The sequence below is a fragment of the Argentina silus genome, assembly GCF_951799395.1.
Source record: "Argentina silus genome assembly, chromosome: 16".
Lineage (NCBI taxonomy): Eukaryota > Metazoa > Chordata > Actinopteri > Argentiniformes > Argentinidae > Argentina > Argentina silus.
In genome coordinates this window covers 12,066,069-12,127,016 of record NC_139670.1, presented here as the reverse complement: position 1 = coordinate 12,127,016, position 60,948 = coordinate 12,066,069, and the positions used below count along the sequence as shown (strand labels likewise).

Sequence of the window (60,948 nt, the reverse complement as noted above, 5' to 3'; positions counted from 1 at the left end):
AATATATAAAATCGAAATCTTTTTGCTGTTTGGACAACACAATTGCTGAGCAGGGATGGCATATGCAAGGGATTGGTTAAAGAACATTTTTTATATATTAAAACCAAGTAAAATAGAAATTGTCAGCACTCTGATCTGATGTGCAGAGCAACTCGATTGTGTGCGTAGACTCCTTCCAATGCACAATACACACATCTTCAACACTGATTACTCATCCTTGAGGTTGCAGTTATGTTACAATTGCTAAATCTGCCACCTATTTGCACATTGGTAATTGAAACAGTTACTGCTGTATTAGCTGTTGATGGACCACCAAGGGCAGTCATCAACACATCATTTGTCCACATTAGTTTATTTTGATAAGGGCTTGTCTACCTGAAGCAGAGACAGAGAAACACTCCAAGCTTAGCTACACATACAGTACAGACACTGCCTGTAACATTGAAAATGTACCAACAGTTCCAATTTCCACAAGCAAAAAAGTCAGCCATCTTAACCAAAATATTTCTAACAGACACAATGAGACATAATCAGTGGGAGTTTGAATACTGCAACTAGTGTTTGCATTATTTGCAATTCATTTCCGAACTAAAACTTTGGTTGAATAATCATCCTTTACTCAAAAACATTGTTCACGACAAGGTACAATAAAAATCATTCTGTAGAGTTTTTATGTATTTTTTGCTCTGTTCAGTACTTACTGCTCATGCTAATTTGAGCCAGGTTAAGGATATGGATGGGGGGAAAATAATAGTGATGAAACTAGTTAAGACGAAAATACATAACTTGGTGACATTACGGTAATGCTCTGTCAAAGAGATGACAATGATATGTGACCGTAATGCCAGTAGTGTGAAACACTCATGCCCTGAGTATCATAATTTCATATCTCATCACTAAAACCCATGTGCATTGAGATTTTCCACATAATATGATTATCTGACCTCTCTCCTTTAATGATATTCTTAGTATCATACTGCACTGTATGAGTCATAGTGGCTCAGGGATTCTACAATCAACTGTCCCCACTAACTTCAGCCCTGTCCCTCAACCCCCCCCCCCCCCCCCCACCCCACTTTTCTCTCCCCTGTCTGGCCTTGTTATCTACTGCGTGATCATCATTAATTGATAAGCAGATGTAATTGACTCCTGAATGCAAGTAATGACTGCCCAGGAGCCTCTGGGCATGCTCAGTCCAGACTTGGTGTGTCTGACCCTGTCTAAAGCAAAAACACAAACAGTGGTATCAGCCCTAGTGTACCAATGGGAGGGGATCTGCAGATGTTATCCATTTAGTACTAAATAGGCATGCTGTGTCCCCATTAACTACAGCCACTTCCAAGACCAGACAAGGCGAGGTCAACTGCACTGCTTCTGGCATTACAGAGAGATGGAGAGAGCGAGAGAAATAGAAGAGAGGGGAGAGACAGGTAGACAGAGACACAAAGAGAGCAAGGAGAGGGTCAGATGGGCAAGGTTGAAATTCCAGCTGTATGCTGATGACCCCCTGCTGCGGTCACCCACAGAGTAGACGATACAGCAACATCTGCATCTGTTGGAGGAATACGACCAGAACTGGGGTTTGGCAGATAACTCTGAGAAAATATAGAGCTTGAAAAAAGCCAGATGTTAGAGAAACAGACACCAACCTACTTTCGTCTGAAAATAACTGCATCTACTCAGTCAATAAAGAGTCAGTCAAGAAAAAGCTCATAAACAGACCAAAGAAGATTCCTTTTGCCAAATAAAGGAATAAGAGCTGCACACAGTAGCCCTAGCTGCCCAAAATTCAACAGGGGTAGTGAATTATATATTTCACATTTACTGTTTTTGTTACATCGTTTTCATTGTTTTAAAATGTGGTGTCCCTGAAAGAATGAAAACAAGAGTTCAAGGTAAATTCTGTACCTTGTTTTTGATAGTGCTTCCATGACAGAAGGTTATTGTACTGTAGATGACCACTAGGCCTATCATGGCAGGCTGAAACCCCAACTGCCACATTAGGCTGCCCAGAAGTACAAGACCTCTGTCTGCTGTGTTCATCTTGACCCTTGGGTCCTAATCAGGTTTGAGACTTTTTTGTTGTTGTCTGTTGCCAACCATACCCCTGAGTTTCCATCACCGTTACAAAGCTTTGAGAGGGTGTATATTAAACCTGTTCTCACCGAGAACAAATCTACTCCAAAATAATTTGTATAATCCTCATTTTGAAAATAGTGGCTAAAAGGTGAAAAAATGGGAAAAGAATGAATGCTAGGTTGAAGAATGACAATAAAATGAGCCGTTCCCCAACTCCAGGGACCTAGTTTATGAAAGAGACCCGTTCCCCCTCCTCGCCTCCTCTTCCCCCCTCCCCAGAGTTAATCGCTGATGATAATTACGTTTAATGAGATTTCGCGGTCGTCTAAGGAGTGCACTTCTGCAAATTAGTCCCAGCGTGGGGTATGATGTGGAGGGGGTTGGGGACCGGGGGTGGGGGACGACGACGACTAGAGAGTTTGTCCAGCAAGAGGGCCAGGGTCAACAGCGCTGGCCTGTGGCTGCCACTCAATGGCCTGGGACACAACATGTGTTAGGTCTGCTTTTGTCCCCACCTTGTTTGTCTAAGGGAGATAAGCCTCCGAGGTGCCTGTTAATGCCCCATTGTGTGGACCTGTTGTCAACCCATCAAGCCCATTGCCCCCTCCTACCTCTCTCCCCATCTCCCCCTTTTTCCTCTCTCCTTTCACCATCTCCATGGCTGATGATTTTGCCACAATTTTCTGGTGGTAGGGGGTGGCTCAGGCAAATGAGTTAATGCATTAACTACTAATTGTCTCCTCCTACCCTGTGGCTTTTACAAACAGCATAGCAGGAGGGAATGAGACCCAGTGGGCTATAAAAGCTGTGGGCAAAAGAGATGCTCACCACTGCTGCATCAAGACAGGAGAGCTACACTGACTTGGACCTTTAGTTTGGAAACTCTCTTTGCTCTCTCTGTCTCTACACCCTTCAAATATTTTCTTGCCTGAGACCTTAGCTAATACAATCTATTCCTTGTCATTTGACAATCTTCCTCTTTCTCGCTTCCTCTATCCCTCTGTTTCTCTCTATTTGGCCTGACATGGAGATTTCCAGGACTCTGTGGCTCCTCTGCCTGTGTCTGTGTGTATCCTGGGCTGAAGGGCGCATCTGGGCCTGGATGCTCAACATGCCGCACAGTCATCCCAAGGATGAGCACCTGGCTCTCCGAGACAGCACTCCGCCAGCCAACGCCAAAGGATCCATGGTAAGACCCTCTCCGACATACTGTAGACTTGTTTGATTGTTGCTGTATTGTAACCTTGTACCAAGACTATTACTGTAGCCTGGTAAAACAATGACTCAAATCTGGCCTAGGGGAGTGGACCCGTCAGCTATTTTTCTATGGGAATTTGTAAACTGTGTACCTGCAATGGAGCTGACTCAAACAAATCTTCAGAAATCTGTTGCATTTATCACAGTAACTTGACTTGGTAGAAAGATGAACTGCCCAAATACAGCTAATTGACAGGAAGTTGGAAATAAAATAATTTAAATTCGGGGTGAGGTTCTCCCACTGTTGCTGTAGTAATTTATGAGTAAAAAAAGCATATATTATAATATGTATTTGATATTCAGGTTTGTTTAATGTCAAATTAAAGTGTAGTAGCTGAACCATTGATGAATATACCAATTCTAATGAAGTGTTAATGGTTTGTTAGCATTATGCTAACAGTTTATCAATTTACATGACGAGGGTAAGGTGTTACCCTGTTACAGTAGCTTTCTCTGTTTGTATTGCATTGTGAGTGATAAAGGAAATTGGGGTTGTAGAGTACCAATCATGAAAAGCTCTGAAAAACAATGGAGAGCTATTAGAATACTGCATAAGAATCAACATTGTAGATTAATTTGTTTAAGATGCTTTCAGTGTATCATCCTTGGCCTTTCCTTGATTTTGCTGTTGCCAACATTTGAATCAGGGGAAGAATATCAACCTTTCCTCACAAGATGATGAATAACATATAAAATAAATACATAGATATCCAGCAATACAAAATAAGATAACCTCTTTTTGCGTAATTTACCAAAAACCTTGTGACAACAACTATTCTTAAAGTCCTGTTTAAATTAATGAGAGTTGATAATGATGATCTACCTAATGCAATGAGTTAAGCATTAGTTTAAGACTTGTTTAATTTACCTCAGTTATATCTAACTAATATTTTCTTTCACAGGGGGTGTGCGACCATGACCGGACCTGCGGCCGAGGGTTCTCCTGCGACCGCCACTTTGGGCTGTGTGTCCCCCTCAGAGGAGAAGGCCAGTACTGCAGGAGGGATGCCCAGTGTGTTAGAGGACTCAGCTGCATGTTTGGGAAGTGCCACCGGAGCATCCCCGAAGGACAGGAGGGTAAAGTAGCCACCCCAAAGATCTGCTCAGAATTGACAAAAAGTTTACAAAATAATTACTGCTAGCTATGTCTGTTGATATGTATTCAACAGGTTTAGATATTGTGATCAGAATTTGCAGAGCCACTTGTTGAGGTTAGCTTGGAGGTTCTTTATTCACATATAATGTTCATTCAATGTCACCTTTCCAAGTTGGTCTCATGAGGATCAATCTTTTTTTAAGAAAGAGACCTGGTCCAAGATGGCAGCAAGGTCACAGTCTTTATTAGATAATCTATAGTGTTTATTCATCATGCTGTTTCTCTGTCTTGCCCAGGTGCCAGGTGTAAAGTGGACAGGGACTGTGGGGAGTCCATGTGCTGTGCCCGCCACCACGGAGAGCAGGTGTGTAAGCGGAGACTTACGCGTGGCGAGAGCTGCTTCGTGCCCGTTGGTGGCCTAGCATTCAGCATCAACCAGATCTGCCCCTGTGACCAAGGACTGCTGTGCCGTGGCAACGCCAATCTACCCCAGAGGGAGTGAGTACATGGGCTGGCATGACCCTAAGCCCTTTGTTAGCACTTTTAGATTGTTACTGTTATATGAATGGCGGTATTCAAATAAAGTACTATATATCATACCAATAGAACGGTTACAAATCCATTATGTCCTGTTAGGTTAGTCAAATACTGACCATACTTTGTTTTGTTTCTCTTTCCAGGAGGGAGTTTGTGTACCAACCTGACTCTACATGTTGGACCTGTCAAGTGCCAAAGCCTTGATGATAGCTGCAATCAAATCCACTCTATTTATGTTGTAAATATTATGTGTAAACAAACGTGATTGTATTTATTATAATGTATGTATCCACAAATAGGCTATATTTTTACGTTTGTTTTCACCATAGGCCTACAGTGAGGCTTTCTAAAGCTATTGTATATTTCAACAAATGCACTATTTAGCTAGGCTAATATGTTTCTTGTAAAACCTAAAGAGTGCTCTGGTTTTGACAACCCTTTATGGAATGGAGCCCTGGGATTAGTGATTTAGTCATTTTGATTACTTGTTGCTAGCATCTACAAAGCTCCTACTCCACAATGTACTGTAGGTCTTTGGTAATCTGCTACTGTATAATGGCAATAACCATTTTGCAAGCTAGAGCTACATAATATGGGCATCCTGGAAAAACCACACATCTTTTTACATCAATTGATAGCTCCTATTGTCATCCATGTGCTGAGAAACTCATGTAATGTAATGTGAAATTCCAAAATTAAAGGGACGGTTCACTATTTTTACACTAGTTTTTTTCCTTAATTTTCACTGTGTTGAGCATTCAAGACAATGCATGCATATATGCTTTATGGCCACTGGCCATGCTTGGCTTAGGTGGATGGATCAGATGGATCAGATGGGGCAAATAAGCTGTCCTCTCTAGAAAGCTTGCTTCACTTTCCAATTTAGGCTACCCCTAAATTCATTGAGTTGCTGCCATGTGATTGGCTGATTAGATATTTGCGTTAACAAGCAGTTGAACAGGTGTACCTAATAAAGTGGCCGGTGAGTGTATCATTCAGGCCATTCTGGTCGTTCCAGAGTCTAGACTGAAGACAAAAGGTGACCATGACTTTGCCATTAGGGCCCCTAGACTCTGGAACGACCTGCCTGAGGATATTAGGCTAGCAAGATCAGTATTTTCTTGTAAATCTCCTTAAAACTCGTTTTTATAGACTATATTGTTTGTTCCAACCTTCAGATGCCCACAGATGAACCCATCTTGAAAATGAGGCATTCTTCTGAGTTTATGTACATTACTGTAATATTGAGCTGAAAATGAAGCATTGAGTGTAGGCTGATTATAGGCTACTGTAATATTGAATATTACAGCAGTGGACATTCATTTAGTTTTACTAACAAATGTATTATTTTTTCCAGCCTGCATGAGGTTGCATTTGTTCCAATGTGGCCCGCGACTAACCGAGTTTGACACCCCTGACATTGGGTGAAAGAGACTTTGCTGCTCTCTACTGGCAAACACAGAGGCAATCTAAGATTCAAACAACAGTGGGCAAGTTTTTTGTAATGTATCATTAGTATATCATAAATGTATAATTCAGGCAGGTCCCTTCTGGCTCTTCCAGAGTCTAGACGAGCACACATCACTCTCAGGGGTCTCAAACTCAATTTACCTGGGGGCCGCTGGAGGTAGAGTCTGGGTGAGGCTGGGCCGCATCAAGTATTCCACAAAAACCTGCCGTGAAGAGAAAGGTTGGCGACGAGCACAGACAATTTCAGGAAAAATTCGCTAATTCGCTTTGGCTAACTTGAGCTATGGTAGCCCATAAGTGATAACAAAAACAAAAAAAAACGTTGCCCAGGGCAACGACTCGGCAAAAAGGTGCGTGTGAGAAAAACGCCGCACTAACACTAAACTTTGATGTCAAGTAGGGGGCCTCAAAATATCGTCCCGCGAGCCGCGAGTTTGAGACCCCTGGTAAGGCCTGACTTACACACATTTTGACATATTTCCCTTCCACATTAATACTGCATTCACACAGTCAGGTTGTGAATACAACAAAGCTATGATAGTTTTAGGGCTGACAAAAGGCTGGTAACAGGAACATGTACTGTAAGGGTGTGAAGTCCCAAGCCCAAATGTAGGGGATGTTTTAGCATGAGCAACCATCCATGCACGCATGCACGCACCACACGCACATATATACACACCATCACTAGCAGAATATGAAGCACGTTTCTGGGACAGGAGCACCAACGTTACGTAACATGATGGAATCTGGTGGCTCCTCATTGTAAGCACTGTAACGTTACCTGTCCCCTGACCCCTCCTCTGATTGGTATCTCACATGGATCCCCCCCAACAATTCCCCTGGCGGTCCATTCTAATGCTAATGCTTTATGCAGTCATGCCCCTTCAATAGCATTGTTATGACTCCTCTAGTTGTTGCATGAAGGGCATCAGTGTCTCACCTCTCCGCTAGCATTTTACACCTGTTGCATACCATTAACTCTGAAATTGCAGTTTATTCGTCAGTGAGATTCAAGCCAGTAATTGCTGATTCTGTCATAACAAAGAGTTTTTAGAATGGTTTTATTATGTTGACATATCTCTAACCAGGTTGTTTGTGTGTTAAAAGTTGGAACAAAGTAAGTGTAGTGTAGTGAAATACACCCCTGTCATTATAAGGTACTGTGTAGTATGGCCCATCATCATGGCTAAAGAAATTTGGATGGAGAGGGGTCACCGAGGACACAGGCCTCCAGTCCTCAAACATAAAAGGAAGGGACACACCAGACAAGGGACAAAGGCTACCCCTATCTAATTGTCTAAGACTTTGCTGTGTGGAACCTTATATCTCTGAGTGCTGTGAAACACAGTATTCAATCTCATCTCTCATCTCTACTTTGGAACACTCGTTTTTAGTGTGCATCTACTTTTATCAGATCCATCTATCGTAGTCCTGGGGTATCCATACATGTCTATTTGCACTATTTAGCTTCTTAAACGGTGTTCTATTTCGGATACCTTGAAAGATTGACCAAGCGAAGAGGACTGATTGGTTTTGTCATTGTATGCTCTCTCCCCTTCTCTAGTTTTGTAAGGGTCTCATGTGGATGCTGATTATTATCAGTCTGTCTGGGTCCATGACAAGAATGCTGAAAAGTCTACAGTACACTGTGACATCACATATGTAGGCATATATACAATGAAACATATCTGTTTTAAAGGTGATTACGGTTCTTGTAAGAGAGAGCTGTATAAAGCGTTACATTTTACTGAATGTAAAATCCCATTGTGATTGTCAGGCAGTAGACTAAAGGAGACTATTCCTGTTAAACATGGAATTGGAATAAGTCATAAAAAATTAAAGTAAGAAGTAAAAATTCTCCTCAACATCAATCAAAATGTAACTTATCAACACATTCTGGGTGACAAGCAACTGTTATCTCTTGCATTATGAATTAAATAGGGGCATCAAAGTAAAGTAAAAAAGCACCCTCTGATTTCTATGTTTAACTGCGTATTGGATGAAGAAAATGGGCTGTTTCCCCTCAACACCTAGCTGCCGACGTAATTAGCTTAGACTGACTGTTGAATATTACGCAACCTCACGTGTGTGTGTGTGTGTGTGTGTGTGTGTGCGCAGTATGTGTGTGAAAGGAAACCTCTTCTATTCAAAGTTCAGATCTGACACATGATCTTTGATCTGGTACCATGCTAATACTAATTATATTGCATATCGCCAACGCTACAGTACCCAACCCAGCCATGTCAGGTTTGTAATTGTTTGGAATATATTTTTTAGTAAAAAAACTAAATGAGAGATTAAAGTGATGCCAGAGAGGAGTCATATGCTGAGTGTGCTGTGGCCATCCCATGAGACAGAAGTCATTTGAAAGTCAATGTCTTGCGCTCACAGAGAGCTTTTGTGAGCAGCTCCACAATGCCGCTACCAAATCGCCACTGTCGGAAAGGGGGCTGGGGGGTGTAACAGGGGGGTTGCCATTACCTGTACAAGTATAAAAAGCCCCTTCTGTACTGTTGTAATTGTGGCTAGAACTCACCATCAGCCCATTGCTATGAAGACCATCTGACTGACAACAAGCCAGACTAGCCATCTTCCCTAAATGAATTTTCTATGGTAAGATTATACTGAGTACAACTATGGTAGATTAATGATGTTTGCTTGTCTGCTATGGTTGGAAAAGAGTGGAATGTTATTCTCTGAAACCTCAAACCATGCTTATAATGAGATTTAGGGTACAAAGTTTGTAGAAACAGGCTGGAAATGTCTTACAAACTTAGCAATGTGATTGGTTGCAGTTAAATTCTGAATTATATTGGGAATACATACAAAATGTCTATGTATGTATTCATAATACAAAAAAACTTGAACTGTCTTTGCAGCATTAGACAATGGCTACTATTGCTGCTCTACTAATCCTACTGCCTGTAGCATGGACATGTGCTCCCCAGAAAGCAGGTGAGTTTCCCAGAGATGACACAGTAATATTTAATGTCTCAGGAGACCATTGGTAGTTTATCGCTCACAAAAACAACCTTAACATTTGGAGGGACTTGGACAGCATCCACTAAGATTGGCTTCCCTCTGTGCTCTTTCTCAGACTATGTGATGGTGTCATGTTTCCCCAACGCCATCATTGCTAATGTCCCTGAGTGTCCGTATGGCTGGGATATTGGGCAGCTGTCTCTGGGTGGGGTGTGTTACACTGGGGTGAACAGCCCGGGGTACTACCGCTTCACCATCCCTGACCTGACTCCCAAAAACCACTCGTACTGTGGCACCCAAGCAGAGGTGAGACACTGAACATTCGAGCATGTACCAATAAATGTGGTGAATTAGTATCTAAAGAAGATAAATATATAAAGCAAACACTTCCACCGTTCGTAAACGTACATTTTTGTGGATAATGAGTTAGTGAATGAGGTTATTACTGCATTAAAGTATAATCATATTGAGAATGATGAAGAATTAAAGTTGTAGTCCTTCATCTTTGGTGTGGCTATTGCTTTCCTCAGTATATGGGCGGTAAAGACCCCAAGTACGTGTTCTACAACTCCATTGTGTCCAACGACACCTCGCTCACGGTCAGAAACCAGCCGGTCAACTACACATTCAGCTGCACGTACCGGGCTGCCTACCTGGTCAACAACGCAGTTTTCAGCCAGAGGTAAGCACCGGGTCCTGGTTAGAAGGCCACCGCAGGTACCTTCTTGAGAACGTGTGCATTCTAACCCAATGACTTGCAGCGTTTTTACTAAACCCTTTGCTTTTTCCAGAGTGGCTACAGTTTATGTCAACAACGGGAGTTTAGGCACTTTTAGGTCACAGTTGTCTATGAACGTATTCACGGTGAGTACCTAAACTTCTCTCTCTTCAGTGGCCATCCTTGATCAGCCAAACACATTTCAAATTCTTAGATGCAAAATGTTGCGCTTATCTGTCCAGACCTTGTAAGGAATGACCCATTTCTAAAGCATGTGCCATTTGTTGTGAAAATAGGTTTAACTAACAAATAACCTTTTGGTAATTTTGTAATTAATATTTAAGTTAATGAATTATCTGCCAACAAGGTTTAATAAGAGTTAAAGCATATCTTTGTTACCGCCACCTAAAATTTGCATTAATTTCTATAGAATTCAAAGTTCCTGTATGCCAAAGACTCCCCCTATGTGATTGACACGTCTGAGATTGGCTCTGAGGTTTTCATTGGGATCGAGGCAAAGGGACTGAGCAACAGGTACTCTGTGTTTCATTCTGCAGCCTTTAGATACTGATATATGCCTAACCCTAATCCATGAAATCTATATTGTATAGACATACCTTCCTCCTACATGGTGGAGACACTTTTGATGACTTCTTGACCCATGTTTATCTGAAGTCCTATATGAAAGCCCTATATGCCGCAATTTGTAGACTGTAGTAGGAGATCATTACAATATTTGAGAAATCGGACTTATGCTTGATACCCTGGAAGTGCCCATTGACCAAAATCAGGGTCCACGCTGAGTGCAATGTACCTCCAAAACAACGGGTGAGGGACTCCAGGAGCTCCACGTTCAATACACAGATGATGATTGCAGCAGATGGGGAGGTACATTCCTTAACCTCATCTTCTCATCACACACTGATCCTCCGCGTCGTATACTGTACGCTGCTAACCTCGTCCCCAAGCTATTGCGCACAAAAAGATTCCTCCAGAAGCTGGAGCTTTTTGAATTTCTCAAACGCTTGAAACATCTTTTTCTTGCAATCTAGACCCCACTCTACAACCCACACCCTACCCCACAACCTACCCTACAACAACAAACACATTTTCCCTAAAAGATAAACACATTATTGTTTATAACTGTATTATTAACAGTTGAAAACAAAAACACAAACAAATGAAATAATGCACATAACTTAAAAACAATCTTGTCTGTCTTAATATATAGTATTTTCTCAAGTCACTGGTAGCTAGAGCTGAGCGAGGACTTGACATAAATGAAGGGCTACAATGTAACTTTAACGTTAGCTGGCTAGCCAACATAACTCAGTACCGTAGCAGCTAACATACTATATACTGTAGGTGTGTAACATTAACCATAACAATACTGTCAGGAGTTAGTTAGCATAAATGTCTGGCGAAGATGTCACTTGTGTCACAGTTTAATGATGCTGCAGGGAATTCCGAATCCAATTTTCCCATCACTACATAGTTCCCTGCACAGATTCTGCCTGTGCAGTGTAGGGAATCAAGATTATTCCTAGTATGGATTGGAACACAGCCCACACTGCACACTCAGGAAGTCCTTTCCAATTTTAGTCGCACAATTCAATGGAGCAGGTAAGTGAGGCGGGCAGTAGCGAAACTGATCTATTAGGCTATGTGTTAAGCTCTCGATGACTGTTTTCTCAGAATGAGGTGTAGCATGTTGAAATGTGTCACTTACTGAATACATTTTACTAAACTGTAGGCTCTAAATAGGATGTAGTATGGTTAGTATGTAGTAGATACCTTGAGTAAACAGTAGGCAGTATGAGCTTTCGGACATGGCCTTTGCCATTATTGGATCCCAATGAATCACACGACTGGGGGGGGGGGGGGAGGGGGCTCAGAATCAGATAGTGTGGTGTCAATGACTGTAATTGAATAATTGAAAAAGATACACATGTGCACTCATTCTCAATGGGAATCGCTGTCCACTAACACGGAATGATAGGCTAATGAATATTGATTGTATTCGTGACCTTTCAGTGGGCCCATTCAGTGAGGACCAAGGCGAGAGCAATATGAATATTCATGAACGGTTCACAGGCACAATTCTGATATAAAGTAGTTTTTCTCAAAGCTAGCGACATGACATACTTTATAACTCATACCAGTACCTTCTTAACAACCCAGGCATTGTTAAAGTAGTGGTCGCTAGGCTAAGCCCAATGTTATTAATGAACTATACATCTTTCAGTTGACCAAATGCAACACTATCCCATTGCCTTCCAGTCAAAAAAACACAGCTTTGTCTGCAAAGCGTCTCGCTTCGCATATCCCTCTCTGTGTTTTTTTCCGATATTTGTATTGGGTAAATAAAGGCCAAGTTTGACGCGTTTGTCCACCAGACCTTCCGAACATATCGGGCTGTGTCTGAGAAAGTACACTGCAGACACTGAATAGACCACAAATCGGGCTTAATACACGCATGCACGCACACACACACACACACACACACACACACACACACACACACACACACACACACACACACACACACACACACACACACATACAGACATACATTCAGAACTTAATTCCAAGAATTCCTTGTTCCCACAGATTCAAAGTGGTGATTAGCAACTGCTGGGCGACCCCAACCCCTTACTCAACAGACAAGAAGAGATGGAGTCTCATAATCAACAGGTATTTGAGTGAAATGTCTACATAGACTACCTAGACCGTGATCCATGATCTACAGCTCTTGTGCCTTCTGGATCATCCTCTCCATGTCCATGGGTTTCACCAGGATCAAAAATAAGATGCATAATCAAGGTTGTTCGAAGACACTAAAACATGCAGATGTGTAGGTATTTCTGAATAACCCTATGAATTAAATAATTCAAAAATGAACTTAATCAATAAATGTCTGTTGTTCAAAGCTGTTCATCCGACAACACTGTGACCATTTTCGAGAACGCCAAAGACAGCCGCTCCATGTTCAAGTTCAACTCCTTTCGCTTCCAGCGCCAGGAGAAGGTCTCCACTGTCTGGCTTCACTGTGAGGTCCAGGTTTGTGACGGGGAAAGGCTCCTTTGTCTGCCCGTAAGTTAAGTATGATAATCTTTAGCTTTCTATCCATGTCCTGAACTTGCTTGTGGTCCAATTCAAAATCCCCAGTCATTTTTCCGATAGTGTTTTTTTTTCAAATAGCTAACACAAGCTTTGTGAAACATGTACAGTAGTAGGCCCACTGCTTCTTGATTGTTTTCTTGTTAGATAATTTTTTTACATGACTTGGAAGCAAGTTCCACAAACAACATTTTTATGGCATGCTTCGGAGCCCTATACATACGTAGAGCTTTAACTTATACATAATCAACACCTGATGCATGTTGGAGACGTGCACTGTCTGGAACCTTGTTAATATTTAGAGTTCCCACTGCTGTTCCCACTGCTGTCAGGACTGCAGAGTCACTACCTATCTTCCACCGTAGATTGAAGACCCATCTCTTCAGGCTACATCTTAACTGTCCCTCCTAAAGACCTCTTCATCTCCACTACCCCCCAGTACAGTTTTTCTACTGTAAATAAAAAAAGAATAAAAAAAGAAGTAATTCTTCCTTCTTCTAGCATTGTGATTGCCAATAGCCCCTGGTCCTAGCATAGGTTACTTTTTCTTATGATGACTGATGGATAGATGTTTCACTTACTTAGACAAATGTATTTGTTGTAAGTTGCTTTGGATAAAGGCATCTGCCAAATGCCATAAATGTAAATGTAAATGTAGAGCATTCCACCAGTCCCATTGTTTTACTTGTCTTAAAATCTGCATGCTCTGGTCTCCTGGGTTTCAACGTCATAAAATAATGCATGTATCAAGATTTGACTGTACAGAACTTGGATGAGCAAAGAGATGATTACATCTTATCTTTTCAAGACGCCGTGTACTGCAAGAAGTCTCCCATCAAAAACAGAACCAAGTGGGGGTATCCTCACTACTGAGTTTCAAATTAAAGGTAAGGTTTAGCACAAGCCAAATAGGTTTAGCATGTGATGTACTGTATACTGTTTTTTTGGTTGACATTTTTACTGTGTTTCTTATGGGTATTACTGTGTCTCACACAGCTAATGGGTCCTCCAATAATGGACACATCACAGGTAACCATCTAAGCCGATCCCATGGAGTAATGGTATCAAGAATCATTCTTGCCAAGATCTCCCTTGCAAAACAGATTAAAGGCCCATTCCCTCTTGGGTTGACTACTATAACTATAATGATAAACTATAAATAGGTGCCATGCTTTCACATGAAGTAACGTCTTATCGTACAACTCAAACAGCAGTAAATTAAAAAATTGCTCTGAAAGCAATCCAAACGATACATACGTATTATACAAACGATACGTTATCATTTGCCCTCATTTTCTAGTTGTCGTTGTAGTGGGAACACTATAGCTAATGTTAACTAGACGTTTTTTTTTATATAGTGACAAGTGGGAATGGGCCCTAAATATAAATGAGACTGACGTGGATAACGTTGATATTTATTAAGTTATCATACAATGGATTTCTTGTCCAAAAAAAAGTTAATGACATTTTATAATCTCACATGAATAGAATGCTTAGGGTGTATAGTTTGCACTGTCTATGTAGCTATGTTTCACATGTAGCTAATGCATTTCCTGTTTTTCTCCTTTCTCTATGACAGGCTTGTCCCTATGTATGCTGTTCATAGTCATACTAAACACACTGTTGGGTTGTGTGAATTTGTCAAGATTGTAGAAATCATCATTGCTTTACTTTTCAAGTAAAACTGCCTTTTAGTGGATATGCACTTGCAACAACATAGACATGTTATACAGAAATTGTATGTTATTACACATACTTTAGAAACACATGTACACATGGGGTATGCACTGTACATAAATAAACACAATCGCACACATACACGATCACTCACTCAATCACACACAGAGGGGTGAATTCACTAAGAATGAATTGCGAGTGCAGATTGCCTTATCTGTTGCGCCTCATCTGCAGACACTATCTGCAACGTTTTAACGACTGATTCACGTGGTATTATGTGTATTGATGCAAATGAAGTTTGTGCACAACCACACCCAAACAATTTGAGCCGCGGATTAAATGAACCGCATGGAAATGACAACTCCTGGAGTCAGGGTTTGATATGTGGTCTACGTGTGTAATCACCAAACTGGTGTTGAAGTTCAGGTGAATGTAGGCCTAATTTAACCAACACACATGCAGCACCCATAGCCTTAACTATTTTCTTTCCTATTCATTGCGGTGATCTAGTAGGTGTAATAGCGTGTGTAATAGCCCTCTCCTGCATGCGTAATTTGTCTTGGACTATGACAGCTTCCATGGCATGTTTAGGCCGACACCGCAATAGATAGACCGAAGTCTGTACCCACAGATGGCTGTATCTGACGATATCAATGGTGGAGCAAAGCAGAGCCCATGCATTAGGCAAGAGTGAATAGATAGACCATGATATATGCACCGCCAGCTTTTAGAAGTAAGAGCACCATGTTATTGCTATTTCCTCAGCAGCACAGTTACTGTAGGTTTGTTTTTCATCCAATGCGGGTTGTTTGTGAATGAGACGCAATTTGTTCTGGTTATTACAATGGTTTAACAGGCACCATGCAAAAGCCTGGCAGTCCTTATGTGAATTCACCCCAGAGTGTCTACCGGTTCTCAGGGAGTGTATGTATTCATTCCTCTATAACATCCAGGCTGTAAAGTTACAGTGGTGCTTCACTCAATACAATAAAGTACAGTTATTGAAGCATTGAGATTCTCTCCTGATCTATAGTTTGTGCTTATACAACTCTGACAATATATACACTTGTAATATGTGACTCAAACATCTTGTTTCACAAAAATTAAAAGATTGACCTTAATTGGTCTTTGAGTTCCACTTCCTTTGTATGACCAATTGATTGTATCCTTGTTGTTGTCTCTACATAATTTACTGTAACTCTGCTTCATTCAAGCCTGGTATGACAACAATAAGACACTTTTGGAAATAACTGTTATTTTCAATTGTTACCTTGTTACTTTTTTTTTTATATATATATATATATATACAGTACCAGTCAAAAGTTTGGACACACCTTGCCAAGAGTGTGCAAAGCTGTCATCAAAGCAAAAGGTGGCTACTTTGAAGAATCTAAAAATATAAAACATATTCTGGTTTGTTTAACACTTTTTTGTTTACTGCATAATTCTATATGTTCCTTCATAGTTTTGATGTCTTCAATATTAATCTACAATGTAGAAAATAATAAAAATAAAGAAAAACCATTAAATGAGAAGGTGTGTCCAAACTTTTGACTGGTACTGTATAACCTTTATTTTAGCAGGGAGTCCCATTGACCAAGGTCTCTTTTTACAACAATACATAATACACATACACAATTACAACATAATACACACAGTTTACAACAATACATAATACACATACACAATTACAACATAATAAAACACAATCAAGAAAAACAAAACTTTTTGATCAAAACTGCTCTAGCACCACCAGAGTAACCAACTGAAACGTTCTCTGCAGATGTTCCAGCAGTGAGGTGCACCACAACTAAAGGCGGATTTACCCAATTCAGTGGAGACCCGAGGAACCTCAACAGTTCCAAAAAGCTGGGAGTTTATGCAGTAAGGCGTTATACACAAAAAGGGAGTAATGAAGGATCTATGGGACTTTAACAAGGTCCAGCTACCTTTTTGATAAAGTATGCAATGATGAGTATTAAAACGATCACCTGTGATAAAGAGATGGGCGCTATGGTAGATGACATCCAAAGGTTTAAGAGTAGTGGCTGCTGTACTTTGGTAGATGGCATCACCATAATCAAGCACTGGCATGAAGGCTGATTGCACAATCTGTCTACAGTCTGCTGTTCAGGGAAAGACAAGATCTATTCTATCTATTCTATTTAAGCCCACCTTAAATCTTAGCTTTTTAACAAGTCTTTGTCAAACCAAATGCCCAGGTATTTATAAGCGGGGACAATGGGGGCACCACCTACATATTCAACAGTGTCATCGGCATATAGATGCAGGTTACAATTATTTTCAGATAATCCAATATTGTTGACGTAAATAGTAAAAAGAACCGGACCAAGAATTTATCCTTGTGGAACACCCTTTTTTATGTCCAGAAAACCTGTACGCATGGGGCAAACATCACAAGTACAAAATTGTTGAAATGAAAACAAAGATTTGCTAGGAGTTGACTGATCTCCCATCGAGCCAACTGGGCGCTGGGTGATCGGAGAAAAGTCGACCGTCTGACCAGGATCAGCCAAACCACCATTTCTTTCAAATAAAAAGCCTGCCGAGATAAAATACTGGTTAAAAGCATTACTTATCTCAATGTAATGAGGCCAAAGTCTGACAAAACTTATTTAGGTAGGGATGAAGAGGAATTTCCACACATTAGGGCGTTCATTGTTTTCCAAAATGTTGTAGGATCACCAGCAGAATCTGAGACAGCACTTAGGAAGTAGCTTGATTTAGAAAGTTCTGTGGAATACCAAGGATTAGGCTGTGTTGGTTTTGAGATTAACTGTGATAGTTGTAAACCATTGCATAGGTGTCTGATTTCATCTGATTTCATCGTTGTTTGAGACAACCAGTCTAGACTAAAATCACCTATTATTACTACTTCAGAATGTAAATAGGAGGATAGAAGTGCAACTAAGTTATCAAGGGTACTGTACAGGGTTATCAAGGGTACTGGGTGATACACTCCTATCACAAACACACACTGAGGGCCAAACATTCATATTGATTTGGTACAGTGGAGGACAGAACAGATGCTGTAAAACAGTTTTTGTTTTTTTAAGTGATAAAAAGAAGAACTGGTGGAAAAGTAGCTACCATTAGCGTTGAGTAATGTGTTGCTGATGGACCATTGCTGTGCTCATCAGGACAGTACATCAGGTTATTATTTGGGGTTAAAGTCATTCAAAATGAGTAGTGTGTTGCTCTTGGTATTTTAGTGGTCTCTGTGGTGCGGATTGTGGTCATAGATCATCTTCCCCTCTCTTTGCTTTCTGGGTCTTTGGATGTTTCTGGTTTGACATAAGAGTGAGACAACCAAGATTATAAAAGAAAAGATCAGGATTAAAGCATACACTTTTTTAGTTTTTAGTTTTAGTCCTGTGCTTACATCAAATTGAGCACATCAAAAGAACAAACCTAGGCATATTATGTGAGATATTGTGAGTGATGATAAGAGAATAACAATTGCAACAACAGCTGCAAGAACCAAGCCCATTTTTAAAGGGATTCACCCTAAAATTATAATTTCTTACACTTTCACAATCTAGTGAAGATGTGAGCTAAGGCCTCAGTGAGAAGTTTGACCACTCAGTCCAGTCTGCTAAATGGCACCATTGGCGGAAACAACAGGAGAACATCCAAATAAAAAATAAAAATGTGCCTTTCACTTATCTAAAATCATGTTCAAATGTCAAGTTAACAAGAAAACAATGAAATTGCTGAGAACATGCATTTTGAATCAATGACAAATTTTGCCCAATGATTTTAACAATTCATATTGACTTAACCTCGTCCCCAGGCTATTGTTGCACACAGTGCAGATACACCTCAGTGGGAGTAGCCATAGAATTCTATGGAAGTGAACCTACTGACTAAAGTATTTTTCATCATTTAATATGAGCAAATCACACTACAGTGATGCATGGTTCCAAATGGAGGCAGAACCTGGGCAGGAACATGAGGTGCTCTAGCAAAAACATTCCCCCATGGCTCAAAAGACAAAAAATTGGGCTTGAGTTATTGTCAAATTCAGGTTCAGGCTTTCTCGATGTCACAAATGAAGATCCTGATTCAACACCTGCTGCTAATTCAAGCCAGACATGAGTAGCGCTGAACGACACTGATTTCAATGCAGAAAGTCCATGCCACATTTTCATTGTTGCCAAAATCAATGAACATCAGCTAATTTAACTTGCTTGAATCCAGCTTGAAAAACCAACATGATGCTTCACCATGCTTCACAATGCCTAAGAAACATCTTATTTAATAAAAAGTTAATGTGATAAGTGTCAAATGCATTTGTATGTTAGTTTACACTGTCCTCCTACATTGGTATCAGTGATAATTTTTATGTTGTTTTAGCTAATGTTAATGATAATGTTCGATATATTTTTTTTTTATCAGTTATCTTTTGTGCAATAAGCCTCTGATATGGCAATTCATTAAATGCTGCAATTATTTGCGAGAGGGGGAAAGATTTTATGCCCTGGAGCAGGTTAGAGTTTCAGGATAAGTTGCTATATGAATCTACCTGGCTAAAGGGTGAGCCACCTTTGTGACATGGGTTATCCTGAGTTGGAGCTAAATTTGATCAAAGTTTAGCTACTTGCTTTGTAGCATACCCCTCAGGTGATGTCATTTTATTGATAGGTAACTCTGAAGCACTGATTTCATAATTGTACCTGTGCTCCGTGCTCCCACTCTCATGGGACCATGGGAGAACATGAATCAGAATACAGCTATAGACATTGCAATGAGCTGAAAAGATGACAGATTAAATGATGCTTGTACTGACCTGTGGGTGAGAGATTGGGGAGAGTTGTGTACTAGAAGAGGAGGGTTGAAGCCCTGTTTGTTCATCAGCCAGAAGGTCTTTTGACTGCCTTTTCCCTGAATGGACACACACACACACACACACACACACACACACACACACACACACACACACACACACACACACACACACACACACACACACACACACACACACACGTACACACTGCTTTGTTGTTTGAATTACAGATTGCACCTTTAAAGCAAAAACATAATTTCAGACTGAAAATGACATTACATTGCTGTAAAATATACTACATTCTAAGAATAAAAACAAACAACAGTGCATTAAACCTTTATCTCAATATCTCCTCTCTCCTCCAGCTCAAAGCATCCAATCTGGGTAAGGATATCAGCAGTGCTCTGGGATATGTGAATCTTCAGGGCTGCAGAGATACAGATCAAATCAGTAAGAGGAAAAATCTAATGCAACACGATAATGGGAGAAGAAGTGTGCACGTGGCAGTATTTGATAACCCTTTTCACTATTATGTCACAGTGTAAACAGAATGATTTTAAGAGGGGTAAGTTAAAGTAAACAATGCCCAGGCTACTAAAATAAGATGTAACCTACGCAGGCTGTTACTCTCCATCCTTGAAGCAGTGTTCACCGTGTCCCCAAAAAGACAGTAGCGAGGCATAGTGGTACCCACCACTCCAGCAACCACTGGACCTAAACGTACGCACGCACACACGCACGCACACACACACACACACACACACACACACACGCACCACATGCCATGTTAATTGATGATATTATGACATAACATTATAAGATACTGATCTGACATAATATTACTATACATACTGTATGCAATATATTTCTGGAAGTGTATGTGTTTACACAATTTGTCAATCAATATCAAGGCAATGTTATTTAGCCACAGTACATCAAATTATGTTGTGCATACCCTATAAAGCCACAAGATCTGTACAATAGATCTAATATGTTCATACTAACCTGAGTTGATACCGATGCGGAGTGCCAAGCTCTCTTTGGGCAGATGGCGGATCTTAAAGACTTTGATGGCACAGAGGAAGTGCAGAGCCATGGTGGCGATCTCCTCTGCATGCTTTGTACCGTTACTGATGGGCAGCCCGCTGGCTACCATGTACGCATCCCCTATAGTCTCCACCTGACACAGTGTACATAATATGCAGGGACCACCCTGTATTATTTACATAACATGTACAATATAACATGTACAATATATGTACAATACCTACCAAACATACATGAACAAGCACAAGGCATCCAGTGACTAAGTCTACACATAAGTTGGCTTCATTCTTTCTCCTACACCCCTAGGTATTCTAGGTTTTATGCACCAACCAGCCTTTTTAAGAAACTAAGCTTGGAGATTGTGATGGCTTGTCATTAAAAGTTTACTGTGTAATAGTTTACCTTGTAGACGTCGTAGAGCTTTATGATTTCGTCGAATAGGCTGTAGAGGTCGTTAAGGACCGTTACCACCTCCAAGGCGGAGCTGACGGAGCACATTGTCGTGAAGCCCACGATGTCAGAGAAGAAGATGGTCACCACGTCGTAACCTTGTGGCTCCACCGACTTCCCAGCCATCAGCTGGTCCGCGATGTACCTGTCAAGTCATGGGAGTCATTGAAGTTACAGGCCAGGACTGATAAATTATCATCAAGTACGTGCATACTGTGTTTAAAGCGATGCTTCTGGCATTATTGATGCACCAGTAATACACCACCGCCACAGGGAAAAACTAATAAAATCTTTTGGAGGTCTGGGGATTTTTAAATTAGCAGTTCTGGCTTGGATTGAACTGGACTGAGCGATGGGAGAATGTGCCCGCAATTTCATTGGATGTTACATTCCAAGATCCCTCCCCCACATGCCCGTAGAATGGCTGTTTGCTGTTATGTGCGTCGTCTTCTCTGACCGGGTAGGACTATTTTGCAGAGAGTTGTTGCCGATGCTATTTTGCCACATTGAAGAAAATGGAAGAACTGAATTCTGTTTTTTGGAGCTCTGTCCAAGCACAGTATATTTGATTGGTTTAATGTGTTGCGAGGCGTCACTCCTTTCAAACAGGTTTCCACCCCTTTGGAGCTACTTTCTGCAAAGGATTTCCCCAGGCTTTCCAACCTAAGCAAGTCTCCACCCACCTACCTTTTTGCCTTAACCACTTGCGATGCCCCTTCCATTCCGCCCTGCCCTATGTTTGCAACCCGACTTGCACGAAATGAAAACATGGAGTTAGCTTATATATGTTTTCGATGCTATCATTTCACAGGTGAGCAGTGTTAATCTTCCTCCATTTGAAGCATCTCCTCAACTCTCTATTCGTCAATAGAAGATGTGATGGTGGTAAAAATTAACCTGAATTAACTGCCTCCTAACCCTACTTACATTACGGTTCCAGGTCAGACTCTCCATTTGACTGGAGAGTCTGACTTAGTGAGACTAAAGTTTTCTGTGTAACCTGAGAATACAATTATAGGGAATGTTGTATTATTTAAAATTTGGAACAACACAATTGAATGTTGTGTTCCAAAACCTTTTTTGAATGTTTTTTTTTAATAATGTTCTGAGAACATTCTCTGTTTGCTGGGATGAGTGCTTCAGGGTATAATGTCAGTCTTACCTTGGTAACATGCTGGAGAGAAGCTTGTCTGCTTTGGTCTTCTCTGCTATAAGCTGATTGGTCCTATCTTCAACCACCTCCTCTAGGTGATTTGCATATTTCTCCAGCTTATTTACCATGTTGTCGAGGATATTAGCATGACTGAAACGTTAGAAGTTGATTATTTACTAGTCTGTTCTTTCTGTCATTGCTGGAAAAGAAGAGGTCAACATAGTCAAAACAATAGGCTGACGGTCTCTCTGTGATTGACCGGTCTGGATGGGTCTCTTAATAATTTACCTGCCAAGTTAGTCTATCCTGATTCATTTGGCCTGGTCGCCCCTGTAACTGGGATGGTCTCTTTAACTGGCTGTGTAGAATGGTCTCTACCTGATTGACCTGTTTTGGCTGGTCTCTCCCTGTCTGGGCTGGTCTCTCCCTATCAGACCTGTCTGGGCTGTTCTCTATGTGTCTTGATTAGTGTGCTCTTAACCTATCTAACTGGAATAAACAATCAAACAAGGTGAAGTTTTCCAAATCCTTTATAGTTTGTTATCTAGCTAACGCTTACCACGTTTGCCCAAGCATAGCTTGGAGAAACGGAGATATACACATGCTGCACATACGCTCAATCCCTCCCTTTAACTAATCAGTCTAGGCAGGTCTCTCCTCTCCAACTCACTTGACAGGTTTATCCTCCGTCATTGACAATTCTAGCCTGAGTGGTCTGAGCTGGTCGCTTTCTGACTGACCTGTCTGGGCAAGTCTCCTTCAACCCTCTCCTGATGGAGTAGAAGGGGGGTCTGTGGTCAGGGTTCTCACTCCAGCAGGCCTTCATTAGAGTGATGAGCCCCTCGTCACACATATGGACAGACAGTGTTGGCCTGAGGGGCTCTCCTAAGAGACGGTCCCGCAATTGTTTGATAATCTCTGGAAAGAAAGCAGTGAAACACAGCTTACAATACAATACACATTGCATAGGCAGCATGCAATACAAGGTGCAATATATGAGATATATTTTATGTGTATGAATTCAGTGCACAGTACATGTTTACAGCTGTAGATTTTAATTGTTTATACAGCAGCACTGTGTGTCCATGTTCGGGACAGTCAAGGGCAGTCATTCAGTCATTCAAACCTGAATCGATCAATAAATCACTGTGGTCACCTTTTGGCTCCAGGTGCATGTCATGGTATGGGCCCACCTCTGAGCTACAGATCAGCTCACGCATGATGATGGCAAAGCTGAAGACATCCCCCTTGGGTGTGCCATTGAATGGGTGATGGGCTTGCCTTAGAAGTTCTGGCGCCGTCCAGTACAACTCTACAACACAGTGGCAAGGGCTGTTGGTTTGATAGTCTTATGAAATCTGAATAACTTAAAATGGCCCATTGTACTTGAACAGACTGATTCAGGAAGTATGAATGCATAGATGGTGGAGGGGCTACAGTATATGTTTTTTTTACTTCATGTCAGTGGTGGCCAGCGCAGTGCTGTACATGGTGGTATGCTGGGGGGGCAGCATCAAGGAAGGTGACACCAAGAGACTGAAAAAGCTTATTAGGAAAGCTGGTTCTGTGGACGATGTGGCCAATAGGAGGATGAGAAACTTCTGGCCATCATGGACAATCCCTCCCATCCCCTACATGACACTGTGGCAGAGCAGAGAAGCTCCTTTAGCAGCAGATTATTACAACCACGTTGCACTAAGGAGCGCTATAGGAGGTCTTTTCTGCCTGCTCCAATAAGACTATAGAACTCCTCCTCTGGCTGGCTTGATCGGGGTGATCAGAGTCAGGCAGGGGGATGTTAAATCATACTGGACTGTTCTACTGTATATAGATGTATATTTTAGTTTATTATTTTATTTTTCTATTGTCACTTTATTTAGTTTATTTGATGTGAGCTTCTGTAACACCTTAATTTCCCCTCGGGGATCAATAAAGTACCTATCTATCTATCTATCTATCTATCTATCTATCTATCTATCTATCTATCTAGCTAGCTATCTGTCAGTCTATCTACCCATAGAGTTATATCCCAAGAAAAGGCAAATGCTATCTTTCCCATTCATTGCATCTGTGACAGCATCAGGAGTGCCATGTTGTTAATAAGGGGGGGACTTCCTACTAGCTGGGAATGCATCAGCCAATTAGATCAATGCATGGTCTTCTTTTTTAATAGGTTTATCTATAGATTGTAAATGGCTTCCAGGGGTATGACACTATCACAGGAAGCACAAACCCACCACGGTAACATCTTGCATATCATTCAGATGTATCACAATAATCTTCATTGAACAGGAACCACCCAAGTTTGTGGTGACCCAACAGTATCATCAGTGTGGGCATTTAATTTATTAGCACATCAAGGACACTTTCATCCATCTCGTGGCTAAATGACAATAGAACTTGAAACATTTGAACGGGAGTCACAACAAATATGATGTCTTTACTGGATTTGCCCTCAGGTCTCCCTCATAAAAAATTGCCCTCAACAGGATGTATTGGAAAAATAACTTTTGCTGACCTTCATATTTGGGGTTCTCCAGAGGGGCAAGTTTGTGTTTGGTCCCATATTTGAACTCCCACAGGCCAAAACCAGAGAGTTTGACCTGGAGTCTGCTGTCCACCAGACATGTGTTTGGCTTCAGGTTGCCATGGGACTTCAGGCTACTCTTGTGAATGAACTCCATGCCCTGTTGAATCAATGGAGTCAAAACCATACCCAGCAATACATTACTCCGGTAACAATTTACTGTAAAACGGCTTTTAAGGAGTGTAGAAGTTCCCAGCAAGGAGCAAGAGTGCAAAATTAACAGACATTTAGCTGATACTTAAGTGCCATTTCAAAATAGGAAACCAGCTAAGGAATCTGTCTGGTCATTCTTAGATGGGTCTCTAGTCCAAACAGATTATTACTTACATTGACAATGTCATAAGCGAAGGACAGTTTAAACATCCACTCCAGCTCAATGTCAGTGCATCTCAGAACATCCTGAAGTCAAATAACAATAATAGAGGATTAATATTCTTTCTTCACAACTTATTTAACCCTATCTGTCTGTCTGTCTATTGTATATCTACATAGTACTGTACTCTACTTCCCAGATTTGTGCTTTCTTTGCCACAAAAGCTATGAATGTCAATCCCATGTGGTTACCTTCAGGCTGCCTTTCTTGCAGTATTGCATGATCATACAGATGTTTGGGGGCTCAACGCAAACCCCAAAGAACTGCACCAAATTCTCATGCTTCATCTCTCTCATCTGTTTTAGAGGGAAGAAGAGAGTCACCAGAGCACAGAGTCATAAGAGTCACCAGATTACAGAAATAATAATATCAAATGATAACACTTTACAATGAGGGTAAATGAATTAACATGAACTGATTTAGTCGGTAAAGTCAGACTGAAATTACTTTTTGTTATGCATGTATGTTTGTTGCATAACAAATGTTGCAAAACCTCAAGTTTAAACTAAATTAATTCAATGTAGATAATTAAATCAGCTTTTATGAATGTATAGATTTTCACCAGCTCAGAAGTCTCAGGATCCGATCTGGCTGTTACTGACAGGTAGCTAGTTACTCATGACGATGCTAAAGTAAATATTTACTGTTCAAGAAGGGCATGTCACATTTCATAGTTTAGTTAATGATGACTAAGTTAATTAGGTACCAAGTTAATGACTAAGAATAATTCATAATGTCACTGCTATTAATTATATTACAAGGGACCACCAAGTGAGGTGGATCACCCTTTCAGTCACACTTGACATCCTTGTAAACAAATAGTCCAACATACTGTAACTCTCAAGCACATCTTGTAGAACTTTACTTGAAAATAAAACTTTCAAATAGTGGTAAAACCTCAAAAAACTACATCATTCGGCAATCCCCAGAATGCTCTGTGGCTATATTTGCATAATTACATTATTATAAACCATTTGTTCATGTATTTGTTAACTATTACCTAAGTCCACATACGTGTTGTCAGTTTGTTGTTAAAATATCTGTTCATCATTAACTAATGTTAACTACTACTATACATTAGTTTAGTGTACATACGTTAATTCATGTACACTTATTGCAAAGTGTTACCCTTTACCATATTGAGCTCTGTGACGATGGATGGTTTCCGTAAATCACTGAGAGTTTGGTTTCCCATGTATTTGATGGCCACCTGATTGCCCTGACCAAAACAAAAGTTATATTAGGTACAGTGGCAGGTTTATGGTAATGGCCAGAACATTATTTCAAATGCAATGTCTGAAAAGCTGGTTGAGGCTTAAAGCCACAGTGATATTTTCAGTCCCCATGATAATGATAAATATTACATACACAATACTTTAGTGAGAATGTAACAACAGTTTTACTTAATTATAGCCAAAGTAGTAAGGATGTATTACTCCATTGTTAATGTTTTGGTTGTCATAGGAGACTTTGTTTTACAAATGATGTACAGCTTCTAATCATGTGTAGCTTCCAATCAAAGTAATGCTGCAATAATGGAATATCATCGAATGTCAAGTGCCATTTCTTAAAATGCATTTGGTCTTTGTTTATGTCTTGTTGGTGGTCTGGCATGATGATTTTGTGTAGGTATAAGTTATATTTTTTGAAATACTGATGGTTCTAAAACATTTTAAATCAGTGTTTTTGGTAGACAGACACCTAATGATGTCGATAGTGTAGATTTGTCACTGTACCTGGTAGAGACCTATAGTGGAAAAGACTTGCTCTTTCCCTGCATTATCCTTCAGGCCATAGCTGTGGGAGGAGAAGATGGTTTGAGAGCCTCCACTTCCACTCTTACTGGCTGTCGTGCTCACAGACAGTGTCTGCACCCCCTGGAGGTTACACATACAGGACACTTGTTTGTTATTCATACACATTTAGGGAGGGTCTAAACATTGTCTGTTCAGATGTAACAAATGCAGATTGGTGTGTATACTGTGTGTGTGTGTGTGTGTGTGTGTGTGTGTGTGTGTGTGTGTGTGTGTGTGTGTGTGTGTGTGTGTGTGTGTGTGCACGCGCACATGTGTGCGTGCACATTTTGGAAGAATTATGTATGTGTACACATTTGTGCATGTTTTCATGTATGTGCTTGCATCTAGTTGTGACTTGTGAGGGACCTCTGGTGGCCCACTAGTCATATTTTATTGTATTGTCTTACTTTGGGCTCCTTGATAATGGAGATGTCACTGTAGTTGATGAGCCACCAGCAAGAGCCATCCAGCCGTGTCTGCAGCCGAACTTTCTGCAGCAGGAGGATCCCAATCCCCACCAAAGCTGACACACCGATGACAGGAAAAGCCACCAACAAGATCACCAAGGATACATCTGTTTCAAAAAGACCAGGCAGCAAATCCACAATTTCATAGTTATGGTGCTGTACAAACATCTATACATTTACAGTGCCCTGCGTAAGTAATGAGAGAGTGAAGCAGTTTTTGTTCTTTTGGCTCTACATTCTAAACCAAACAATTATGAGGTTTAAAGTAGAGATTCTCAGGTTTTATTTGATGGTATTTGTGTACGTATTGGTTTCACCATTCAGAAATTACAACACTTTTTATGTATAGTCCCCCTGTTTTAGGGTACCCAAAAGTAATGGGACAATTGGCTTGTCAGGTGTTTCTGGTTTGTCAGGTGTGTTCCGTCACATCATTTGTGCAGTCATAAGCTGTCAATGTCTAGTATTGATTCTAGGCTTTGCATTTGCCTTCAGAGTTTGCTATTGGTGTCTGTCAACATGACGACCGAAGAGGTGTCAATGAAAGTCAAGGAAGCCATTATTAGGCTGAAAAACTGGGCCAGAATGATTGCAAGAGTTAGGAATTGCAACCATTTTTATACACAGTCCCCCATATTCAGGGGCTCAAATGTAATTGGACAAATTAACATAATCATAAATAAAATCCTTTGCAGGCAATGACTGCTTGATGTCTGGAACCCATGGACATCACCAAATGCTGGGTTTCCTCCTTTGTGATGCTTTGCCAGGCCTTTTCTGCAGCTGTCTTCAGTTGTTGTTTGTTCGTGGGTCTTTCTGCCTTTAGTTTTTTGTCTTCAGCAAGTGAAATGCATGCTAGATTGGGTTGAGATCAGGTGATTGACTCGGTCATTGCAGAATATTCCACTTCTTTGCCTTAAAAAACTCCTGGGTTGCTTTCGCAGTATGTTTTGGGTCATTGTCCATCTGTACTGTGAAGCGCCGTCCAATCAACTTTGCTGAATTTGGCTGAATCTGAGCAGACAGTATATCCCTAAACACTTCAGAATTCATCCAGCTGCTTCTGTCTTCTGTCACATCATCAATAAACACTAGTGACCCAGTGCCATTGGAAGCCATGCATGCCCATGCCATCACACTGCCTCCACCGGGTTTTATAGATGATGTGGTATGCTTCGGATCATAAGCAGTTCCAAGCCTTCTCCATACTTTTTTCTTCCCTTCATTCTGGTACAGATTGATCTTAGTTTCATCTGTCCAAAGAATGCTCTTCCAGAACTGGGCTGGCTTTTTTAGACGTTTTTTGGCAAAGTCTAATCTGGCCTTTCTATTCTTGAGGCTTATGAATGGTTTGCACCTTGTGGTGAACCCTTTGCATTTGCTCTTGTGAAGTCTTCTCTTTATGGTAGACTTGGATAATGATATGCCTACCTCCTGGAGTGTGTTCTTCACTTGGCTGGATGTTGTGAAGGGGTTTTTCTTTACCATGTGAAGGATCCTGCGTTCATCCACCACTGTTGTCTTCCGTGGATGTCCAGGCCTTTTTGTGTTGCCGAGCTCACCAGTGCATTCTTTTTTTCTTTCATTCTTTTTGATTTGGCCACTCCTAATATTGCCGCTATGTCTCTGCTAGATTTTTTTTGTTTTTGCAGCCTAAGGATGGCCTGTTTCACTTGCATTGAGAGCTCCTTTGACCGTATGTTGTGTGTTCACAGCAACAGCTTCCAAATGCAAATGCCACACTTGGAATCAACTCAGACCTTTTACCTGCTTAATTGATAAAAAAATAACAAAAGAATAGCCCACAAATGTCCATGAAACAGCTTTTGAGTCAATTGTCCAATTACTTTTGGTCCCTTGAAAAAGGGGGGGCTACATATAAAAGAACTGTAATTCCTAAACCCTTCCTCCAATTTGGATGTGAATACCCTCAAATTAAAATTGGGAGTCTGCACTTTAAGTCCATATTCATTATATAACTATAACTTGAATATGTTTTGGTAAACAGCTAAAATAACAAACATTGTGTCAGAGTCCAAGTATATATGGACCTAACTGTATATTATTCTTTTAGGTAAGGTATCTGTTTTCTGAATAATGATAGCTTTTCAACTTTAACTTATAAATGAATAAAGGGGCCCCTCTGACAAGGGGCGTGGCAGGCAAACCAAAAAGTGAGATTTACCATTGTATAGCCATTCACAGAGCTGGTTGTTGAAGCCACAGTCTGGGGTATCACTGGGTTTTCCCTTGGGCCACACGACCGATGCAAACTTTGAGGTTGGCCTACATTGGAACAAATTGACTTCTAAATAACACGTTTGCGTTGGTTCTCAGTAGATGTTGACAAAATGGAGATAATGGATACTTTCTAGTACTGGTAGATTTCAACACAACTGGTAACTAGTGCCGAAAGGTATATGCAACAGGCAAAGGTATACTGTATGTCACACTGCTGCAAACAGTATTGCTCACAGGAGTCTCAAACCTGCGTCCTTTGTATTGCCAACACACGTTACCGTCACCAAAAAACTCAATGTTTACCATCCAGACCTGCTTACATATAGTAGTATCATCAATTTACTTGTGTACATTAATTTTCCTAGCCTTGTGCCATGTGACAATCAAAGCCATTGCATCATCCTCACTGCAAAAATTACTGAAGTGTGAACATTCTGAGGACAAAACTGAAGTCATCTATATTTCTGTAGCAGGGGTCAAATCTACTTTTATAATAAATTAGCTTAAGTTTGAAATGTCAGAACAGTTTTTCAAAATATTTTCAAATATGCTCATAGACCATAGATAATAAATATGAATAATGGTTAACTTCAGCTACTATTCAAAGTGAGAACATCTAGAAGTAAATGCACTGTGTTATAATGATAATTGTGCATGGAATCCATGAAAAAGTTTCATGGCTGGTAAAACCATGTGCGTCACCTCATAGATTTTGTGTGGCTCTCATAATGGAGGATAGGCACAAATTTGATGGTGTCATCAGTATGCTGCATATTATAAATGGAGTAGTCCAAGTTCCTCTCCCCCTCCTCATCGAAGTGGACCAATCCAGAGGCTCCTGCAAATGGACAGATCACCACATACAAAGTCTGTGAGGCTCCAAATGGTTGCAATGTTCAATAAATAAATATAGAGGTATATATATATATATATATATATATATATATATATATACACAGTACCGGTATGGACACAAACTTGCCAAGAGTGTGCAAAGCTGTCATCAAAGCAAAAGGTGGCATACTCCGACTTTTCACGTTAATACACACATCCAGACCAGTTGCAGAACCTTTTACACAGCCGAGCACCCCTCGACTAGACAAGAGTATAGATACCTGTAGGCTGGCTAGTTGGTTTTGTAACACAATGCAGACTAGTTGTAAATGCAAAGCTTATCCTTGAGGCACCTCTGCCTGTACTTCCACAGTCCTGAAACTTCCACAGCTTCCCTTCCACCCATGCAGTGAGAGAAAAGTTGTACTGTACATGTACTCCAATGATGAAGACACACATCTCATTGAAAACTCAACTCACAGCAGCCTCCATTTTTTCCTTTATGTGCACTTTATATCCTTTATGTAAACTACTTTAAACGCCGGATGCCAAATTTCATCACCATCATCATCATCATCATGGTTGGATTGCACTGTGGTGGTAGGGATGACTATTACCATAGAATCGGATGTTGTTCTTGTTCTTCAGTCTCTTGAGCAGCTCCCGCCCGTCTTTGGGGTCTTTGCCGTCCTTCAGGACCTCTTTCAGACCCATGGCGTAAAGCAGGACCGCGTCGTGCAGGTAGGCAGAGTACAGACTGACCTGGAGATCACAGCAGGATCCAATGCTTTAACATAGCTTTCATTAATCTTGTGTCCTCTTTCTGCTTATCTGTCCAAGGGGCCCCTCAAAACTAGACTCCAGATCCTGAAATCTTCCAGGCTGAGTCTACTCCGCCTTATATCCCCTACATTTGATTGATTGATTGATGGTATACTGTATATAGATACATTTGTAAATGGTAAGCCAACCATTAACAAATGCCTTATAAATTATCTTGAGTCAATAATAACTCCTTTATAAATCATTAATAAATCAGTTAAAATAGTGTTTATAAAAGCAGAATTTACTATTTATAGATTGCTTACTGTCTAATCATTTACTAATGATTAATACATGGGGAGTACATTGTTTACAAACAGTTTACAAATGCATTATTACTGAACATTATTATACAGTGTTAACCATATGGATAGTAATAGTATTCAAGTATTCATGTTTTGTGTCCTTTGATGTAATGGTAATCATAATAAAATGATCAGTAGCATGGTAGGGCCTGGGGTTTTTGCTGTTCAAGTCACATGGTCAGGAAACCATCCTGACCAACAGTATCTGTTTTGCCATGCTTATCACAGAATAAGATACACTTTAGTGTCACACAAAATTCATCTAATTAACATGTTCTCACCTCTCTTTGCGATGAAAGGTTGCTATAAAAAGGATTTGTCTTCAGCCTCTCATAGACTTTCTCAAAGAAATCATAGTATTCATAACTGTCGTAGGACTTCTGGCCAATGATAAAAGTCATGTCGAAGGCCTTCATGGCTGCCTGGTCATCCCTGTTACTCATGGCATATTTCCACAAAATGTCCTGGTTAAGTCAAAGGTGGAACAAAGATTAGTCCGATTTTCTTTTTTTTCAAATAGCTGATTTGGTATTTTAAGCTTATGTGGTCTAAGAATTAGGCCAAGTGGAAAATCTTAAGCCCAATGAACCAATAGAACTGTAATTTGAATATAGCTTAATACATGACATAAAAAAAGTTAGAAGGTGAATAATAGAAATAATAATGACAGATTTAAATAGTTGGACTTGGACTAATAATTGGACCCACAAATGACTCACAGGGTAAACCTGTTATCAAAGTATACAGACTTTACAGTTACAACAAAGCTAGTAACAACATTGCAATCAAAGGTCATTATAAGCAAAGCAGGCAATGTTGCAGTGTCTTAATATAGTAATTGTTTCTGCAACGTCTATCCTTGACATGCAGAGTTGTAGTGTACTGAGTGAACAGCAGAGGTCATACTTGAGTCAACATCCTGCCACACATTGAGATGTCTCTTTAACTGCCAGCTATGATAGTTCAGTTCAGTTAATATGTGAGTCATGAACACCCAAGAGTAATTGTCAGCCCCAGTCTAAAGTTCAATAAAGTTCAATATTCTTATTTCATGACAAACATTTTTGTTGAATTTTACATTATGAGTGTTTATGAGGGTGAAGGACTGATGACATATTACATTATATAAAAATAGTGGCTTTAAAAAGTGACATTTTCATGCGTTGCTGTGGTAAAGTGAATCTGACCTCTAGCTGTATCACAGGATGATGCTACAGCACTGTGTCATGCCTAGCACCAAGTTAATCTTCTAACAAGAAATAAAATAAAAAATGCCTTTGGCATCTGCTCTGTGGCAATTGTTTTGACAGTACAGCAGCGAATATGTTTATGGTGGTAACTCTATGTACATAAGTCTATGTACTAACCACAATACAGTATTTATTTAATGTGTGTATTTCAATAGACATGTACCTGTGGCATCATTCTAAGGCGTACTCACCACATTGTGACTTACCTCAAAATGCTGCACAAGGAAAAACACATAATCTCCATTCATCAGGTGCTGGTTCTCAGCCTCCAGTAGAAGTGTCATAGCATCTTCTGCGTTTGTCACAATCACAATCACTGTAGAAAAGAGGTACCAATAATAACCATACAAATGGTGTCATGGAGGGAAGAGATACTGTGCTGATACTGTATACCTATCCTAAGACCCAAAAAGCCACCCGGTTGACTTTTGTAGCTTCCGTTCAGGGTTTGATACCATTTAAAACAGCACATGGGGACCACTTTGACAGCACTGTCTGTTTGACAGCACAGTTATATAAGTATAATATACAATCAATTACAATTATTGAATGAGTAATGATTATTTTACTGAATAATTATATTAATTATGAATTATTATTATTTTACTTAAATTATATTGATTATACATGAACAAGACATACTACACACGGTACAATAATACACGAGGATAGTGTGGGAGGGGTGTATGTTTGCATACCTCTTGCAAGTGTCGAGATGTACTTGACATTTTTGTGGACAAGTACAATATTGCTGGTGTCAAACTTGACACTCGCCATCACTGTGATTTCAGCTTTGAGCTGATCCTCAACAGACTTCCAGAGAGCATCAACTTTGTCCCATGTATTGGATTCTAATCCCCCTCCAATCATGGCCACATTGTTCCACCCAAAGTACTGCAGCGTCTTGATTAAGACTTCTCCACTTCTTTTAATGGGGGGCACAACATTGACATAAGTGTCATAAATGGCATCGTTGTCTATTTTGGAGGATTGACCTACAAAGCCAAACATTGGGATGTTCCAAGTGGATGCAACAAGACCAGTGACCTGTAAAACAATGTAAAATGTCCTCACAAAGAAAATACTGCAAACATTCAGCTTATTGATACAATAAAACAACAATGCTTATTGTTAATTGTCAGTACTCTAATTATGCATCTCCTTTGATTTTCATGCAAATGTTTTCACTGAATGTATACGCCTCAATAGCAGGCAAATTAGTCCTTCAGATGTTTTCAGTGGTCTAAAGTGTTGACCCAGCTACTCTATATGTACATATATTATATGCCTCCATTGAAAATGAATGGAAAAGATAAGCACTAAATAAAATCATATAATTAGATGGTTTACATTGATTTGTGATTTCGACATATGTTGCTGGATGTACATGGAGTAACAAATGGCTTGGACATAGACTCATCTTGACATTAGGCCACTTTTGCATTTTGAGGTTTGAAATCATCTTTACACTTTGGATAGAAACATTGTTGTATGTTTACCATTATAAAGTAAGTACACTGTATGTCTTAGCTGCTTAAAAGTATCTACACATCCTTTTATAAATTCACATATAGATTGAATTACAAGGAGTTAACACATTGTGCCCTCTATCTATTCCAATCCATGCACTTAGTATCTCGTCAACAAAGAAGCCTACCTCAGCCTCCTCTGGACAAGCGGGACCAAAGAGCGCTGACATGTTTTCCTTCCACACCTGATGAATGAATGCTCCCAGGGAGGCCTTGGCATCACAATCAGTGTCCATGTAAACAAAATCCAGACTGTAGTTCCCCAGAAAGGAAGGCTTGTTGACTTTCTCCACAGCTATCTCTATGGCCGAGCCCAGTCGCAGTGCACTAAAGGGGAAGGACATGTTCCTGGGGGCTTGGAAACCTATCAGTAGCCTGGACAAGTTGGTCCTGTTCTTGCCATTGGTGGGGACTGAGGCAGCAGCCATCAGCAGCACCAGCAAAGTCAGGGAAACCTGTGGAGAGAGCAGAGTGAGCGACATCCCTGTCATCGTCCCAGTCTTCAACAGACAGGCAGGTCGCTGGCTTTCATACTGCCAGAGGTTTAAATACCCACCTCCCCTGAGAATGCTGTGCCTTCATGAGGTGTCTCATTATCTGACCAATTACCTAACCATCTAAAACTACAGGGGCAGAGCATTTACAGTAATACTTCACACATCATCAAACTTGGTGGTCAGTTTTAGACCTGGACAGCATTTGTTAATAGAAAAACCAGACACAACCAACACGTTATTTGAAGGGTACTCACATAATGACTACATGCCGCATTCATAACCTATTCATAGTACATTTATAAGGCATGATAAGTATTTCATGAAAACAACCACAAATTGACATTGAATGCTTAATGTCAGCTGTTAAAATGACCATGTCATAAGAAAAAGCATGACAGGATGAAAAAGCTCATATAAGGCATTGGTATAGCATAGGAGACTTGATCCAGTCTAGAAGATCGAATCCAATTGGTGAAATAAGCCTTATGTTATGAGCCCTACTGTTAGAAATTATTTTTATAAAAACAGTTTATTATTGCTATAAGAAAAGTACATTACTGCAGTGTGCTAAATGTACTAATGTGGTGGCCTGTTGATAAATGAGATGAATCAAGCATTAGTCCCGTGGTACGTTGGATTAATACATGGAGAGGTCGGGTCAGGTCATCAAGATGGATGTTGCAACACACGCATAACACAAGAATGATGTAATGGAAAAATACTAGACTAGGAAAGGACAAATCAGAGTAGGTATGTGTTTTCTTCAGCAGGGCAACATCTCTAGATGGAACGGATCGGCGATATCTTTACCTGGAACGGATCGGGTGTCAGGGGGGTGTGACCAGCCCATACACCAACGAGGGAAGAGCCAAGTAAATCACGGCTCCTCCCCAACCAAATAGCCAATAGCTAAAATGCAACCAATTAATTCTGCGAACCACCTCTTCACGAGCCTATAAAACAGAGACAATCTGGTGGGATGTCTCCCTCCTCTCCTTCAAAGAACCGAGGTTACATACCGTAACCCAAAGTTCTCTTTCAGTCGACTCTTCAGTTGACATCTCACTATGGGACATTTGTACAATGCCCCGATTGCCAAAGCCCGTAGAGAAAACCTCATAGAGTGTATGGAAATGTACCCGGCCCATCCTATTCAGCTCCAGCATCCAGGACCATATGCGCCATAGAAGATGCAGTGACATCCAGGCAGTAGAATCAAACAAAAGTGTGAGGGGAAGCCCAAGTGGCTGCAGCACAAATCTCTGAAACAGAGACGCCCTTAAATAAGAGCCAATCCAAATCCTGTAGTGGAAGGCGGTTGGAATCCCAAAGGGGGCTGCAGACCTTTATAACTGTACGCTTCTGTAATAGCTTCCACTATCCAGTGGGAAAGGCGCTGTTTGCATAATGTAAAATGCACACAACAGAGAAACAAACTACGAAATAGTGACAAACCTGGGCTATGCCTCCTTAAAACATTACAGTACATTAACATTAGAAATACTTCAAACAAATTGGCCAAATCTATATTAGCCAACAATGCACACACCATGGAATCTGTCTCATGAGCAGGCCTTTCTTGTAACACCATATAACAACACATTGGCAATTCAGTTGGATTCATGCCATATGTAATTTAATCGACAGAAGATTAGAAATTCCAAAGGTGCTTTCAGTTTATCATAGCATATTGCTCGTTCTGAGGTCAAATCTCAAAGTTCAACTCTGTCAGATCTCTCTCTTTCTCGCTCGCTCTCTCTGTCGCTCACACACACACACATACAAACACACACACGAACACACACACCCACCCACCCACCCACCCACCCACCCACCCACACACACACACGCACACACACACACACACACACACATACTGCCATGACTCCAAGGTGGGTTTGATTGCCTTGAGGTCAATTAGCCTGGTGATAATTAACAGGTGATGATGATGACAATGCAATACCACTGTGTGTTCATACAGTCATGCCGTGTCACACTTAGATTCTGCTGAAATGTGTTAACAATTATAGGTGGATAACACACACAAAGGTGACACTGACTTGAGCAGGTGTGCCTCATTCCCTATGGATCTCCAATGATACTAATGCTGTCAAGTAATTTTACCAATACTTTTTAGAATCTCAACCTGGCAAGTATATCAGCTGAGCTGGCTAACATTTCAAAGTATGGCACTCCCCCTGCCTCAGCTAGCATTAACACATTAACCTTACAGGGTCGGGTACTTTTTAATTTTTAATTTTTTTTAAATGACATATATTCTAATCTCTGTCAAAAAAACATGTCCCCAACAACTCCAAACCATTTTATTTGGTGTCAAGAATTAATTACAAATGTTATGGGTTCAGGCAAAAAAAACATGCCCAATTCAGCCTATGGGAGGTGAACAAATCAAGTCTTGATTAACAACAATTGTACATAAAGTACTAAATGAAAAATGTTGTTACTGTAGCTGTGATTACACACAAGGAAAGATCAAATTATCATATTAAATTATTATTAATGAAATGACTGATATGGACAAATATTTGGCATGTGAGTTTACTCTTTTTAAATCATTGTATTTTTCATTTGTTGATACAATATACACTCACCAGCCACTTTATTAGGTACACCTGTTCAACTGCTCGGTAACGCAAATATCTAATCAGCCAATCACATGGCAGCAACTCAATACATTTATTGTATTGCATGTAGACATGGTCAAGACGACCTGCTGAAGTTCAAACCGAGCATCAGAATGGGGAAGAAAGGTGATTTAAGTGACTTTGAATGTGGCATGGTTGTTGGTGCCAGACGGGCTGGTCTGAGTATTTCAGAAACTGTTGATCTACTGGGATTTTCACGCACAACCATCTCTAGGGTTTACAGAGAATGGTCTGAAAAAGAGAAAACATCCAGTGAGCGGCAGTTCTCTGGGAGAAAATGCCTTGTTGATGCCAGAAGTCAGAGGAGAATAGCCAGACTGGTTCGAGATGATAGAAAGGCAACAGTAACTCAAATAACCACTCATTACAACCAAGGTATGCAGAAGACCATCTCTGAACGTGCAACACGTCAAACCTTGAAGCAGATGGCCTACAAAAGGGGGTCCAACCCAGTACTAGCAAAGTGAACCTAATAAAGTGGCCGGTGAGTGTACATCTAAATGCATGTTGACCGGAGGGTGATGTCTATGCTAATTTTCTTTATCAGTGGCAAAGATAGTGGCCAAAGTTCAAAGGTTACTCAGCCTGTTTTATGAGACCTGTAGTAATGTCTTCTTCACTCTCTTGTGTCACCGAGCAGACCTGGGGACTAGGCTTGGTCCTACACACACATAGAGACATACAGACCCACACACACACACACATATACACACACAGGCACGCACGCACGCACACACACACACACGCACGCACGCACACACACACACACACAAACATTCACTGACACACACCTGTCGTCAACGGACACATACGGACCAGGGTGACACTGGAGAGGACGACCCAGACACCAAAACCTGGTAGACTGACAGGTAAGGTGTTGTACCAGCTATTCCTATGGCATGCATTGTGCCTCTACCATACTGACATGGTAAAGACTAGGTTGGTCACACTGGTCAAAACAAATTGTTAGTATGACTCCATTTGCATAGTCCCCTTCTATTGATCTATTGATATTCATTGAATTTAGATTAGATTAGATTAGATTCAACTTTATTGTCATTGTGCAGAGTACAAGTACAGAGACAACGAAATGCAGTTAGCGTCTAACCAGAAGTGCAAAAAGTGCAGTGTGAACAGTATATACAGGTAGTGCAATATATGAGCAGTATAGTAGTGCAGTATAGTATAAGTAGTGCAGTGTAAGCAGTATATGAATTTAAAGACCAGAGTGCCAACATGAAAACAAGAGTGCTGCCTTATAAGTAATATACTTTACCTAACAATGAAATGACAAATCAAAGGTGTGAATTATATTCCCATAGATATGGACAGTATCTACTGTATGTATCTACTGTATGTATCTACTGTATGTATCTACTGTATGTTTTTCTTCAACATTCCCATTTACTTGGCTACATGTCCCCAGCTCTAGATCTTAGTCATTGTCCTTGGTCTGACCCATACAAGTCTGATACTTAAAAAATAAACTTTATTAATAGATTAGATTAATTAGATTAATTAGATTAATCTATTTCGAGCATTTCAGAGTTTAAGGTGGAAATGGAATCTTGTAGGTTATCTACCTAAAGCTGAAGATCCTGTCAATGGCGTTATCAATGGTACCAATGTGCATTGAAGAGGTTCCCCCTCCTCCGTGTCCTTGAAGTTATGACTTTGGACTGTGGATGACCTTGTCTACCACTGTGTGTTTCACTATTCCCTTTGCAGGCAAAGGCATATCATTTCAAAGCACCTCACAGTTTGAGTCTGCATAGTCACGCATAGACAAACTTCCAACAAGTCCCATTTCACTCTGCTATTTTGAACCAATGTGAAAGGTAGCCTGGTGAGACTAATGTCTGCTTTAATGAGTTTACCCTCTTACTGAAACATAGTTCCAGTAATTCTGATTTGATACAGTACAGTAGAGTGGATATTCTGCCCCTTTAGCGAACACTATGTTAGGTCAACCCTCAATGCTATATGATACAAAAATAAAATATAAACACACACACACACACACACACACACACACACACACACACACACACACACACACACACACACACACACACACACACACACACACACACACACACACACACACATTTGTTCACAGCTCTGCCTCTCTCTCCCGTTAGCTTTGAACACTGCATGCAATGGAGTTCCTCTTCCAGCTGCTGTTCTCCCCACTGCCCACTCCAGCTATTTTCTTCCTGTTTGCGCTTGCTGCCGCTGCCCTGGTCTACGTCAACACCAGGCCTAAACCCATGCGCTTGGCTGTGGACCTCAACTGCCAGACCGTGGGGATCAAGGTGAGGGCCTGCTTTCCTTCATAAGCACTATGCCAATGACCAGTGTGCCAGTAAGGTGATCAAATAACCTTGCGTATTCAAGAATGTATGTGTACTTCTAACATGTTTTGTGTCTGTATGTGGACTGGTGGTTGGTGCATTTATGTACATGGAGGAGACAAGTAAAAATACAAATTTAGAATGTGAAACTGAATGATGAGTAAGAAAAAAAGGGAGCGAGAGATTTGAAGGGGGGCATTACATCACTGATATCATGTCTTTGCTGCCGTCATGCTCAGGATGGAGCAAGGAAGAGCACTCTGATGCAAGACGTCAACCTGATGTCATATTACTATGATGACGCCAGGACAATGTATGAGGTCTTCCAGAGGGGGCAACAGGTGTCAGGTGATCACCAGCTCCTTATCTAACTCTCTATCTCACTGACAAGGACCAATCGTTTTTTTTAACTCATTAAACTAGATCAGTGGGTTGCTTTTGTAATGAATGGATTAACACCCAAATAGGCCTCCATTTTGCTTCTGCAAAAAACCCATGAACGGTGCATAAATCAGATGCAAAGACGACTTTGGTATTTGTAAGTCTCCACTACTGTAGGTGTGTCTGCTCCGATCTACACAAACTTTGCACCAACATAGGCAAAGCAGTAAAAGGTAGTGTCAGGATTTGTCAAGAGGAGTAGGCAAATGTACCACTCCACATTACATTTTTAACAGTTGGCCAAACTAGACTCATTGATCATGACAGGCACAACAGTGGTCTGGGATAATACCTCATACATCCTTTACAAATATAACAACTTCTTACATGATTACATTCCATATGTGTGGTAGCCTAGAGGAAACATGTATCACATGGTGAGCATTTTACTCTTCCAAACATGTGTAGATCTGAAACCTATGAACTGTCCCCTATTCAGAACTGTTTGAATAACAGAACTTAACAATGATACTCTCAATTGAACTCTCAGTAATGATTCTGGGTTCAGAGATTATCAGAAGCCAAGTTATGACATTTACCGTCTACCTCGGTCGAAAAGTAAAAGTTCCACCTCCACATCCTGATTGGCCAGGACAATAGCACACCTTTATCTCAATATTCAATTATCCCATCTCATTACCGGAGACCTGCCCTCTAAGTCAATGCTATTACACAATATCATGCCATATTGTACAATATATATGTTTTATATACAAGTGCACATTAAACGTGTAAAAAATGGGTTCACTGTTGTTATGTCTTATACCAGGGAACGGACCCTGTCTGGGCTACCGGAAACCAGGCCGGCCCTACCAGTGGCTGAAATACAAACAGGTACAACAGGTCTAGGATACATATCTATGGTTTAGCTTTACTTTACTGTACTCTACTAGGTGATGGGTTCGATTCCTGCTGGGACCACATCTGCAAAAAAAACATAAGCTTCATTTCAATTTCATGGTTTCAAACTGAGAATTCAGGACCCAGTGTGTCCCAAATGCAACATGTGCATTGGTATTGTGCACAGCATCCTGGATTCCCATTGGTTGACTTTGGTTGCAACAACCCAAAAAGTCAGACATTCAATTCAAATCGGACGTGATCGTGTCATCTCTTCATGTCGTTGACCAACTCACACTGTGTGAGTTAAGGCGTCAAGTCCACCGCAGATTGTTTACAGTGGATACGTACATGTCATTGTGAGAAATTCGTGGGAGAAATCGTGCAGCGTCTCTACACAACAAATGCATTGTGATGATATGTTTATGTATGTCATGAGAATAATGACAACTGAATGCTATATAGAATGTCTGAATGCAGAATGACCTTTGCCCTTTGTCCTATGCCTTCTTCCTGAAGGTGGCCGATCGGGCGGAGCACTTAGGGTCAGGGTTGCTTCACAGGGGCCTGAAGCCGACCCCAGACACTTTCATCGGTATCTTTGCCCAGAACAGACCTGAGGTGAGACAACGTCATATCTGTGTCATTGATCCAGTTTGTGGTACCAAAATCACTATTGCATGTCATCAAATGTTTGTCACTTCATTAATGTGAATCTAATCATTTTCTCATGGGTTAGGGTTGGGGTTCATTGATGTAACATTAATATTGCGCTGATAATAATAACTCTTTTGGTTGTCCTCAGTGGATTATAGGTGAGCTGGCCTGCTACACCTATTCCATGGTGGCGGTGCCCCTGTACGACACACTGGGTCCTGAAGCTCTGGTGTACATTATTAACAGAGGTAATTGGGCCTTTCCATGCCCTACCACAACACTTAGTGCAGCTCATTAACAGTGATAATGATGAGACCAGGTTCAGGCCCAACACTCCGTAGAGTTCCCCAAGGCTCCACAGTATATCAAGCTCTCTGGATTTCACCTGGTCTAATCTTCTTTTCCTGTTTCATCTCTTTCACTCTCTCACTCCACCCTCCCCCTACTGCTGCTCTCTCCCTTTGCTATTGAAAGATATTACAACCACAAACCCACTGCAGCGTTGATTGTTCTTGGGAGATACTGTATGAAGCATTGAACAATATCGTTTTGGTCTCGAGAATTGCTTCACAAAATATGTTGTTGAGGTTGAGCATTGGCTTTTACGTACCTATTTGGTTGTTTAGAAGGATATAAATGCGACTATAAAAACATGGCATACTTAAGTTTTCAATTTGCAGTGTGGCCACAGAGGGCAGCAAAGGGCAATGCCTTTCTGTATCATGTACCTTTAAAGGCACAATTCACAGTTCACCGTTAGGGGTGAACAACATGGAAAGCATGGCATTGAGAACGTTTATACAAGACAGCTCTCAAAAGTTCAAATTTACGATGAAAATATAGGGAATGGCAGCATAAAGACCTGTGCGCAATATGCATCTTATTTTCTGCTCTGCAGTCGGAGGTGTGTGTATAAACAACAAACAGTACAGATCATCAGTATGCTGCTGTAACCTTAAACTTTACTATAACGGTTACTTTTACAAAGCATAACACCACATTGGTTTGGCCAGCTATTTTCAAAACTTCTATCACTTTTTCCAAAACAATGGACACAACAATAACTATTATGACTACTAATACCTCTATTACGAATACTTGTCATTATTATTAAGCAGTGATATTTGTTCTGGTTTGTGGTTGCAGCGGACATCTCCACAGTGCTGTGTGACAAACAGAACAAAGCGGAGACATTGCTGGAGAACTGTGAGAAGGGTGACACTGCTGTGCTCAAAACAATCATCCTCATGGACTCCTTTGACCCTGAGCTGACCTCACGGGGGGCCAAGTGTGGGGTGGACATTCTATCTCTGAATGAAGTGGAGGTATGTCACCACAGGGGAATGAGTTGAAACTGCTGTTCATATAATATTATATCACACTTTGTTATACTATACCAAAACATATTACATTATTGTTTTTCTCAATCACTTGAAAGCATTTTTTGGAAACTTTGGTCAAACGTATCTAAAGCTGAGCAACAATGATAAAATAACCATCACAGAATTTCCATGACAGAGCTTACATGTTGATATGGTTTGATGGCTTGATGACATATTGATATGGTTTGATGGCTTGATGGATTCAGGCATCAGTTGTGTCTCTCCACTGTATTCACTTTTCTTCATGGCCATTGAACATACGTTTTCTGGTGATAGAAAGTCTATAAATGTTGCACCTACGTAGAAGCAGGCCAGCCTATTTTAACTGAGTACATTTCAAGGGCTAACGTGATGTAAACATGTTTTATCAATGTCCATGGGCGTCACATGCTGGGATCAGTGCTGCTTACATGCTGGGATCGTTTAGGGTTAGGTATATGTTTCTGATCGGTTAAAGTTAGGGTTAGGAGTAAGGCTTAAAGGGATAGTTCTCCCAAATTACAAAATCACATATTTGGTTCCTTACCTTGAGAGTCTTTGGATAAGGACAAACTTCAATCTTTATTTTATCTGGCTATCCTGCCTCTCTCATGCCCTCTTCATGTGCACCTGACTTGACATGTTATTGTTAATACATATATACTGCTAGACTGCATTACCTATACGGTTCATATGCTGCTACACTGTTCATACTGTAACTTATTTACTCTGCTATAATGCTAATGCTACTCATATACTGCTTACACTGCACTACTTATATTATACTGCACTACTTACTGCTCATATATTGCACTACCTGTAAATACTGTTCATTGCACTTTCTGCTATTTTGCACTTCTGGTTAGACGCTAACTGCATTTCGTTGTCTCTGTACTTGTACTCTGCACAATGACAATAAAGTTGAATCTAATCTAATCTAATCATCTAATAGTGGTAACGAAAGTGCAGGTGTCATAAAAATGTATGCTTAGGATGTACTGTAAATCAGAAAATTGATTCTGGGGAGTAGCCTATTGGTCCAAAGGGACAGTCAGAGGTATGGCTGAAACATTTGTGACTAGTGTTTCAGTTCTTATGCCCAGTGTAAATGAGACTCTTTTCAATCGTGCAAGTAACCTACATAAATCGCTTATTAAAATAAAACATAAATCACCAACATGTTGATTTTCAGGCTTTGGGGAAAAACAACCTCCAAAAACCAGTGGTATGTAAAAACCTGCACTTATTGTTTGTATTCACATTCATTAGTCAATACGAAATCAATGATATCAATAAATAACAATTATTCAGTTGCATTAACAGTACACCTTAGTTGATTTAATAAAAACACTATGCTTCCCTATCAGCCACCAAAGCCAGAGGATCTTAGTATCATATGTTTTACCAGTGGAACTACAGGTGAGGTGGCCACATTTCCTGTTACCACTTTATATTCATGTGTCTTATGTGTGTGTGTGTGTGTGTGTGTGTGTGTGTGTGTGCTTGCGTGTGTGAAAGTGCATTTGTTACATGCTATGTATCCTTTGTTTGTTTCAGGTGATCCTAAGGGAGCAATGCTGACTCATGAGAATCTGGTCTCTGATGCAGCAGGTGTAGTGAAAAGCTTTGAGGTATGCATGATGTGTCATGGTCATGCTTTCTGTTACAAAATTATAGATAGGTATACTGCTGTAGGTCCTGTAAGCCTTTCTATATCGTCCTATAATTCCTTCACTATTTCATCAAAGTGTGTGTGTGTGTGTGTGTGTGTGTGTGTGTGTGTGTGTGTGTGTGTGTGTGTGTGTGTGTGTGTGTGTGTGTGTGTGTGTGTGTGTGTGTGTTTTAACACAAACAGAAAGAGAGAATGAGTATTGATAACCTATGTGACTAATTTCTCCCTCCACAGAGCTCTGTGGCTCCTAATCCTGAGGATGTGAGCATCTCATTCCTGCCTCTGGCACACATGTTTGAGAGGGTTGTGCAGGTGAGAGTTTGTAGTTAGAGACAAGCAGTCAGTCAGTAGTAAGATGTTTGACCTTCACTTAGCCACATCTTTTTACAATGCTTATTACTACTAGTACAAGACACATCTGAATTTGACTCCGGACTGTTCTTTTCTTCACAGACAGTGATGTACAGTGCCGGGGGCAAGGTGGGATTCTTCCAGGGTGATATCAAACTACTCCCAGATGATATGAAAACCCTGCAGCCCACCATTTTCCCTGTTGTGCCTCGTCTTCTTAACCGTGTCTATGACAAAGTGAGTTTGTTTCAGTTGTAATCAATGGCCAGGAGGGGTCTGGAAATCTGTGACCTGTACAGTATATCTCTCACTCTGCCTTAGTAACTTGGAATACCTGGTTCAGTTCAGTAACAACCACTAGCACTGACAGTGTAATAGTATAGTAAAATAGTAGAGCTGGTTAGGGGTTTAGGGAACCGATCTCACCATGCCTGGGTTGGAACCGGCTACTCACAGTCTGTTGTGCCTTCCTACACCCCCAGCTTACCTCCTAGCAGAGAATCTATAGCATAGCAAGGAATTATAGCAACACTTATATCTTACAGTTATGATGCGTTCATAGCGCATGATTGCATTATGTCTTATCATCTCATAATGATCCTGAGCAATTATCATTTATTATCAATTTTCCGTCAGCTGAAGAAAATGACAGTCATATCATACTATGATATATAATGAAGACATTATAAGGCATCATACCTGCCTATCATTAGTTATAATGGGTTACATGTTATATGCTTCATAGAAAGTGTTACCGCAATTACTTATTTTCTCTATTGGAGCATGTACTCACCACCACTTAAGGTTGCAACTAATACAATGTACAGCATGTGCTTGAACCAGTGTGTGACATTCTGTAGAGTGCACTATTTCATTGAAACTGTGTTGGTCATGGCAAATGTAGCTGCCACAGTGTTCTCCTTGACTGTTACCATAGAAGTCAAATACCAAGTCATTGATTGCATAAATTCACAGGGGCCATGTCAAGGAGGACTGACCTCCTCCCCCTTCAATGGTGTGATGTCATTTCACCTGAGATAAAATGTATTCACCCTGGAGGAGTCAGGGGTGTACTATGCACTGCTGACAGTTTGCAGAAGTTATAGATTGCAACTTTGAACTCTGTTTCTTCCCATAGGTTCAGAGTGGAGCCCAGACCCCCTTCAAGAAATGGCTGCTCAACTTTGCCATTGAGAGGAAGCACAGTGAGGTAAAGGAGGGCATCATCAGAAACAACAGCATATGGGACAAGCTCATCTTCCACAAAGTTCAGGTAAACAGTGGTCTACTGTCCAAATTCCACTTGTGTAATAACACTAAATGCAAGTACATGAACTATGTAAAAGCATGTGAATATAATGTTGTTTCTAGAGTTATTACAGACTTGCTACACAGGTATAGGGGTGATCTGATGTTAAATGTGACTGGAGAAGGTTATTGTCTAGATGGATGTAAATGTGGGATGATGCCATTGAAGAGAAGGTTTAAGACTGGCGATGGTTCTCCTTTCTCTGTAGGAGTCGCTGGGGGGACGGGTGCGGGTCATGGTGACGGGAGCAGCGCCCATCTCTCACTCCGTGCTCAACTTCCTCAGGGCCTCTCTGGGGTGTCAGGTACTGGAACGTGATCTCTTCACACCTTTTCCTTTTACACACCATTAAAGCGAGAGTCCACTCCAAACCAAAGTTTTTTTGTGCTGCACTGCACATACATCATGTCAAATTAAGGCACAACAAACTAATTATCAATATGCTATGAGTCAATTAAATGTTCGGTTCAAAAGTTGCACCTGCTGCGCTGACTCAACAGTTCTGATTGTTCAGTTCGTACTGTTCGAGGACTGTTCATGTCGCTGTTCATGTCGCTGTGACAACCAGGTCATATTGACCCTGCTGAGTTGTTTGATTTGATTGGTTCCCCAGATTTTCGAGGCTTACGGCCAAACAGAGTGCACTGCTGCCTGCACCTTCACTATGCCAGGAGATGCAACCTCTGGTAGGTCACCCAAACTAGTATCATTGAATCACACAATTGTTTGTCTGAATGTTACCTCTTCAGACACATGACCATGTATTTATAAAGGGACAGTTTACACATTGACAGATTCATCAGATGGATGTGTACAAAGTAGTCACAACCAAAGGCTTGGATTTGTTTACTGAGAACCAACTTAGCATTAGCATTGTGCATTGCATAACAATGAGAGTGGCATGGTCCACAGTACATGGCTAAATCTCTTAATTTGTGATGTGTATATGTGAAATATACTTTTGACACAGTATCAGTCTATCAGTTGTACAGTACAACCTCAACATCTAAGATAACTTTAATATTGAATATATTAACTTTTTATTTCAAGGATCTTTATTAAAACATTCCTTTGTTTTAATAGGACATGTTGGGGCTCCTGTGCCTTGTAATGTCGTGAAACTGGCGGATGTTGAGGAGATGAACTACTTTGCTTCGAACGGTGAGGGGGAGGTAAGATGGCCCGTCAATGAAACCTTCTAAAACAACGGAAATTGGTTATGGATTTTGATTGAATAGGTTGCTGTGTCCCGTTTATCAATACATGGAGAGACGTCTCCTCCTCACTGATATATTCATTCTCAGGTCTGCATCAAAGGTAAAAATGTGTTCAAGGGGTATCTAAAAGACCCGGAGAAGACATCTGAGGCCTTGGATGAGGATGGCTGGCTTCATACTGGAGACATTGGCAAATGGCTACCGGTGAGATTGGGTTTCGTACAGTATGAACTGAACACAGCAAGGTTGCGCACTTGATTGTCTGACGGCATTCAGTGAAAGAGTGATTTCCAGGTCGCCTACGTTGCAGTCGGGCTGTGTGGCACAGATTGCTATATCATATTGATGTGGCTCCTCAGATAATGCAACAGGTAAACATTTCTCCAGGCATTGTGAGGATCAGGTGCGCTTCACAGTCTCACTGCAATGCAGTTGGAGTGCATGAAATCCATATGAAATTCAGTCAGCTTCTCTTGAAAACAGAAGGACTTGGCTTAATAATAGGTGTAGGCAACACTTTCTTTCACTTTCACACTTACTTTCACGAATCAAACCACATCAGATCAATGATTACTAAAAAGATGGATGAGAGGAAGGAAAGGAGGATGAACGAAAGGAAATAAGGAAGGAAGAAAGGTAGGAAGGGAGGAAGGAAAGAATAATGGAAGGAAGAATGGAAGGGAGTATGTATTTGACCCAGGCCTATTATAGATTAGTAACATTGTGTGAGGACAACTCCCCTAGTCAGAGCTGTGAATCAGCTAGTCAGAGATTAACTCATTGAACTCACGTTGCCTGGCGATATTTCTTAGGGAGTCCATGATGTACATGTTGAGGAACCAGACCTAATTTGTGTCATTTTAGATTAGATTAGATTAGATTAGATTCAACTTTATTGTCATTGTGCATAGTACAAGTACAGAGACAACGAAATGCAGTTAGCGTCTAACCAGAAGTGCAAAAATGTTCATAAATAAAATGTATGTACTATTGTATAGACCGATTACGACTTATTTCCCATCCCATTATTGCAACCATACCAAAAGGCCAGGGAGATTATGTGAACAATGTACATGTACATATGAATTACATGAGAAAGACCTGGACCCATCCTAACCTGTGAGGCTGTTGGCACAGATGTCAGTGGGGTTGCTGTGCAGCCCCGTGGGTCATAAGACAACCTAATGATTACTTCCACTGCACCGTGGCCTCAACATGGGATGTGTTAATTAACTGAGGAGAGAGAGGGTAGGGGGGAGGGTTAGGGAGGGAGGGTTGGGTGAGAGAAGGAGGGAGGGAAAAGAGAGAGAGAGAGAGATAGAGAAATAGAAATGATAGTGTGTGTGTGTGTGTGTGTGTGTGTGTGAGAGAGGGAGGGAGGAAAAGGGGGAGGGTTAGAGAAGAGAGAAGTGTAAAGATATAGGTAGAGAAAGACTGAGAATAGGCAGAGAAAGATAGAAAGGGTAGTGTGTGTGTGTGTGTGTGTGTGTGTGTGTGTGTGTATATTCATGGAATTATAAAGACACATTAAACAAAATAAATTATACAAATACCACATTGAAGTGGTCAACACACTGTCACTCCGAGAAGTACGCAAAAATAACAAAAAGGAAAACGATCAAATTAAAAGATAAAACATAAAAACAAGCGAGAGAGAGAAAGAGAGAGAGAAAGAGAGAGAGAGAGAGACTTCATTGATTCATTCTATCATAATTTAGTGCCTTTTTAATTTCTCCTGGGGCCATTTTCTCAGCCAGTTGCCTGTTCCATTAGGGACCTGTCTAAGCTTGCTCTTAGGTTTCAGTAATTACATGCGACGCGCACAGACGCACACAGACGCGCACATATGCACACACGGTCTAAGGGCACAGACACTGGATAACCCAAAGGAATACAGCTGGTCTTTTCAGACCAGTCTCTTTACGTAAACATAACATGCCACAATGATAAAAATGTTAGTGGTGTACTATACAGTAGCTTGATCAATATACAAATGATTTCCCTCATGCCATATTAACACACATCAACAAATCATTTGCCTTATCAATAGATAAATATGTGACATTTATGAATTATTACATTTTGAAAATGTTGAGCACTAAATTGTGGCAGAGTGGAGTCCTGAAGATCATTGACCGGAAGAAGAACATTTTCAAGCTGGCTCAAGGAGAGTATATCGCACCGGAGAAGATTGAGAACGTCTACATCCGTAGTGCGCCTGTGGCCCAGGTGTTTGTACATGGGGACAGTCTGCAGGTACACACTTCCACTTTTACTATATATATATACACACACACACACATATATACACATATATACACATATTATATGTATATACACATATATACACATATTATATGTATATACACATATATACATACAAACACACACACACACAAACCCCTCTGTTGTTGTGTGTGTCTCTAGTCCAGCTTGGTAGCCATTGTGGTTCCAGACCCTGACGTCCTGCCCGGCTTAGCTCAGAAACTTGGAGTCCAGGGATCTTTTGAGGAGCTGTGCAAAGCCCAAGTAGGTGCTTTATCAGAACCTTCTCAGTGACATTTTGTAGAAATATGGATTTGTGAATCCAGCATCTTCCACAAAAAGTAATGAGAAATCCCTGAATGACATGAAACACTTCATTACATTAAATTATTTAGCACTATTCATATATGGATGCTCGTCCAGAAGAAATAAAGGGAAATAACAACATAAGAGAAGTTCACAGTTCACCTCGTGGGGAGGGGGGTAATCTCTCAGCATGTGCTTTAGTGAATCAGTCATATCATTCATGTGCTCAAAGTAAAGAGCAAACCACTGAACAGCAACCACATTAAAAGCTAATGTTTAGAATTAACTCCTGCTTTGAAGTCTCTCAGTATGTCTAATGAGTGCCTCTGCAACAATGAGGACCCAAGAATGACCTCTCCTCTTTCCTCTGCAGCAAATCAAAAAGGCTATTCTCGCTGACCTTGTCAAGCTGGGTAGGGAGGCAGGGCTAAAGTCATTTGAACAGGTGAGTGTTACTCTACAGTATCATGCTTTTTGCTGTTTCTGTTAATTACCCATGGGTCAGTTAAACAAAGTACTGTTGGCTACCCATGGGCAGTATATCAAATCTGTGGGCATATCATCTGTTTAAGTCAGCAGAAATTCATCTGTTAAGAACAAACCAAATAGTGATATAAAACATAAAAAGAAGCAGTTTTATTGCTTAAATTCAATATGCTGACAAAGTACAGTGCCCTGCGTAAGTAATGGGACAGTGAAATTTTTTTTCGTCTTTTGGCTCGACACTCCAAAAGTTTGGATTTTAAATTTCAAACAATTACTATGAGGTTAAAGTAGAGATTCTCATCATTTATTTGATGGTATTTGTGTACATATTGGTTTCACCACTCAGAAATTACACTTTTTATGCATAGTCCCCCTATGTCAGGGTACACGAAAATTGTTGGGAAAGATTTATCAAATGTCCAAATTAAGCACTGAAAAAGAGTTTGAAGGTTTGGTCTATCTTTTGAATTCATGTTGGTTGAAAATAACATTAACCAAAATCATGAGATGTGCTGTTAACAAAATTCCCCATCGCATATATTAGAGCACACAATAGACTTGTTTTATTTTTAAATAAAAAACACTGAGATCATGTCAACTACCTTCCTAACAACTGAGAAAAGGCTCAGGAAAAACCTTGGACTGTAAAGTATGGCCCATAACCAGGTCCCAGCTCATTTCCTGGTCAGGTCACATGTTCAGAAGAAATGAGCCAACCACATGCTGTGTTCTTGTTCCTATTGTGAAGGTGAAAGACCTGCACATACACCCAGAGCAGTTCACCATAGAGAATGGTCTGTTAACTCCAACACTGAAGGCCAAGAGAGCAGACCTCAAGAAATTCTTCCAGTCTCAGATCGACAGCCTTTACGCCAACTTACACTGACTGACCTGAGGGGGTGGAGGAAGGGGCAAACTGCACCAGCACCACTTCCTGTTACATTTGATCACTCAAACGCCCAAATCCAAATCTGTAAATGCTAACTGGAATACTTTAGATTTCCCAACTCTGATGTACTTTTATTGGCTAGATAGAATTTTCACCATATTGCTAACACCTATGTAATCCTTCTAGATCTACATAAAACCCTAGGGGGTAGCGGTTGACTTGTTTCAGGTCAAAAGATCAATGGCCAGTCCAAGGGTATATTCATTGAGGCAAAGATTTATCGAATGCAGTTGAAGATAACCATAATCACAAAATGTTGATGATCTCTTGAAGGAATATTTAAATCAACCTATATACAATTGTACGTTATTTGATTCTTACCCTTGCTGTTGTCATTTCCCCAAGAAAGAAGTTCACTGTAACTTACCGTGATGTTTAATTGTTTTTCTTACTTTATAAACAGTCATGAATGGATGATTGTGTGGGCCTAAAAGCCTGTAAGACAATTATGACAATAATTTGCAATTGAGGTGAAGATGTCTCTTTCCTTTAGATTACATTTTTTTACATACTAAAGGTCATGGAGCTCTTTGTGGGTTTATTATTGGATAATGAGCTTCATTGTACAACCTCCATCAGCCGTGCAATTTACAGCTTGCTGAACCTGTGAACCATGATGTAATGGTGGTTCTCTGTGGCTCAGTTGGTAGAGCATGGTGTTAACAACGCTTAGGTTGTGGGTTTGATACCCGCTGGGATCATATATACTGAAATGTATGCACTCACTGCAAAGTGTCAGCTAAATGGCATATATTATATTAATGGCTTTTAATGTCCAGAGTGATTCATGTCAAGGAGAAAGATAATTGAGTTTAATTAATGCTGGGTTGCTACACTGAACGCCACAGATTCTAAAAATAAATGCTATTAGATGACATGAAGCATTTGTGAATAATAAAAATTAAACCGAAACAATGTCATCATGGGAGGAATCGTTTAATTGTCTTTTAAATTCATACTTTGAGGGTGACAGTCTGTTTTACAAAAATAAAAAATAAAAAATAAAAATAAAAGTGTATTTTCTTCCTGCTGTACAAGAATACAGAGAAATTGCATGACGAAGCCCTGGGTTAAGCTGGGCAAAGGCATTGCATAATCGGCAAAGGACATCAACAAAAGTTAAAACAACAGATTCAAGTAAAAGTCATCTCCGAAAGCAATTAAGTCACAAGACTCGCAACATAGCCTTGTGTTCCTCCTATCTCTTAAGACTTTCTCTATGTCAGAGATACCAAACAAAACTCCCGTAGGGCCGCATTGTCTGCTGATACACTGTAGATTCTTCCCTTGAAATTACTGTCTAGTTTAGTTCAAAAGCTTTATTATCAATTTTTGGGGTAAAAATGTACTTTTTCCAGATAGAAAACCAGTGTGTGGACTAACCCTAATCCTAGCCAATCAGGGCCCAATCCCAACCGGAGAGCTGAGTGTGAAACTTCGGCAGTGAAGTTGCATGATCAATTCCGAGCAAGGGACAGACAAAACCCAGCAGGCACTACATTCGCTGCCACCCTGCCACCCACCCCAGGTACTGAGTTTTCTATAAATGTAAATATATTAATTAACTTTCTTCTCTTCACTGGTGATTTCACTGGCTGCTGTGTCATAATGGCACTTCTCCACACATCGGCGTGGGAACCATCCCCTTGTACGGACTCCAGCTGAAGGAAAAACCGAAGAGAAGACATTAGCCATCTGGCAGTGCTTGCGTCAAAAAGACATTTTTGCAGGAAAGGGTCTGAGTCACTAAGTGTCATTTACTTTTCCATTTATTTTAATAAATATGAAATGACAGACAAATCATTTCTTGTGTAAATAAAGAGAATTTTAAGTCTCATTCAATTAATTTCCAGTTCTCAATCTCTTTACCAAAACAGTTGGAAAATGTGCACAGGCAAATAAGATTTGGCAAACCTGGCCTTAAGCCATTCTGTACCTGTTGTCTGCTCCTCATCCAGAACTTTATCTCCATACATCCACCATCTATAGAAAAGAAATGCACACAACAATGAATGGATGAATGGAACCATACTACGAAAAAAAACAATTACAATTTCCAGTCGGCCCATTCTGTTATTTATGGATGAATCCTGAGTACCATAAGCGGCCGAATACCACTCCACGTTCTGCATTACGGGGCAACATTGGCTTAAAAAATTCAAGGTATTAATGAGTATGACTGTAGATGCATCCCAGACAGTTTCTAGTGGTTGTATTCCAGACTGTTCCTAGAATCCAAAGACCCCCCTCCTCAAGCTGGCAAATCAGTCCTCCAGAGTGACTCACTTGGTCCCCCGGGTGGCGAGGATGGTCTCCCCCTTGCTGAGTCTGATCCTTGGCTCCTCGGTGCAGGGGGTCCTGAAGAAGGTGTTGAGGCCCTTGCTCATCGGGCAGCAGGCCCCATTGTAGTCCTCCACCACCCTGTACTGGATCTGCTGGCCAAGGCAGAGTAGAACCATGTTATTATACAGACCTTACAGCAACCTGGACCAGGATTGGGGTCAGTCAATTTCAATTCAGTCAATTCAGAGAAGTAAATTCAAATTAGAATTCAATGATTGCAAATAAGTATTTATGTTCAATGATTTCTCAATAATCTGAAAAGGAGAAGCTTTTTACATCAAGTTTTCTCATTTTTTAATAAAGAATTCAAATAACTTTAATTGCCTGAATTGAAATTGAACTGACCCCAGATTTAGACCCCTACTTATCCTTATCAAAAACATATAAAGTATATAGAAATATTTTAATAAATTACCATGGGCCCTGATCATTAATAGAAATACATATATTAGCCTAAAATAGCATATTTATTGAACTGCATGATGCTGCAGACATTTTGCAAACATTTTTACATCAACTACATTTATGAGTTGTCTGCATTATGAGTTGTGGATGAATACCACCCTCTGCTGTTAGAACACAGAAATGGCAGCTACTTACACTTCTCACTCGCTTGTCAGCTTTTTGCTTCAGCTGCTCGATCTAGCAAGGAAACAACACAAGTTAATAGTAGGAAAAGGTGTTGAAGTAGTCAATTGTGCCCAATAGTGCAGTAAATGTGTTGACACTGTCTCTTGTAGCTATTTGGTTGTTGCATGTGAAGGGGAGACATCAATTCTGCCCCCTTCTTGAGGTTCCTTCCCCTGATGGGCCAAATCACTGTGATCTCTCTGTAATGTTTTACAAACCTAAGGCCTTGGGAATGTGTTCATTCTGTGGTGTCATATGAATAGAACTGATAGGATGAGATTGCATTGGCTCTCCTTGCAAACAGCTCTTAATTTAAATACTATGGTTGGAAGTTAGGTATAAGAACAGAATGTAGGACAGATTCTTTCTCTTTGCGTTCTGGTCAGCTGTTGTTTTGTGAGTACAGTAACAGATCATGTGGGCAGTCTTTGTTTCTCTCTCTCTTTCTATCATTTACAATGAGGGTAGAATGTAACATTTCTCATATGTTTCTCTTATGTATTTATTTACCTTGTAATAATTGTATACGTTTACAGTATTATTAAAGCCTCAGTTGATTCATTCTAATGTAACCTAATCAACACAAACTCAACAATTATTCACACAGTGTTAATCAAATTACTTGGAGTCAGGTTATTAATATTAAGATATGCTTTGCTATTAACAGTACATAGCCAAATTTCCTTTCCAACCATTGGTATTGTAACCGCCAACCTATAAGGCCCTACACTGTATGAATGAATGAATAAATAAGTAAATATGTTTACATATATGTTTGTGTGTTTACTGTAAGCTGCTTTGTATAAAATAACTTCCCAATTAAGTACATATATATTAGGTCACACATACGGTTAAGGTATGTTGGTGACACATCTGGTGGACAGGCCAATCCATTCCGTCACCCTCAGGCGTTCCTGACCAGGTGAACACCTGCTTGAAGTTCTCCCAGCGGGTGCCCAGGTCGTAGGGGAAGATGAACTCTTCCCCTGTTTGGTAGTACTGTATTCTGTCTTTGGCCTGGAGGTGAGAGGATGTAAGAGGAGGTGAGAGGGGGTGAGAGAGAGAGAGAACCTGGTTAGTTCGTGGTCTATGTTTTTTGTGGTTTACCATCATAGTGTCACATACTGTCACATAGCTACTAAGCCCTTGACTGGAATCATAGCCAAGTACAATCATAACTACGTACAATCTATTGGATTAGCGGGGAGATACATTGGATTACCATCACTTTTGGACAACAGCAGCATGTCTGTTTACAAACACACTGAGGGCCCCAATTTGCTTCAGTAACATAGTGCCAAAAAGTGAGCAAAGTCAGCCATGATAACAATTAGCAATTTTGGGGCATGCAATTTAATTTCACACTCTTTACTTGAGTGATTACCATTTTCTCAAAAACATTGTTAAAAGATAAGGTGCAATAAAATCGTGCTGTAGTATTTTTGCAGTTCATCACTGTTTTGGTGAAGCAAACTGGAGGAATGGTTGTAAGGTTGTGACTTACAAACACTGACAGGTGAGTTAGCAAGCTAGTCTTGCTTTCCAGGCTCTGAGCTGGCCAGACCCCATTCGAGGAGGTACTTATCAGTTAGTTTATCTCTTCTGACAATTCAGGAGGTTGTGGAGGTGGGGCTTCAAGTGGAAACAGGGTTGAAAAGTTATTAGGACATCATATATCCATTGGTTCAGGTATAGTTTCATCCTCTTGGTTTGCTATCACTAACCAACTGCTACAATGTTTTACTGAGATATAGTTAAGTCCATATATATTTGGACTCTAACACAATTTTTGGTATTTTAGCTGTTCACCAAAACATATTCAAGTTACAGTTATATAAAGGGCTTAAAATGCAGACTCTCAGCTTTAATTTGAGGGTATTCACATCCAAATTGGAGGAAGGGTTTATGAATTACAGCGCTTTTATATGTAGCCCCCCCTTTTTCAAGGGACCAAAAGAATTGGACAATTGACTCAAAAGCTGTTTCATGGACATGTGTGGGCTATTCCTTCGTTATTTCTTTATCAATTAAGCAGGTAAAAGGTCTGAGTTGATTCCAAGTGTGGCATTTGCATTTGGAAGCTGTTGCTGTGAACGCACAACATGCGGTCAAAGGAGTTCTCAGTGCAAGTGAAACGGACCATCCTTAGGCTGCAAAAACAAAAAAATCCATCAGAGACATAGCGGCAACATTAGGAGTGGCCAAATCAACAGTTTGGTACATTCTGAGAAAAAAAGAACGCACTGGTGAACTTGGCAACACAAAAAGGCCTGAACGTCCATGGAAGACAACAGTGGTGGATGATTGCAGGATCCTTCACATGGTAAAGGAAAACCCCTTCACAACATCCAGCCAAGTGAAGAACACTCTCCAGTAGGTAGGCATATCATTATCCAAGTCTACCATAAAGAGAAGACTTCACGAGAGCAAATACAGAGGGTTCACCACAAGGTGCAAACCATTCATAAGCTTCAAGAATAGAAAGGCCAGATTAGATTAGCCAAAAAACACCTAAAAAAGCCATCCCAGTTCTGGAACAGCATTCTTTGGACAGATGAAACTAAGATCAACCTGTACCAGAATGAAGGGGAAAAAAAGTATGGAGAAGGCTTGGAACTGCTAATGATCCGAAGCATACCACATCATGTATAAAACACAGTGGAGGCAGTGTGATGGCATGGGCATGCATGGCTTCCAATGGCACTGGGTCACTAGTGTTCATTGATGATGTGACAGAAGACAGAAGCAGCCGGATGAATTCTGAAGTGTTTAGGGATATACTCTCTGCTCAGATTCAACCAAATTCAGCAAAGTTGATTGGACGGCGCTTCACAGTACAGATGGACAATGACCCAAAACATACTGCGAAAGCAACCCAGGAGTTTTTTAAGGCAAAGAAGTGGACGAAGTGGCGAAGAAATGGCCGAGTCAATCACCTGATCTCAACCCGATCACGCATGCATTTCACTTGCTGAAGACAAAACTAAAGGCAGAAATACCCACAAACAAACAACAACTGAAGACAGCTGCAGTAAAGGCCTGGCAAAGCATCACAAAGGAGGAAACCCAGCATTTGGTGATGTCCATGGGTTCCAGACTTCAGGCAGTCATTGCCAGCAAAGGATTCTCGACAAAGTATTAAAAATGAACATTTTATTTATGATTATGTTAATTTGTCCAATTACATTTGAGCCCCTGAAAATAGGGGACTGTGTATAAAAATGGTTGCAATTTCTAAACGTTTCATACGATATTTTTGTTCCACCCCTTGAATTAAAGCTGAAAGTCTGCACTTCAATTGCATCCCGATTGTTTCATTTCAAATCCTTTGTGGTGGCGTACAGAGCCAAAATTATGAACATTGTGTCACTGTCCAAATATTTCTGGAACAAACTGTATGTAAACCAAAGGCACATTGAAGAAGCGGCATTTAGGGAAGGAATGAAGAGAACAAATATGGAGAAGCGACAGGAATCTGTCAGAAGGAAGCTCTAGGTTTTCCAGTCATTTCAGGAGACCTAGTCTTGTGAGAAAACATCTGGCCTCGCCAGGCTAATAAAACCAAACCCATAGCGATCCCTCACCCACCCAAGAAAGCGCTCACCTTTTCCTCAATCCAGGACTCGATCGAGGTCTTGTTTCGAAGGATCACTTTCATCTAGGAGGGAGGAAAAAAAAAGAGTTTGCCGGGAATCCTTCGATAGAAAAACATGGGCAAACATGACAGTGGTTCATCTATCAGGACAACTACAGTGTAATAACAAACTATCATGTCTTGATATAGCCTACAGAGTAGCCAACACATAACTTTATATTGAAAGTAATTGAATGAATAAATGTAGTATTCATGCAACTCCCTTGATTTATAATTGGTTTTGCAAGAGATGGGGAAGATGGCGCCAGTCCCATGAGGGGATTACATTTCTGACCAATTACCACATAGTAGTAGATAAACGTCACTGACAGCTCACGTCTTCTCACGCTGTTTTCCCAAGCAATGCATGTGTAAGGCTAGACAGAGGCTAGACAGAGGCTAGCGAGGCGAGGACAGAGCCAAATGAGGTATTTTAAGCCATTACATCAGCTTTTTACAACCAAAGCACAAAATGTTTCTACACACAGCTTATTATGCCAATATGCTGGCTCTGCGGCATGGCATCCTTTGAAAGAGGCTTTGGGTATACCTGTATGAAGAACAGCATGCCAACTGCAATGGTTGTTCCCAGCGCCAACCCTAAGGCAAAGAGAGTGGCGGCGAAGGCGGGTACGCTGAATGGCATAAGGGGCTGGAAACGTCTGACGGCGCTCATGTCAATCCTCACAGTGCTCCAGCCGAAGGATATCTGTAGGGAGGTTGTAGAACGAGACTCAGCATCACGTGCAGAAGAAGGCAAAACTTTTAATGCTGTTATTCAAAGACAGAATCTTTAAGATAGGGCCACCAACCAAATATTGGGGAATATAAGTGACATTTGGGAATGATTTAAGATAACTTTAGTACACCCAATGACTCCATTCCATTATGATTATTAGTGTGTCTGTTTTAAGGTTGAAAAATTGCTCATGTGCACCACACAACATGTTTGAAGGTATTACTCGTGCACTATCTTTGCACGCCTCAAACGTTAGTGCTACACGTCTACATTGTAAAACCTAATAGGAGTCTAAAACCTCTAGTAGAGCAGAGGAGGCACTGTACCTTAGGAGAAGCTGTTTGTGAGCTACCGGAAAGGCATTATTGACAATGACTTCTTTGAGCCCAATTAAAACACAATGTACATGAAAGTACAGTGCCCTCCATAAATATTGGAAAGAGGAAGCAAGATTATTATATTTTTTTTCTCAGCTAGAATCTGTGCGTTTATTTTAATGTGACTGACCCTCTCATAGAGCTGAGTGTACATGGTCATGATGAAGATGAAGGCTGCATGGCTGCAGCCCAGTGGTGCCAGCAACAGGAAGCTGGTAAAGTAGGCATGGTTCTGGTGTCCGCAACAGTTGTTGATCCACGGGCAGTGGTGGTCCATCTTCATCACACACCTGGTAGAGAAAGACGAAGAGGAGGAGCTTATTCCAATAGTTGAGAGGAAGCCATATTGTTTGTTTTTGTGGTGTTGGGGATTATATATCTCAAAATATGTCATTAGCCTCGTTTCCAGATTTGTATGTGTTTTAGCCAACATGAGAACTATAATCAGAGGACTTGGCTGCAGCACACATGCAGATGTCAAGTCAACCATTTGTAAGACAATTGAGTGGCTCAATCTTTCAGAGCATGGGTAGATAGAAATACGCTGTGAAAAAGAGCACCTGTAGGATTCTCTTATCTTGTGGAGTAGAAAAACCGTTCCCATTCTAGAAAAACTCTCCAAAATCATGAACATTTCATCCTGTTGAGCACAGCTCTTATTTGAGTGGCTTAGTGCTCTTAAGAGCTACTTAGCGCTAAAGAGCTAATGGATGGGTGAATAGCCTTAAACATACTCGAGTACATCTTAAAAACGGTTTAACCATTTGTTTGTTTGTTTTCATCAACTCTAATTGGCCATTTGGCACAAAATGTGTAGCGCCCATCAGGGTGCAGAGCCCTAGATGGACATCCTATCCAGGCTCTGCCTGGTTGATGCACGACACAAACGTTTTTCACAAGAATGCTCATCATCCAACATCAGCCATTAAAAGGATTCACAACAGAACAGAGGACACTCATACTGACAAGCCAAGGGCCAGTGTGGCCAACAATGAGGGTTTCTACCTGTTACACTTGCGGCAATGGTGGGATCTTGGGGCCTTGTAGCCTTGGCACACTCTGCAGAACTGTAAATACTTGGTGTCTTCTTGATTCTCCTGTTAGAGGAGAAAGAATGTCAGAAGCCTAAACCTGTTACACTTCAGACATTAAAGAGAAGGAATCTAAAGATGGAAGGTCCTGGATAGCGATGAGGTTTGCAGGCTTTTGTTCTGGCACAGCACAAACACAGCTTATTTAGCTAATCAAGGTTTCAGT

General features: G+C 40.6%; 5 protein-coding genes across 6 annotated transcripts in view; 3 read left to right on the top strand and 2 right to left on the bottom strand.

Moving 5' to 3' along the window:
* Window positions 1-2,447: 2,447 nt before the first annotated feature.
* On the top strand, window positions 2,448-5,193 carry LOC310817224 (dickkopf-related protein 3-like; the record flags this gene model as incomplete). Its single annotated transcript, XM_083687665.1, has 5 exons — window positions 2,448-2,571; window positions 3,165-3,268; window positions 4,239-4,413; window positions 4,729-4,930; window positions 5,113-5,193. 5 exons carry the CDS (start codon window positions 2,448-2,450, stop codon window positions 5,171-5,173), a joined length of 666 nt encoding a protein of 221 aa, XP_083543791.1. The 3' UTR covers window positions 5,174-5,193.
* A 4,134-nt stretch (window positions 5,194-9,327) lies between these two features.
* Window positions 9,328-14,912, top strand: tectb (tectorin beta; the record flags this gene model as incomplete). Its single annotated transcript, XM_083687664.1, has 10 exons — window positions 9,328-9,394; window positions 9,537-9,727; window positions 9,952-10,103; window positions 10,213-10,285; window positions 10,570-10,673; window positions 12,750-12,833; window positions 13,070-13,232; window positions 14,068-14,146; window positions 14,256-14,288; window positions 14,839-14,912. The coding sequence occupies 10 exons, from the start codon at window positions 9,328-9,330 to the stop codon at window positions 14,910-14,912; spliced, it is 1,020 nt and encodes a 339-aa protein (XP_083543790.1).
* Window positions 14,913-18,165: 3,253 nt separating this feature from the next.
* On the bottom strand, window positions 18,166-35,088 carry gucy2g (guanylate cyclase 2g; the record flags this gene model as incomplete). Its single annotated transcript, XM_083687663.1, has 22 exons — window positions 18,166-18,241; window positions 19,747-19,841; window positions 20,079-20,170; window positions 20,359-20,457; window positions 20,749-20,923; window positions 21,193-21,385; window positions 22,403-22,543; window positions 23,134-23,311; window positions 23,550-23,705; window positions 24,912-25,080; window positions 25,308-25,379; window positions 25,545-25,649; window positions 26,489-26,572; window positions 27,090-27,230; window positions 27,557-27,723; window positions 29,802-29,902; window positions 30,560-30,695; window positions 31,309-31,453; window positions 32,100-32,282; window positions 33,275-33,384; window positions 33,767-34,115; window positions 34,726-35,088. The coding sequence occupies 22 exons, from the start codon at window positions 35,086-35,088 to the stop codon at window positions 18,166-18,168; spliced, it is 3,330 nt and encodes a 1,109-aa protein (XP_083543789.1).
* A 4,831-nt stretch (window positions 35,089-39,919) lies between these two features.
* acsl5 (acyl-CoA synthetase long chain family member 5) lies at window positions 39,920-51,905 on the top strand (the record flags this gene model as incomplete). Its single annotated transcript, XM_083687787.1, has 20 exons — window positions 39,920-40,075; window positions 40,354-40,462; window positions 41,325-41,389; window positions 41,915-42,016; window positions 42,201-42,300; window positions 43,199-43,377; window positions 44,606-44,638; window positions 44,781-44,832; window positions 44,971-45,044; window positions 45,320-45,397; window positions 45,539-45,673; window positions 46,575-46,709; window positions 46,954-47,049; window positions 47,359-47,431; window positions 47,829-47,917; window positions 48,050-48,166; window positions 50,075-50,218; window positions 50,390-50,491; window positions 50,907-50,978; window positions 51,768-51,905. The coding sequence occupies 20 exons, from the start codon at window positions 39,920-39,922 to the stop codon at window positions 51,903-51,905; spliced, it is 2,049 nt and encodes a 682-aa protein (XP_083543913.1).
* A 983-nt stretch (window positions 51,906-52,888) lies between these two features.
* The window catches only part of zdhhc6 (zDHHC palmitoyltransferase 6), a 9,501-nt gene continuing 1,441 nt past the window's right edge, over window positions 52,889-60,948 (bottom strand). The window contains exons 3-11 of one of the 2 annotated variants that reach the window (XM_083687935.1): window positions 60,697-60,788; window positions 59,822-59,981; window positions 59,126-59,284; window positions 58,546-58,599; window positions 55,791-55,958; window positions 54,912-54,953; window positions 54,255-54,403; window positions 53,905-53,951; window positions 52,889-53,629 (exon numbers count right to left, since the gene is read on the bottom strand). In XM_083687935.1, the coding sequence (XP_083544061.1) occupies window positions 53,526-53,629; window positions 53,905-53,951; window positions 54,255-54,403; window positions 54,912-54,953; window positions 55,791-55,958; window positions 58,546-58,599; window positions 59,126-59,284; window positions 59,822-59,981; window positions 60,697-60,788 (975 nt within the window). In that variant the 3' untranslated portion in view covers window positions 52,889-53,525. The remainder of the gene's footprint in view (window positions 53,630-53,904; window positions 53,952-54,254; window positions 54,404-54,911; window positions 54,954-55,790; window positions 55,959-58,545; window positions 58,600-59,125; window positions 59,285-59,821; window positions 59,982-60,696; window positions 60,789-60,948) is intronic. The other variant, XM_083687936.1, reaches the window with a different exon arrangement.